At 46.8% G+C, this 58,962-nt stretch overlaps 5 protein-coding genes across 5 annotated transcripts; 2 read left to right on the plus strand and 3 right to left on the minus strand.

The window, feature by feature from the left end:
- Window positions 1–796: 796 nt before the first annotated feature.
- LOC139219067 (alpha-2B adrenergic receptor) lies at window positions 797–2,365 on the minus strand. Its single transcript, XM_070850855.1, has one exon. The coding sequence runs from the start codon at window positions 2,363–2,365 to the stop codon at window positions 797–799; it is 1,569 nt and encodes a 522-aa protein (XP_070706956.1).
- Window positions 2,366–5,447: 3,082 nt separating this feature from the next.
- Window positions 5,448–8,438, minus strand: LOC139219266 (low choriolytic enzyme). The gene is made up of 9 exons (XM_070851077.1): window positions 8,387–8,438; window positions 8,275–8,307; window positions 8,126–8,191; window positions 7,989–8,038; window positions 7,186–7,255; window positions 6,989–7,103; window positions 6,415–6,587; window positions 5,686–5,767; window positions 5,448–5,607 (listed from the first exon to the last, which is right to left on the minus strand). Exons 1-9 carry the CDS (start codon window positions 8,436–8,438, stop codon window positions 5,448–5,450), a joined length of 801 nt encoding a protein of 266 aa, XP_070707178.1.
- A 3,219-nt stretch (window positions 8,439–11,657) lies between these two features.
- On the plus strand, window positions 11,658–14,062 carry LOC139219267 (caspase-7-like). Its single transcript, XM_070851078.1, has 5 exons — window positions 11,658–11,711; window positions 11,810–12,017; window positions 12,433–12,596; window positions 12,680–12,806; window positions 13,469–14,062. The coding sequence occupies exons 1-5, from the start codon at window positions 11,658–11,660 to the stop codon at window positions 13,780–13,782; spliced, it is 867 nt and encodes a 288-aa protein (XP_070707179.1). The 3' UTR covers window positions 13,783–14,062.
- An 882-nt stretch (window positions 14,063–14,944) lies between these two features.
- Window positions 14,945–17,278, minus strand: LOC139219268 (caspase-7-like). The gene is made up of 5 exons (XM_070851079.1): window positions 17,225–17,278; window positions 16,919–17,126; window positions 16,248–16,411; window positions 16,038–16,164; window positions 14,945–15,532 (listed from the first exon to the last, which is right to left on the minus strand). The coding sequence occupies exons 1-5, from the start codon at window positions 17,276–17,278 to the stop codon at window positions 15,219–15,221; spliced, it is 867 nt and encodes a 288-aa protein (XP_070707180.1). The 3' UTR covers window positions 14,945–15,218.
- Window positions 17,279–18,430: 1,152 nt separating this feature from the next.
- Window positions 18,431–35,583, plus strand: atp6v1b2 (ATPase H+ transporting V1 subunit B2). The gene is made up of 19 exons (XM_070850104.1): window positions 18,431–18,735; window positions 19,710–19,785; window positions 19,905–20,036; window positions 20,125–20,248; window positions 20,774–20,860; window positions 24,640–24,702; window positions 26,679–26,734; window positions 26,883–26,981; window positions 27,673–27,766; window positions 27,923–28,000; window positions 28,977–29,116; window positions 29,342–29,443; window positions 29,791–29,888; window positions 33,152–33,275; window positions 33,353–33,503; window positions 33,578–33,660; window positions 34,320–34,424; window positions 34,519–34,648; window positions 35,447–35,583. Exons 1-19 carry the CDS (start codon window positions 18,698–18,700, stop codon window positions 35,581–35,583), a joined length of 1,917 nt encoding a protein of 638 aa, XP_070706205.1. The 5' UTR covers window positions 18,431–18,697.
- Window positions 35,584–58,962: the final 23,379 nt, after the last annotated feature.

Genomic DNA, 58,962 nt, shown 5'->3' on the forward strand with positions numbered 1-58,962 from the left:
AGGACTGAAGGGAGTCGAACAGCTCAGACATCCACATGATTCTCAGCTCTCCTGCTCCACTTTCCCCCCTTTAAAGCCTCTGGCCACCACCTTAATGAGAAATTCCCAGGGAGAGGTGTAACATCCAACGCTTCACAGACAAGAGGGAATACTACACATGGCGGGGGGGGGGGACTCCATCCATCGTAATGTACACGCCCCAAGTTACAGCTTTAGATGGAGGAGGAAGCCGAAGGAAAACAGTGAGAGGAACAGGCACAGAGAGGAAGATGCTCACATTTTCCCTGATCTTGTGTTCCTTGAGTGCCCATTTTATCTGCGATAAAGGACACTTAGTGATATTTGTTCTCTTCCAGTAAAACCCTTAGGCAAGCCTCCTCTCCTTCGCATGCACACACACACTCCCACGGACACACAGAAAAACACACCACGGTTCTGTTTGTACTTTAAATTACAGAACACAGACCCTGTATCCTCTCGACTTCCGTTTGGAAATAAAATCAAATCACTCTCCTTTACAGTCATTGAATACACAATTACACTGTATTCTTAAATAACATTAAAGATAATTGATTCAGCCACTTGACTGTGACTGTCTGAAATCTCCCTCTTTGTCGGGATCAGCTCTGACTCAGCTAACAGCCTTCAGACAATCACAAGGAGCAGAGAAAATGGACGCAGTTTCCTCCTTAATGTGCGAGTGTTTGTGTTGATGCTGAGGGAGGTCAGTCCCGGTCAGAGAGGAGTCACTCTTTATCTGCAGATTAACGCCCTTTCTGTCCGTCCGTCCGTCCGCCTAGAAGAACGTCCCCTTCGTGTCCCTGCACAGTATCCTCTTGAAGGCCTTCCTGAAGTCGTTGTTGAAGATGGTGTAGATGACCGGGTTGAGGCAGGAGTTGCAGTAGCCGATCCAGAAGAAGAATTTAAACAAGGGGTTGGGGATGCTGCAGGTCTCGGGGCACACCGCCTGGAGGGAGTAAGAGAAGAAGAAAGGGAACCAGCAGATCACAAACCCCCCCATCACCACGGCCAAGACGAAGGTGAACCTCTTCTCGCGGTTGGCCATGGCCTTGCGGCGGGATGTGGGCGTGCCCTGAGTCTTAGAGGTTTCCTCGGGTACCAGTTTGGTGCCGGACGATGTGGCCACGGTGTTTTTGTATCTGCTGGCCAGGTTCAGCACCTGAACTTTAAACCCTTTGCTTTGGGACAATCCCACAGTTTTCCCGTCAGTCTTGTTCTTCTCCTTTTTGCCGTCTTCGTCCATCTCCAGCTCGCCGTCGGACCCGGAGCTGGAGGTGTTGTCGGGCAGCGCTTCGTCATCAGGATGTGTCTGGGACACTTTGTGTGGGGCGGCTGAGAGGAGTTCACGCTGTGGGATTGATCGGTTGGACGTGGACTTCTGGACTGGAGCCGTACTGGCATCAGGATCGTAGTGCCGAGCGTCCTGGCTCGCTGTGTTCTCAGGCGGGTTTTGAAAGGATGACGGCGTGGAATCCGAGCCGGACATTTTGGTCGGGACTTTTTCTCCTTGGCTGCCCGTCGTACCGCCGTGATCCCTGCTCTGTTGTGACTGCTCCGACACCTTCGCCGGAGGCTCGTTGGCTGCCACGCTGGTATTTCCTCCTCCCGCCGCCGCCGCTTTCTGCTTCTGCACTGGCGGGCGGCGCGTGTGCTGCTTCGCGATCTGATAAATCCTCACGTACACCAGAATCATTATCACACAGGGGGCGAAGAAGGAGCCGATGGTGGAGTAGAGGATATACCAGCGCTCGTTGTTCAGTTCGCACACCTCCTCGCCTCCCTCGCTCTTGTCCAGGGTGAGAAGAGGCGGGAACGAGATGACCGCAGAGATCAGCCAGACCACGATAATGGCGGCTTTGATGCGTAAGGGAGTGCGTTTGGCGCCGTAGGACACGGGCTGAGAGATGGACAGGTAGCGGTCCAGGGCGATGGCGCACAGGTGCACAATGGAGGAGGTGCAGAAGAGGACGTCCAGCGCCAAGTAGATCTCACACCAAATGGAGCTGAACGCCCAGTAGCCCTGCAGCTCGTTCGCCAACGAGAAGGGAATAATCAGCGTGGCCACTAAAATGTCTGCCGCGGCCAGCGACACCAGGAAGAGGTTCTGAGCCCCCTTGAGGGATCGCGACGTCAGGACGGCGATGATGACCAGGATGTTCCCGACGATGGTCAGGAGCATCATGAAGGTGATGGCGATGGCGAAGGCTGCGGTGGCTTGCGGGGTGTAAGGCGAGGTCCTGGCGGTGCTGCGGTTGCAGGGTCGGGTGCCGGAGACGAGGCTGATGTTCCTGCTGGGGAGTCCGCCGAGCTCCGACAGGCAGGGCGCATCAGGAGCGGCGGCCATGTTGGCGAAAACGTTACAAGCGGTCTCTTACAGAGCGAGAGGCTGCAGAGCGCCGTTTCTGTGGTACAACATCGAGGAGCAGGAAGTCTCCGTGAGGAGGGGCGACGGTCAGGGTGAAGCCATGTGATCTTCGGACTGCCAGGAGGATCTACAAGAGAAGGACACATTCGTTTAATCCACGAGCAGCATTTATGTTTTATATATGTTTAATTTTAGCAGACAACACAAACACATACATCTTTATGCTAACAAAACTAAATCACACAAATCGATTTGTTAAATTTGTTAATGGAGTTTAATAAAGGCAGGTACTATTTACACACAGGTGTAAAACCCAAACCATCTTCTCCTAAACATAACCAACCTGATAATAATAAAAGATTCATGAAACGACTTGATTCACCGTCAGTTTGATCCATTCAGCCCGACAACATTCAGACAGTCTAGAAGAGACGAAGAATTAAACCATTTTATCCCAATTTAAGTTAGCAGAGGGCTAACAGGAAGTTAGCAGAGGGCTAACAGGAAGTTAGCTGACTCTATGGGCCCAACGCTGAGGAGGATTTGGAAACTTTTCTGTCTTCAGGTTCCTTTGAGCCTCCAGCGCTGCGTCCAGGTCTCCGTGGTCACACCTGTCTCCCTTACTTCCTGTCTGCCTCCTCGCTCACCTGTCTAACACCCGCCCCCTACATGGCTTCCTCTTTTGTTCCCGTCGTCGTTACTATGACCACTAGAGGTCGCTGACGTCCAAATCGGTCGTTTTCACCCCTTTGAAGAGACGACCGGTAATCTGACTGCAGCTTCGGGATCCAGGAGATCCAGAGTTTGTGATCTGCTGTAGTTTTATTATAAATGTAGATAAAAACTGACTTGACGCTGGTGTGAGTGTGTTTTAGACGCTAAATGAAGGAAGCAGACAAACACGTTCAAGTCATTTTGTCCAGATTTTCATCAGGTTACAAACAGAAACTGAAGAGATTAAAGTTGAATTGCAGATTTCAGTTGATTCCTCAGATGAGTGTGTGTTTTTCTTCCTCCTTCCTGAATCTCATCAGATGCTCCAGAGGAGCTCCTTCTCCCTCCGAGTGTGTTTGGCTGCAGGGTGGAAGCTGCTCGCTCTGCTGTGGGCTCTGGAAACCACAGATCCAAACCGTGCCGGTCTGATTTCTGTGTTTAGATCATTAAAATGATCCATTTCTCAAGTTTTGGCAGCACAGAGGGGAGGTGGACGTGTCAGCTGAGCAGTGAGCTGGTTACAACAGATCCACAGCAGAAGTTTAACCTCACTGAAACATGCAGATCTTCAGTTTCTGTGCCGAGAACTTTTAAAGTTGGTTTTCTTGCATGAAGAAGCTGAAAACAAACGTACCTCTGACGGCTGGATGTCCAGCAGACCGGGATGGAGAGCGGAGGAAAGATCCACTTAATATCTGTGATGGTGGTGATGATGATGATGATGGTGATGATGATGATGATGGTGATGATGATGGTGATATCGGCTCTAAACTTTTCTCTGGCAGAGGAATAGAAGGCTGATGAGTATTAAGCTCCTCTCGGTCCAGCAGCTGCAGACTAACTCCGCTCTGCTGAGACGCGGATGTTACCGGATCAGCGAGGACGCGCTTCTTTACGCGCAGCTTCGCCTGCAGACGATCCGGGAGCGCTTCATTTCTACACCGGGACACACGACTGGCAGCGGGGGGTTAATATATTATATTACATCATATCATATTAGATCACCTGAAGGAGTAAAACATTAAAAAAGTATTTTACATTTTATTATTTTAAGTATTCTCATGCAGTTTAAGTAATTTCTCAGAATGTGGAACTGCTCCTTTACACTCGTCATTTTCTCTCTCTCTGTGTGTGTGTGAGTACTTTATACTAGACAAGAAGTATTCAGAACCTAGCAGAGTACAAGTACCACTATATCCTGTAAAAATACTCCCACATAAGTACAATAATGTGAATAAGAGTAAAAAGATATGAAACATGAAAATACTGTTAGTAGTAAAAGTACACAAGTGTTTTCAGCTTCATGTAGTTAAAGTATCAGTAGTAAAAGTAGTACTGCAGTACAGTATGTACTCTGTGGAGCTTCTCTGTGTACTGTGTGTGCAGCTCCCCTCTCTCTCTCTCTCTCTCTCTCTCCCTCCCTGTATCAGGTGTTTACATGTCGGAGCAGCTGATAAATGTTCAGCAGAGATTTCAGTGTTTCTCCTTTTCAGACGTCTCCGTCCTCCAAACTGTTTTGTGGGCCGGACCGTGGAGGTGAAGCCACACGAGGACGAAACAAGTTTTACCTGCTCAGACTTTTACTGCAGTAAATAATGAGTCCTCCACAGCAGGTCAGCTGACTGACAACTAACCAGAGACTGAAGGCAGGTTGTGTTTTCAAGCTTCTCACATAAGAAAATGAGGTTTAATGAACTTTAACAGACGTTTGATGACATTAATAATGAGGTTTAATAAAAGGAGACAGGTTGACACGTTTCCTGCACCTGCAGATTCTTTAAGCTGCATCACAACATTTGGAAATGAATTTATTATTAAACTGTCTGAATGTGCCAATGAGGAGACGTCCGAATGTACTCAGTGTCTTTTATTCTCACACACACTCATTCACACACACACACACACTCTCACACACTCTCTCTGGTGCTGCTGTGCCCTCTGGAGGCAGCACTCAGGTGCTGCAGGAGGAGACGTCTGATCTTCGTCTGGTCGGTGGCAGAAATGTGACCTCAGTATCTTCCTCCTCCTCCTCCTCCTCCTCCCCCTCCTCCTCCTCCTCCGCTCTCCTTCTGGACCTCCTTGGCTGTGGAGTCTGGTGAGGAAGAGGAGCGGTGATGTGTTAACGCTGTGCTGCTGTCAGACACAGACTTTATGATGTTATAAAGAGTTAAATCCTGCTGCTGATGTGTTTTATTATTCCATGTAGTTCACTTTTAACCATTTAATTATCCAGTTTGTGTTGTGTTTTATAAACTTTTATTGCTCATATGATCTTGACTACACTCCTTTAACACCTCGTGCTTTGTCGAGCACTCTGAATTAATCTGATTTGTTTGTAAGGTGCCTGTTAATGAAGTCTGATTGATTGATTATTGGTGTACGTACCACAGCTGTACAGGTAACGAACTTTCTCGATGTCGATCTGCGTCATTTTGGCCCTCTGTCCCATTCCCTCCACCTCATCGTAGGGCACGATGGTGGGGAGGCCGTTAGCCGAGAAGAAAGACCTGAAACAGGAAAAAGTCCCAAAATCCCTTCAGAGACAAAGAACAGAAGCAAACAGAGCCGGTGAGCCGAGTCTTTACCCTCCGTAGTGCAGGATGGACTGGATGTCGTAGGGGAGAGCGAAGGTTTGGCCTTGTTGCTTTTCAAAGTTTCTCTCCATCCCTGAAACACAGTTCTGTTAGTCAGATCTCACCTTAAAGCTCAGTCTAACACCTGGACACACCTGCAGGATTTGTGACTTCACAACTTCCTTTCAGCCAATCAGAGTCCAGTATGGATCTTACTTATGTGTGTAACGCATCTCGTGTCCAGCTGTTAAGCTTTCAGACTGGATTTGTTCCTCAAGAGGAGAAGGTATTTCTATTCTCTCTCTCATTTATCAACCGTTTGGTAAATCAGCACCAGTGAGAAGCCGAAGCAGCCGTTAGCAGCTCCTGTCTGCAGCGGGCACATGAATGTACCAACAACCGTCACTGGATCACTGAGAGACTGAAGCAAACCTAAAAACAGGAAGATTCTCAGGGAAGTTCTGCAGCATCTTTAGTGATTTCTAAGCAGATTTCTGGAGGTTTTCTTCTGGATGGAGATCAGAGACACTCGTGTCCTCTGGATGTTTACATTTCACCAAGTTAGGACTCTATGAATAGGTGCCATTTTATAACCCCCCACATTATGTTTACCCCTCAGGAGGCTTCTTCCTCTTTCGTCCATCACAGACAGACTTTTGTGGAAAATCAGACAAACTGTGATCAAAGCAGAGCATCTTTAAATCGTGGCTGGAGGTGATCTTTAATTATGCGACACGTTACCTTCCATGATATTCTGGGAGAGAATTTTAATGTGCTGCTCGCGGTCAACCCTCGTGTGCTCGTGGAAGAAGCCCAGAGCGTGAAGAAGCTCGTGGACGATGTTACCCGTCACACACGTCGGCCCGATGAACACGTCTTGCTCACCGCCGATGAAGCCCACATATGAGGCACAGCTGGAAACAGACATTCATTCAGAGCTGAAAGGATTTGATTTCTAATTTAAATGTTTATTTCTAAGCTTTTCTTTAACTTTATTTACAGATAATAATGTCCAAGAGTCTTTTAAGGGCGTTGATTCAAGCGCTGCACTCATTTACAGGTTTAAGGTGCTTTTCATGAATGTCTTTTATTATTATTAGACCAAAGCATTGTTAGATTCATATATTAACAGAACAGTTAGCAGCCTGTCCAGTGGTCAGTGTTTCCACAGGACAGTAATAATGAGCTTAATATTTTAAGCCAAAGCATCTGTTCCTAAACCTAACCAACCTGCAGCTGTTACAGGACCTGCCTCCGTCCTGCAGAGGGCGCTGAAAACAGTCCCGTCACTAGAAGACGACCTGTTTTGACGTACCCTTTGCTCTTTTTGAAGAGCAGGTAGTTTGTCTCAGAGGTTCGCTGGTGGAAGGACACGCAGGTGTGCTCGGACACCATCGCCATAGCAGCGAGGATGTCGTCCGTCCGACTGGCTGGAAAACATGAACACAAACAGGAAAATAAGAGATTCCTGCGAGTAAAGTCGTGGACCAGAGCTCTGATCAGACTTCTTACCCAGCTCTGGGCTGATGACGTACGGGATCTCCAGCGTCGGCCACATGCTCTGCACTGCGTTCCTGTCGTTCTGTTGGGTCAAAAATTTACTTCAGGTCTGTGTGTGGTTAAACCTGGGTCATATTTCTACATGTGGTGTCTGAATGAGTAGTAGGTGCAGTAAAAGTGTTGGAACTGGTCCAGTAGATCACCTCAGCCAGCAGACACCAAACGGGCTGCAATGGCTGCAACGTGATCCTTTGGGACAACTGCACCTGATCACAGTAGGTCCACTAAAAGAGCTTGTTTGATCCACTGACAGGCTCAGAGTGTTATTCTAAGTGTGTGACAGCATCATGGAAAGGATCCCTACAGAGAGAGACCTGGAAGATCCTTTTGGTTTAACCACAAACAGCACACACACCAGACTACATTCACTAAACCAGGGATTTTAGAGAACAGAACACAGGAGCTGCTGCTCTGCTGCTGCCTCAAATGGTTAGTTTGTGTTATTGTGTGACTGGTGTTTAAAAATGGGTTAATTCAGATCAACAAATCGTTTAAAAAACATCAGAGTCATAAAGTTCTGTGCTCTAAGAGGTAAAATTACAGGTTTTAATCACTGGAGTCTGGTGGCTTTCTTCACACCAGACTCCATTGATAAAAACACTACTTTAACAGGAGTTCCTGGTCTCCTGCTGCTTTGTTCAGTTTTTGTATGCATGTTTTTTAAAGTTTGTTGGGAGAGATTCTGCCACATTCACATAACAAAATGAGTGTTGTTCTGAAAGTCAGTCGGAGGAGTAATGGAGTGTTTTACTCACAGACAGGATTATGTCGCCCTCCAGCATTGCGTGGTCTTTGCTCATCAGCTCTGCCCCAGATGTGATAAAACAACTGTATGAATGCACATTTTGTCTCCAGCTGTAAATAGAAGAGCACATTAGCAGCATGGACTCACCCTCCAACGTCTCTGGGTTAGACTCCATGTAGTGCAGCGCCCTGCTGATCCAGCTCTCCTGAGGAGCTGCAGAAACACTTCTCAAACACACGACGCTCACAAACATCAGCACATCATTCAGTCCAGGCTCAAATCAAACTGAGAAGTACCTTTTCTGGCCTCTCGTACGGGGCCGCAGTCCACTGAAACACACCAGGTGAGAGAGAAATCACACGTTTGCCTCTCCAGAGTCGAACCCTGCAGGTGTCTGCTGTTTCTTACCATGTTCAGGGGACGGGACGAGCAGCAGTGCAGCGAGGAGCAGAGGCAGCATGATCCAGAGGTCACTGACGCTTCCCTCGTTACTGACGCTGAGTAAAAGCACCTGTGAGCTGCTGCTGCTGCTTTTATTCCCGTTCAGCACAAGTCACAGGGTCACAGTTCATGTTTTCCTCCTCTCTGCACCGTCACTTTACTGATATTCATACAAAACACAGTTTTTACAGTATGGTGCATTAAAACACCCAACAGTGCATGAAATAAAGTCATTAAGTGGCTGCTTTAGTGTTTCTGCAGTTAATTCATGTAAAACTGTGACGAGTACTTTTACTTCTGATACTCTGAGTACTTTTACTTCTGATACTCTGAGTACTTTTACTTCTGATACTCTGAGAACTTTTTGCTTGTTATCTTTGTACTTTTTCTCAGATAAAGTCTCGAATGCATTGAGGGATCAGTGTGCTCCCACCTCCCATCATGCAATGCAACTCTTACTCACTTCCTGTACACATTTGAGATAGTTGAAGTTTATTATTATTATTATCAGCAGAAACACCAGTGGAGGCTCTGGGGAACTCTTTCTGTTCTATCAGAAAGTAGAACCTGAAACAGTTCAGATCTCTTCTGGAGGGTTCACAGATCTTTAGTTCCTGTTTCTCCATCCACTGTTGTTCTGGATCAACATGTTCTCTGTCTTTCTTTAGTTCCTGTTTCTCCATCCACTGTTGTTCTGGATCAACATGTTCTCTGTCTTTCTTTAGTTCCTGTTTCTCCATCCACTGTTGTTCTGGATCAACATGTTCTCTGTCTTTCTTTAGTTCCTGTTTCTACATCCACTGTTGTTCTGGATCAACATGTTCTCTGTCTTTCTTTAGTTCCTGTTTCTCCATCCACTGTTGTTCTGGATCAACATGTTCTCTGTCTTTCTTTAGTTCCTGTTTCTCCATCCACTGTTGTTCTGGATCAACATGTTCTCTGTCTTTCTTTAGTTCCTGTTTCTCCATCCACTGTTGTTCTGGATCAACATGTTCTCTGTCTTTCTTTAGTTCCTGTTTCTCCATCCACTGTTGTTCTGGATCAACATGTTCTCTGTCTTTCTTTAGTTCCTGTTTCTCCATCCACTGTTGTTCTGGATCAACATGTTCTCTGTCTTTCTTTAGTTCCTGTTTCTCCATCCACTGTTGTTCTGGATCAACATGTTCTCTGTCTTTCTTTAGTTCCTGTTTCTACATCCACTGTTGTTCTGGATCAACATGTTCTCTGTCTTTCTTTAGTTCCTGTTTCTCCATCCACTGTTGTTCTGGATCAACATGTTCTCTGTCTTTCTTTAGTTCCTGTTTCTCCATCCACTGTTGTTCTGGATCAACATGTTCTCTGTCTTTCTTTAGTTCCTGTTTCTCCATCCACTGTTGTTCTGGATCAACATGTTCTCTGTCTTTCTTTAGTTCCTGTTTCTCCATCCACTGTTGTTCTGGATCAACATGTTCTCTGTCTTTCTTTAGTTCCTGTTTCTCCATCCACTGTTGTTCTGGATCAACATGTTCTCTGTCTTTCTTTAGTTCCTGTTTCTACATCCACTGTTGTTCTGGATCAACATGTTCTCTGTCTTTCTTTAGTTCCTGTTTCTCCATCCACTGTTGTTCTGGATCAACATGTTCTCTGTCTTTCTTTAGTTCCTGTTTCTCCATCCACTGTTGTTCTGGATCAACATGTTCTCTGTCTTTCTTTAGTTCCTGTTTCTACATCCACTGTTGTTCTGGATCAACATGTTCTCTGTCTTTCTTTAGTTCCTGTTTCTCCATCCACTGTTGTTCTGGATCAACATGTTCTCTGTCTTTCTTTAGTTCCTGTTTCTCCATCCTCTGTTGTTCTGGATCAACATGTTCTCTGTCTTTCTTTAGTTCCTGTTTCTCCATCCACTGTTGTTCTGGATCAACATGTTCTCTGTCTTTCTTTAGTTCCTGTTTCTCCATCCACTGTTGTTCTGGATCAACATGTTCTCTGTCTTTCTTTAGTTCCTGTTTCTCCATCCACTGTTGTTCTGGATCAACATGTTCTCTGTCTTTCTTTAGTTCCTGTTTCTCCATCCACTGTTGTTCTGGATCATCATGTTCTCTGTCTTTCTTTAGTCTCCTCTGATGAACAACATGTCTGAAGTCTTTTCTCACTCATTCTGCTTCACTGACTTCTGGAACCTTCTAGCTGAGGTTGGACACATTTTAGGGACATGAAGAAGAAGAAGGTCCTCCAAGAGACGACGTCACCAGAAGAAGAAGCAGCAGCGTTCAGAGGTCAGAGGTCAGAGGTCAGAGGGGACAGTCAGACCAGAACTGTGATTGATACGTTGACTGTATTTTGTCTCAGATCTGCCGCCTTGTGAGAACAATGGGAACCAGCCTCCCCCCGTCAGTGCTCAGTAAAGTGTCTAATAAAACCAACCGAGGAGTCGCTTTGGGCTCATTGTGATGAACTTTCTCACCATTTTTCTAAACCAAACGATCAGTGGATTGATGAAGACAATGATCAGCTGCAGTCATCACTAAAACTGTTGGCTGATCTGAAGCACGCTCCTGACCTTCACAATAAAAGCAGGGAAGTATTAGAAAATGTGCTGCAGATAAACAGGCAGGAACACTTGAGTGTGTGCGTCACAGCTCAGCTCTGGATACAGAAACAGTGTGTAAGTTATTCAGTCTGCTGCTGTTTGTGAGCACATCACACTGTGATGGGTTTGATTGGCAGGTCTGATTATCGCTGGCTGCAGAGTTTCTGTGTTTGATGAGCCAAATCAAATTGGATTCAACAAAACAGAAAGAGGAGTGAGTCACAGAGCAGACGTGGAAAGTTACTGATGACTGTTGTTGTTCTTACTGCCACCTGTTTTTATCGGCGGAGCAGGAATACGACTGCTAACGCTGAGTTCTGCTCTTTAAATGTCATTTTCACTGAATGTCGCAGAGCCAAAGTTTTATTACTGAGTCCAGTGTTTACAGGATAACTTCTGTATTTGTAGCCCTGCTTCCTCTCTCATTTAGACACCCAACGATGTTCAAACATGACCCAGTATGGTTTAATAACCCCAGAGGTGATGTGTGTTTACTTTGGGCTGAAGTTGACTCCTGGCCTGATGAAGTTAAAGTGTTGACTCATGTGTTTAACAGTCCAGGAAGTGAAACACCTGAGGGGAACACACCTGAGGACGTCGTGCAGAAGGAGAGCACGCTGTTGTTTCCCAGCACACGGAGGAAAAGACAAAGTTACCTAACGCTGAGACATGAACACACGTGACCTTCAGCCCCAGGAGGAAACTCCATATATGGGCGGACAGGTGTGACAGCAGGTACGTCTGCAGCCTCACAGCTGAGCTGGGAGTGTGTGAGGTGGACCGCAGGTAGAGACACACACACACACACACACACACTGCAGTGGAGAGGACTGATGGACTCCAGGGGGCAGAGGAACAGGGCGGTGCTGGTGTCTGTGGCAAACTTCGACCACGGGGTGAGTTTGAGGAGGAGGCCTGGAGCCCAGAGGGACGCCAAGAAACTCCACCGCACCCTCAGCAAGCTGGGCTTCAAGGTGGAGATCCACAGTGACCTGAGCAGTGAGGAGATCTACCAGCTGTTTGTGAGAGGTAGCACACACACACACACACACACACACACACACACACACACACACTTCACTCAGTGGATCTCCATCAGCTGAGAGCAGAAACCAAAGCGGTCTGTGTCTTTGGCTTGGTCTCAAACTGTCCTCCACACTGAGGGAGAAAAGATCCTGACGGAGAAACAAAGAGTCTGATGAACACACGGAATCGTGGGAATTAATCCAGGATGATCAACAGGAGACGTCATGAGAGCAGCAGCCTGATCTTTATTCACTGCAGAGAGAAAAACCAAGTGTGGAGGTGGTTTCAGCGTCAGTGTGACGCCCTGATCTCAGACAGGCTGAAAGTTCATGTAGACTTTTAGAGCTGCTTATCACTAATAGATAAAAACTGTCATGTACGTGTGTGTGTGTGTGTGTGTGTGTGTGTGTGTGTGCAGAGAGCCGGCGGCCTGTGAAGGACTGTTTCCTGGCCGTCTTGTCGTCTCACGGGGAGGAAGGCTGCGTGTTCGGGGCTGATGGGAAACCCGTCCGACTGTCACGTGTCTTCGCCTGTTTTGACAACGAGCACATGGAGAAGAAGTCCAAAGTGTTCCTCGTGCAGGTCGGCAGCACGGCGTCTCTCTGGGGGGGGGTGGGGCTCCAGGATGTGACGTGTGTCTCTGAGGACTCTGTGTGTGTCTGCAGGCTTGTCGGGGAGCCGGTCTGGACGACGGAGTGGAGGTGGATTCGGCCGCCGACACCACAGAGAGCGGCTTTCCGCTGCATCTCTCCGTCCCTGCAGACACAGCTGTGATGTACGCCACCCCACCAGGTGAGCAGCACTGACACAGCTGTGATGTACGCCACCCCACCAGGTGAGCAGCACTGACACAGCTGTGATGTACGCCACCCCACCAGGTGAGCAGCACTGACACAGCTGTGATGTACGCCACCCCACCAGGTGAGCAGCACTGACACAGCTGTGATGTACGCCACCCCACCAGGTGAGCAGCACTGACACAGCTGTGATGTACGCCACCCCACCAGGTGAGCAGCACTGACACAGCTGTGATGTACGCCACCCCACCAGGTGAGCAGCACTGACACAGCTGTGATGTACACCACCCCACCAGGTGAGCAGAGGCTGATGAAGCTCTCTGGACGTTTCTCCGTCGGCCTCTTCGCTCCGAGCTCACGGTCCAAGAGTTGTGTTGACCTGTGACTCACTGAAGCTCCAGACACATTCAGACACATTCAGGCGTCTCCTCCTGCTGCTGGCGTGGCCTCCGATAACCACAGAGAACAGGCCTGAGGCAGAACGTGTCCCAGCGGAGCCTCCACAAAGTGTTTGTGTCATGTGAGGAAGAAGAGTTGGAAGAGGAAGAGTCAGCTGTGATAGTTCTCCAGGCTCAGACTGTGTCAGTAGAAACAGATGTTGGTGCTGGACGGTTCCTCTGTAGATCACCTGCTCCTCTTCCTCCGTCCTCTCCTCAGGTTACGCAGCCTTCAGCAGCCCCCTGGGCTCGGTCTTCCTGCAGACCTTCTGCTCTTTGTTGGAGGAGGAGGGCAACCGGAACCTGGAGCTGACCCGCCTCATGACCCGCCTCTCCCACCGCGTGGCCTACACCTTCCGGGCCAGAGGCGGCGTCCTGGCCGGGAAGAGAGAGATGCCGTGCCTCCTGTCCCGACTGACCAGGGAGGCGTTCCCGTTCGCCGAGCCGGGGAAAGACGGCGGGGCCGCGGGGCTCTCGGCCACCTCGCTGCTCGCCACCGAAGGCGTCCGGACGCGGACTCCTTCCATCAGTTAGACTGAACGTGTGAAGACGTCACTGCCGGCAGGAATGCGGACGGACGGACGGCGGGAGGTGGTAAAAGCTGACAGGCAGCTGATGTCTGTGGATGTTTGGACTCAGAAACCTCTTTGTGTTTTCCACACGCCGCCGAGCTTCCTGCAGAAAGTCCAGACGGCGTCACAGAGGTTTCTGCTGAGATGTTGAGCCTGTTGTTGAGAGGCTGCAGCAGACTGTCCTGTGGGATCATGGGACATGTCCAGCTGCACTTCACTGACTCTTGTGTTTGTATGTTAATAAAGAACAGTCCTATTTTTACTTTGTCTTCTTGTCCTTCATGTCTGAAGAGTCTCAGTGCTGATGTTCTTATCAGAAGTCTGTCCTCAGTCTTCACACTGTCAGTTTACCTGCATGGGTTTTAGCAGCTATAAACTTTTAAACAACAGATCAACAGCAGAAGGTCCATTGTTTTTATTCTTCCCTGCACTAAATGTACGGTGAAACAATCACACGTTCATCTGCTGTGTGACAGAAAGCTCTGACTCTCCCCCCTCACTGACATTCATCATTGCTAAACTTGACTCCAGTAGTGATGACAGTAAATGTCTTATCACACTGAAGCCCACAGGCAGGATCCTGTGACTCATGCAGCCATTTGATCATCACTCAGCAGGTTATGATGCAATGAAAGCACTAACTGGTTGTGGGTCATGTGTCCTTCTGGCAAACACCTGTGCTTTCTGTTGTGTTTCTAGTCAAAGGGATGCTTCAGATACTTTCAGTTTTGTCGAGGAGAAAAAAACTGTATTATTCCTGTAACTAATACCGACACCTGCCCACACAGGTAATGCTTTAAACTGCACTCACAAAAACATTCTTCTTGGAGTGAGCTGTGCTACAGACTGAGGCAGCAGGTTGGATCTGAGCCAAATATTTAAAGAATCAGAGTCACTGAGCAGAGCAGCAGCTCCTAAATTCCTGTTTTAGTGAATGTAGTCTGGTGTGTGTGCAGAGAGCGAGAGGACAGCTGTTTGTGGTTAAACCAAAAGGATCTTCCAGATCTCTGAGGTGATCTACTGGACCAGTTCCAACACTTTTACACCACCAGAGTTTCCCTTTAAAGATAAAAACACTGCTCCAATAAAAAGACAAAGTAAAAATAGGACCTTTCTTTATTAACATACAAACACAAGAGTCAGTGACGTGCAGCTGGACATGTCCCATGATCCCACAGGACAGTCTGCTGCAGCCTCTCAACAACAGGCTCAACATCTCAGCAGAAACCTCTGTGACGCCGTCTGGACTTTCTGCAGGAAGCTCGGCGGCGTGTGGAAAACACAAAGAGGTTTCTGAGTCCAAACATCCACAGACATCAGCTGCCTGTCAGCTTTTACCACCTCCCGCCGTCCGTCCGTCCGCATTCCTGCCGGCAGTGACGTCTTCACACGTTCAGTCTAACTGATGGAAGGAGTCCGCGTCCGGACGCCTTCGGTGGCGAGCAGCGAGGTGGCCGAGAGCCCCGCGGCCCCGCCGTCTTTCCCCGGCTCGGCGAACGGGAACGCCTCCCTGGTCAGTCGGGACAGGAGGCACGGCATCTCTCTCTTCCCGGCCAGGACGCCGCCTCTGGCCCGGAAGGTGTAGGCCACGCGGTGGGAGAGGCGGGTCATGAGGCGGGTCAGCTCCAGGTTCCGGTTGCCCTCCTCCTCCAACAAAGAGCAGAAGGTCTGCAGGAAGACCGAGCCCAGGGGGCTGCTGAAGGCTGCGTAACCTGAGGAGAGGACGGAGGAAGAGGAGCAGGTGATCTACAGAGGAACCGTCCAGCACCAACATCTGTTTCTACTGACACAGTCTGAGCCTGGAGAACTATCACAGCTGACTCTTCCTCTTCCAACTCTTCTTCCTCACATGACACAAACACTTTGTGGAGGCTCCGCTGGGACACGTTCTGCCTCAGGCCTGTTCTCTGTGGTTATCGGAGGCCACGCCAGCAGCAGGAGGAGACGCCTGAATGTGTCTGAATGTGTCTGGAGCTTCAGTGAGTCACAGGTCAACACAACTCTTGGACCGTGAGCTCGGAGCGAAGAGGCCGACGGAGAAACGTCCAGAGAGCTTCATCAGCCTCTGGACGCTGCGGCGCTGCTCACCTGGTGGGGTGGCGTACATCACAGCTGTGTCAGTGCTGCTCACCTGGTGGGGTGGCGTACATCACAGCTGTGTCAGTGCTGCTCACCTGGTGGGGTGGCGTACATCACAGCTGTGTCAGTGCTGCTCACCTGGTGGGGTGGCGTACATCACAGCTGTGTCTGCAGGGACGGAGAGATGCAGCGGAAAGCCGCTCTCTGTGGTGTCGGCGGCCGAATCCACCTCCACTCCGTCGTCCAGACCGGCTCCCCGACAAGCCTGCAGACACACACAGAGTCCTCAGAGACACACGTCACATCCTGGAGCCCCACCCCCCCCCAGAGAGACGCCGTGCTGCCGACCTGCACGAGGAACACTTTGGACTTCTTCTCCATGTGCTCGTTGTCAAAACAGGCGAAGACACGTGACAGTCGGACGGGTTTCCCATCAGCCCCGAACACGCAGCCTTCCTCCCCGTGAGACGACAAGACGGCCAGGAAACAGTCCTTCACAGGCCGCCGGCTCTCTGCACACACACACACACACACACACACACACACACACACACACACACACACACACACACACACACACACACACACACACACACACACACACACACACACACACACACACGTACATGACAGTTTTTATCTATTAGTGATAAGCAGCTCTAAAAGTCTACATGAACTTTCAGCCTGTCTGAGATCAGGGCGTCACACTGACGCTGAAACCACCTCCACACTTGGTTTTTCTCTCTGCAGTGAATAAAGATCAGGCTGCTGCTCTCATGACGTCTCCTGTTGATCATCCTGGAGGAATTCCCACGATTCCGTGTGTTCATCAGACTCTTTGTTTCTCCGTCAGGATCTTTTCTCCCTCAGTGTGGAGGACAGTTTGAGACCAAGCCAAAGACACAGACCGCTTTGGTTTCTGCTCTCAGCTGATGGAGATCCACTGAGTGAAGTGTGTGTGTGTGTGTGTGTGTGTGTGTGTGTGTGTGTGTGTGTGTGTGTGTGTGTGTGTGTGCTACCTCTCACAAACAGCTGGTAGATCTCCTCACTGCTCAGGTCACTGTGGATCTCCACCTTGAAGCCCAGCTTGCTGAGGGTGCGGTGGAGTTTCTTGGCGTCCCTCTGGGCTCCAGGCCTCCTCCTCAAACTCACCCCGTGGTCGAAGTTTGCCACAGACACCAGCACCGCCCTGTTCCTCTGCCCCCTGGAGTCCATCAGTCCTCTCCACTGCAGTGTGTGTGTGTGTGTGTGTGTGTCTCTACCTGCGGTCCACCTCACACACTCCCAGCTCAGCTGTGAGGCTGCAGACGTACCTGCTGTCACACCTGTCCGCCCATATATGGAGTTTCCTCCTGGGGCTGAAGGTCACGTGTGTTCATGTCTCAGCGTTGGGTAACTTTGTCTTTTCCTCCGTGTGCTGGGAAACAACAGCGTGCTCTCCTTCTGCACGACGTCCTCAGGTGTGTTCCCCTCAGGTGTTTCACTTCCTGGGCTGTTAAACACATGAGTCAACACTTTAACTTCATCAGGCCAGGAGTCAACTTCAGCCCAAAGTAAACACACATCACCTCTGGGGTTATTAAACCATACTGGGTCCAACCATACACACCCTGGTGTCTGAGTGACTGGTAGGTAGTAAAAGAGTTGGAACTGGTCCAGTAGATCACCTCAGCCAGCAGCCACAACTGCACCTGATCACAGTAGATCCACTAAAAGAGCTTGTTTGATCCACTGACAGGCTCAGAGTGTTATTCTAAGTGTGTGATAGTATCATGGAAAGGATCCCTACAGAGAGAGACCTGGAAGATCCTTTTGGTTTAACCACAAACAGCACACACACCAGACTACATTCACTAAAACGGGGATTTTAGAGAACAGGACACAGGATCTGCTGCCTCAATCAGTTATTTTTTGTTTGTTTTATTGTGTTAGTCAGATGTTGTGTTGGATCTAAACCAACCCCTTAAATCACCAAAGTCACACAATGACAACAAACAAACTATCCGGCTGAGGCAGCTGTAGACCAGAAACTCCTGTGTTCTGCCAGTTAAAATTCCTATTTTGTGAATGGAGTCTGGTGTGTGAAGAGAGCGATATAACGGCTGTTTGTGGTTAAACTTTAGCAATTAATAGTAAAAGTACACATGTATTTTAATATCTTATGTGCAAAACATATGATGAACCTATAAGACACCAAGCTTTATTCTAAGATAAGATAAATAATACATACAGCCAAGACAGAGGAAGTATAAAAACAGAAGCAATATAATATATAAAGAGGGAATATTAAAAACAGAGGGGGGAGATATTAGAAGGTGCTATTTATGTTTTGTAAAACCTTTAACCACAGGTGTGAGACAGATATAACAAGGTAGAGAGTAATGTAAAGAGGAAGTACCTGCGTTTAGTTAAAGGACCTTTGTTGTAGCTGCAGCAGCGGCCACCAGGCGGCAGCCGAGTGACGTACTGCTGATTTATGATGACGTATATATATAAACAGGCATCTACGTCATCCACATGCGACCGCAGTCCGCAGTTGTTTTCAGTGTGTAGATCAACACAACAGCGGGTCGGAAACATGGAGACGGTGATAATAAGAGAGTGGGGCATGTTTTTAGGTTTTTAGGGGTCTCTGTGTGCTCTTGGTGGGTGTGTTGGAGGTTTCTCACACACTTTTAGCCACAGCTGCTGTGTAAATGCAGACCGGGCTCCTCTGTGGCTGCACGTGGTGACGTTCACGGTCCGGTCCGACGGGTTTCTGCTCAAAACAGGCGACGAGAAACAAGCAGCTGAACGAAATGTCCAGACACGGAAGGAAGAACGGGATACCGGACAGGTGAGGCCCGGTTCCTCTGCTCTCACGGTAAAACCGGAGCTCCTTTCGGCTGTTCGGTTAGTTCAGACCGATGAGGCGTTTGAGTCCCTGTGGGGATGAAAACAGTCTTTCTGTCCTCAGGGAGCCGCTCCAGTCTCCTCCTCAGGGAGCTGTCGGTGTGTTTGGGCTTCCTGCGCCGCTTTAAAGGCCTAAAACTTCCAGCTGTACCGGTTTGAACGTGATGAAATGATTGTGGCTGCAGGAGCTCATCATACTTCCACTTTCTAACAGGGTGTGTGGCGTTCAGGGACCCAGCTGGTGCTTCAGGGTGGTGCCACATCAGTATTTCTGATTTACAGGGACACACAGGGAGTGTGTTCAGGCTCCACACAGCTCCAGCTGTCATGTGGAGCTTCTAGAGTTGGAAAAGGGCTTAAATTCTTGTTGCACTAATGTAGGTTTGATATTCCTTCATTAGTCCCTCAGCGGGGAAGTTTAGTGTTCCAGCGTAAAAGGAGAGCATCAGTATGAACCAGTGAATATTAAACTAAGTGATATTAACAGGAGGATATAAAGTGCCCTTACTGAAATATGGTGAATATAATAAAGTGTCTGACTGAAAAGTGAAATGATTTGAGTGTGTTTGACTTTGGATTCAGACCTGGAGCCTGATTTGATCGTCAGACCTGCAGTGTTAGATCATGGTGTTAGATTTATGTTTAAAGGACGTCGGTCTGTCTCTCAGTGCTGTCTGTCTGTCTGACTTCCTGTCTGTGGAAGTGGTTCTAGTTTATCACACAAACAGGAAGAAACAGGCCGTTCTCTTGTGGAGGAAACCAGGAGGAAGATGACTGAATGAGGTGATTAAATCAAGAGCATCATTAGTGTGTGTGTGTGTGTGTGTGTGTGTGTGTGTGTCTGTGTGTGTGTGTCTGTGTGTCTGTGTGTGTGTGTGTCTGTGTGTGTGTGTGTGTGTGTGTGTGTGTGTCCTACAGGTGGCTGGATTACAAAGCTGTGGGGAAACGACTTCATGGGACTCGTTTCATTGCCTTCAAAGTTCCTCTGAAACAGGTCAGGAGCGCTGAGATAGACTGACAGATGTTTGTTTTAGAGCTACAGCTGCTGATGAAGGTGTGTCTGTCTGTCTGTCTGTCTGTCTGTCTGTCTCTCTCTCTCTCTGTGTTCTGCAGCCTCTGAACCGTCGGCTCCCCCGCCCCGATGTGTTCGGCCCGTGGGAGCTGCTGGACGCTCTGGACAAAGAGAAGCAGGAGCTGGGTCTGATCATCGACCTGACCTTCACCACACGCTACTACAAACTGCAGGTAAACGACCGCGAGCGCCTCGACGCCTTTTCTTTTCCCGCTTTCGAGGGGCGGGGGCGGACACGTGTGCTGTGCTCTGTGTGTGCAGGACGTCCCGGAGTCGCTGCTGTGTGTGAAGATCTTCACGGCCGGTCACGAGGTTCCCAGCGACGAGACGATCCTGAGCTTCAAACGCACCGTGCGTCGGTTTCTACGGGACAACGCAGAGAACGGTGAGAGAAGGGGACACGTCAGTGTTATTCTCTAATGGGGGGGGGGCACCAAAGGGTTTTTAACACCATGACGACCAGAGGTTCATCTGGGATGGAGAAACACTCTGACTGTGACTTTAGCTGCTGTCTGTAGCTGCAGCACAACAAAGCAGGAAGTACATCCAAGAAACACATTTAAAGCAGCAGAAGAAGAAACGAGGCCTGTTTGATCCTGTTAGAAACACATTTAAAGCAGCAGAAGAAGAAACGCGGCCTGTTTGATCCTGTTAGAAACACATTTAAAGCAGCAGAAGAAGAAACGCGGCCCGTTTGATCCTGTTAGAAACACATTTAAAGCAGCAGAAGAAGAAACGAGGCCCGTCTGATCCTGTTAGAAACACATTTAAAGCAGCAGCAGAAGAAGAAACGCGGCCCGTTTGATCCTGTTAGAAACACATTTAAAGCAGCAGAAGAAGAAACGCGGCCTGTTTGATCCTGTTAGAAGCTTCAGTGTGACTGGCTGGTTAACCGTCCTCTCCTCTGCAGACAAGCTGATCGGAGTCCACTGCACCCACGGGCTGAACCGCACCGGCTACCTGATCTGCAGGTACCTGATCGATGTGGATGGGATGGATCCTGAAGAGGCGGTGGAGTGTGAGTCCTCGTCTCTCTGTCTCTGCTCTAATGTGTGTCGGGCTCATTTCTGAATGACAGTTTAACATCTTTAATTTTGTTGTCAGTGTTTAACTCCTCGCGGGGCCACGCTATAGAGAGACTGAACTACCTAGAGGACCTCCAACGTGGACCCAAGAGGAGGTGACACACACACACACATACACACACACACACTTGTTTACACATGTTTAGATTCAGACTTGTCCTTTCTGAGGATGTCGTTAGAGCTGATGTCTCACCAATAAACGCCCATAAATCTGATTAGAAATATCATGTATCTGCAGAACCTGCCTGAGAATCTTTATATTTTTAAGTTGTCTTCAGTGTCTCAGTGATCCAGTGGTGGGTGTCTGTACATCAGTGGGTCAGGTGCTGACAGGTGCTGCTAACAGCTGATTCGGCTCATTTTAAATGGAGCTAATTTGCCAAAACATTTAAAAAAAACACTCACTGAATCCACCGCAGGTTAATAGTTCCTGTTTACACCTCCCAAAGCATGATGGGAGCTGCCTGAGGGGGGGCCCACAGTCATAGATCTGTAACAGCTTGATTTGACCGTCCAGGGTGTTTCCTGATCCGTCTCTCGTGGTCTTTCTCCAACAGTAACGAGGGGATGGAGAAGTCAGAGCAGGAGCCAATGAGAGGCCTCGCTGCACACCGGCCGTCAGACTGCGACGACAGAGAGGAGCGACAACCACACCTCAACGACTCCTGGGAGCACAGGTGGGGAGTCGTGGGAAACCTGGAAAACTGACCTTTCAAAATCCTATTTTGTAGTCATGGAAGGAAGGTCACCGGCCGGAAGTCTCTGGCTGTCCACTGCTTTGTTTAACCATTCTCTAGAAAGCTACCAGACTCCATTGACAAAAACACAAATTTTACAGGGCAGTTGCTGGTCTACAGCTGCCTCAGGTGGTTAGTTACTTTATGTTACTGTGTGAATTTGGTGTTTCAAAGAGTTAGTTTGGATCCAATACAGTATTTGTGTAACAAACAATAACACAAAAAATCTAACAGATCAATACACGACTCCCGTGTTCCACGTGGTAAAATTACTATTTTTGTCAATAGAGTCTGGTGTGTTGGAATAACAGTCTGAGCGCAGTTTCCCCAAAGGATTTAAGAATCAGACGCAGGTTTAAAGGTACCAGATTTACCTTTTAGATATAAAACGAAACAACAGTTTGAGCCTCTGAGGGAAACGACGTTCATGCTCCCCTCAGGATGAGCTGTAATGACATCATGGTCTTAACTCTTTGTATTTACTAACACCCCCCCCCCCTGTCTTTCCCTCCAGCAGACCTTTCCCTCCAAGAGGGACAAACCACCGCTCACATCACCCCCATCCACTTGACGGCCTCCTTCCCAGCCCAGCGTTACTACCCCGACCTCCTTCCTTTCCACCAATGGGAGCCCCTCACTACCACCCGTACCAGTGGACGCCCCCCCACCCCGACAGCCCGTGGAGGAGACCCAGATATGCTCCAGCGGAGCCGGGGTGGAGTCCATCCCTCCGCTGGCAGGAGGACAGGAGGAGAGCTCCTCCTCCTCCCCCACTCCCCCGATACTCCCCTCACTGGACCAGCGAGTCCAGCGGCGTCCGTGACAGAGCTGATGAGGACTGGACCAGACGGAGGCACCACCACCACAGACAGTCAGACAGACAGTCAGACAGACAGTCAGACAGACAGTCAGACAGACAGACAGACAGACAGACAGACAGACAGACACAGAGTGAACACGTATGACGACTACTAGTCGGAGCGGGAACTCTGAAACAAGATCCTTTTATTCAGTTACACACAGTATTTGTACATTTTAAGAAATGGAGCCCTATTTCTAACACATCCTGGTGTGTGAGTGACTGGTAGGTAGTAAAAGTGTTGGAACTGGTCCAGTAGATCACCTCAGCCAGCAGCCACCAAACGGGCTGCAATGGCTGCAACGTGATCCTTTGGGACAACTGCACCTGATCACAGTAGGTCCACTAAAAGAGCTTGTTTGATCCACTGACAGGCTCAGAGTGTTATTCTAAGTGTGTGACAGCATCATGGAAAGGATCCCTACAGAGAGAGACCTGGAAGATCCTTTTGGTTTAACCACAAACAGCACACACACCAGACTACATTCACTAAAACAGGGATTTTAGAGAACAGGACACAGGTGTGCACTATGTTACTGCTGCCTCGACGCACAAAATACGGAGGTAGTTTGGATCTGAATGAACCATTTAAGGCATCAAAGTCACACAAAGACAAACAAACTAGCTGATGGAGGCAGCAGCAGAGCAGCAGCTCCTGTGCTCTGTGAGCTAAAATCCCTGTTTTAGTGAATGTAGTCTGGTGTGTGTGCAGAGAGCGATAGAACGGCTGTTTGTGGTTAAACCAAAAGGATCTTCCAGGTCTGTCTGGTCCAGCCATTGATGCTCATCGACTGTCTGCTGAATCTACTGGACCAGTTTCAAATGTTTGTGTGCGTACCAGAGACTTTGAACCCAAAACATGGAGGAATGGAGCCCAGGTTTACGGAAATGTAAGTTATCCTTTAATATTTGGAGTGTAATGTTTAAGGGGGCATTTTCATGAAATTATTACAAGATGTTGACCACCTTAAAAGGCTTATCATCTTTAAAAGTGTCGTCACGCGGCCTGATTCCACTGACAGAGCTTTTGGTTGATAGATGTCCCGAGCCGATCCAAGTATCCTGTTTTAATGGATCGGTTAAAATAAAGCAGATGAAAATCTAAACTTTGCTGTGGTTTTTCATTGCAGCCTGTTTGATGCACAGGAAAGTTTTCACCAGCTCAGAACTCTGCTGGAGATGAGATTAAAGTAGGAAGTAGTATTTTTAAACCATCTTTGTGTCTTTACATCAGAAATAATAAATAACAGTAGGAGAATATTTACAGTTAAAGTTTATTACTTAGTTATTTAATAAACTGAGGAATAATAATAATTCAGTTTTAGGAGAAAAGTTGAGTTCTCTGGTTTTGATTTAGAAATGTTCTCTTTCAGAATAAAAGACTTAACATTTATGGACCTTAAACTGTAGAAAAGAAGTGTTTGTGTAAATTTAACCTCATTATGAGTTCATGTGTTTACTGACCGCTTCAATTATTCATTAAGAGGAAAGAAACATTTATGAGAAGTTTAATATTGATGGTAAAACTGTTGAACCTCTTTTCTATTTGATGGAAAATCATGAATGTAAATCTAAATAAAAAGAGGCCACAGAACTAATTAGTTTTCTTTTATTCTGTGTCATTTTCTAACTGCACTCACAGTTTGATGCATGTGAAGGTGACTGCATGACTTGAACATGATGCAATGAAAGAAAGTGAACTAGAAGTGAAGCAGGTAGTCAGAGCGCCACCTTCTGGATGAGCACAGCAACAGGTGAAACACCAGCAGACAGACTGAGTGAATGAGAAACAGGATTTAAAAGCTTAATTAAAGTGACAGTTTGAGTGTTTCTGGATGTTTCTGAGTCTAAATCAGAGACAATCTGGAGCCTTTGGTTGTTTCCAGCTGCCGTCATGCTGCAGCCGCTGCGTCCCACTGCGCATGCGCCGAAGTTGTCACGACTCGGCCGCCGCAGCAGGTGAAGACGGCCGCAGGTGGAAACATGGCGATGAAGGCGCTCAGAGGGATGGTGAACGGGGCCATGAGCGAGCTCTCCTCCGCCGTCAGCGGGAGCAGGCCGACGGCAGCAGGCCCCCCCACCGCCGCTGCATCATCCGCCGCCTCCCGGGAGCAGGTGATGGCCGTGAGCCGGGACTATATCTCCCAGCCCCGCATCAGTGAGTCCCCCCCCCCACCAAATACCTCTGAGCATCGGCTGCAGCACTGACATGACTGTGAAGATTTATTAGAGTTATTGTCATTTTTCATGCAAAAATATCAGTTTTTCTTCTCAGGTGTGAACAGTGTGTGTTTTTATTCTGCTGCAGTGATGGAGGAAGTGATCAGGTCCTTTAGAGATGGAAAAGTACTAATGACACCCTGAGAATCCTCTGTTACAGGTCAAAGTGGGGAATGTTTCCGCAGTAAAAGTCAGTGAGTATAATGAGGAACATGTAGTTAAAGTGTTTAAAGTAAAAGTGCTCGGTGCAGAAAAGTGTGACACAGTGTGTGACAGCATCATGGAAAGGATCCCTACAGAGAGAGACCTGGAAGATCCTTTTGGTTTAACCACAAACAGCACACACACCAGACTACATTCACTAAAACAGGGATTTTAGAGAACAGAACACAGGAGCTGCTGGTCTGCTGCTGCCTCGATCTGTTAGTTTGTTTCTGTCATTGTGTGTGTGTTGGTGATCGAAGGATCAGTTCAGATCAAACAAAACATTTGTCTAACACACAAGAACACAAACACACTACCTGATGGAGGCAGCAGCAGAGCAGCAGCTCCTGTGTCCTGTTCTCTAAAATCCCTGTTTTAGTGAATGTAGTCTGGTGTGTGTGCTGTTTGTGGTTAAACCAAAAGGATCTTCCAGGTCTCTCTCTGTAGGGATCCTTTCCATGATGCTGTCACACACTTAGAATAACACTCTGGACTCATCTGTTATGTCGACTTTGGACGTACATTGATGGGTTCAGTCACTTTGAGCTTTTGGCTTTTAAACCATTAGTGAAATAAAAGAAGACATTTGATTTTATAAAGTTCAGCTTTTGGCATTCTTCATGATTTTCTGACATCTTATTGCCCTCTTGGTGAATTTCTGGTGGAAATACTGTGTAGCTGCAGCTCTGCTCAGTGTGTGGGCCTCAGTGGGATAAAAATACGTCCACTCTGTACTCTCCGCTGTGATGATGAGAAGCACCACCAGTGTCATTTACGAGCCTTTAGAGAAACCTGACTCGACCGGCTGACTATTTTCCTCATAAAGTAAAGTAAAATGGCAAAATGATTAATTTTCCGTTCATCAGCATATTGATCCAGCCCTAATCTATTCACCTATCAGTCACTGGATGACACCGCAGATCTGCTTTCTGCTCATATTTGGGTTTTATTATCTGTCTTAAAGGGACAGCGGATTATTTGAAGTGTGGTTCTGAGGTCAGTGTAGTACCAACAGTAGAGGGATGTTTAGCCTCTAATGAAAAGATCCACCTGAAATAAATCAAAATCAGTTTAAGTGCAGGTCATATTCAAGATATTTTCACTGCTTTACTTTATCTGACAGCATCATGGAAAGGATCCCTACAGAGAGAGACCTGGAAGATCCTTTTGGTTTAACCACAAACAGCACACACACCAGACTACATTCACTAAAACAGGGATTTTAGCTCAGAGTTGCTGGTCTGCTGCTGCCTCCATCAGTCAGTTTGTTTGTCTTATTTTCTTTTACACAAATACTGTGTTGGTTCTGAACCAACCCTTTAAAACACCAAAATCATACAATAACTCAAACAAACTAATAAATTGAGGCAGCAGCAGAGCAGCAGCTCCTGTGCTCTGCAAGGTAAAATCCCTGTTTTAGTGAATGTAGTCTGGTGTGTGTGCTGTTTGTGGTTAAACCGAAAGGATCTTCCAGGTCTCTCTCTGTAGGGATCCTTTCCATGATGCTGTCACACACTTAGAATAACACTCTGAGCCTGTCAGTGGATCAAACAAGCTCTTTTAGTTTGGTGTCTGCTGGCTGAGGTGATCTACTGGACCAGTTCCAACACTTTTACTACCTACCAGTCACTCAGACACCAGGATGTGGACAGAGAGGTCCACTGATCTGTGTTTGAACTGCCTCCAACTTCCTGTTCTCTGCACCCTCAGCCTATAAAACAGTGTCTGGAGTCAACGGCCCGCTGGTGATTTTGGATCAGGTGAAGGTAAGGACGACTAAACATCTCAGGTGACCCACGTCTGTATTCACACTTTACATGTTTTCCCGACACATCGTCTGAAATACAGTTTGGAGTATGTAGATGAAGGTTTTCCTGTAGCTGATGCTCGTGTGTCCCTGCTTCGCTCCACCAGTTCCCGCGGTACGCAGAGATCGTCCACCTCACTCTGCCTGATGGGACCAAGAGGAGCGGGCAGGTGCTGGAGGTCACCGGCTCCAAAGCTGTGGTGCAGGTGCTGTGATCTCAACGACATGCATGGATTGTTATGAGATTTAATTCAGACATTCAGAGCTGCTAGCGTGACTCCTCGTCCCCTGTTTGTGGTTCCCCTAAAGTTTTGGGCTGGGGCTCATCTGGTTTCATGAGCCACCAGACTTCATTGACAAAAACAGTGAATTTACCTCACAGAACATGGGAGTTGCTGGTCTGCTGCTGCCTCCATCAGATAGTTTATTTCTGTTATTGTGTGACTTTGGTGTTTTAAAGGGTTAGTTTGGATCCACCGCAATATTTGTGTTGTATTACAATAATACAAATAAACCTAAACAAATGAGGGGCAGTCGACTGGCAACTCTTGTGCTCTATCGTGTAAAATCCCTGTTTTAGTGAATGTAGTCTGGTGTGTGTGCTGTTTGTGGTTAAACCAAAAGGATCTTCCAGGTCTCTCTCTGTAGGGATCCTTTCCATGATGCTGTCACACACTTGTAGACTTGTGACCTTTACTTCCAGCACTTTTAGTACCTACCAGTCACTTAGACACCACAGTGTGTACAAACAGGACATAACATGTACATGTATATAGCAGAAGCTGCTGCTCCGGTGATGTGATTAACACACAGCTCAGGTTTATTTATTCCCTCGTCTGGTCTCTGCTCCGTCACTCTGCTCCGTCACTCTGCTCCGTCACTCTGCTCCTCCTGCAGGTGTTTGAGGGGACGTCAGGTATCGACGCAAAGAAGACGAGCTGTGAGTTCACCGGAGACATCTTACGGACGCCCGTCTCTGAGGACATGTTGGGTACGACACACAGCACACTGACCACGTCCAGGTCACGTCGGTACCTGTGACAGTTAGTTAGACATATCGTGTGTGTGTGTGTGTGTGTGTGTGTGTGTGTGTGTGTGTGTGTGTGTGTGTGTGTGTGTGTGTGTGTGTGTGTGTGTGTGTGTGCAGGCCGTGTGTTTAATGGATCTGGTAAACCGATCGACAGAGGACCAGCCGTCCTGGCTGAAGACTTCTTGGACATCATGGGTACGTTTGTGTGAGCAGTAACTGAAAACAGCTGCAGGACAGAGTACATCTACTCAGGTTAGAAGTACTCGGCACACATGAGGAGTGTCTACCTGTTAAAGGGGAGTTTCTTCTGTTAAAGGGGAGTTTCTTCTTGTTAAAGGGGAGTTTCTTCCTGTTACAGGGGGGTTTCTTCCTGTTAAAGGGAAGTTTCTTCTGTTAAAGGGGAGTTTCTTCCTGTTACAGGGGGGTTTCTTCCTGTTAAAGGGAAGTTTCTTCTGTTACAGGGGAGTTTCTTCCTGTTAAAGGGGAGTTTCTTCCTGTTACAGGGAAGTTTCTTCTGTTAAAGGGGAGTTTCTTCCTGTTAAAGGGGAGTTTCTTCTGTTACAGGGGAGCTTCTTCCTGTTAAAGGGGAGTTTCTTCTGTTACGGGGAGTTTCTTCCTGTTAAAGGGGAGTTTCTTCTGTTACAGGGGAGCTTCTTCCTGTTAAAGGGGAGTTTCTTCTGTTACAGGGAGTTTCTTCCTGTTAAAGGGGAGTTTCTTCTGTTACAGGGGAGTTTCTTCCTGTTAAAGGGGAGTTTCTTCTGTTACAGGGGAGTTTCTTCCTGTTAAAGGGGAGTTTCTTCTGTTACAGGGGAGCTTCTTCCTGTTAAATGGGAGTTTCTTCTGTTACAGGGGAGTTTCTTCCTGTTAAAGGGGAGTTTCTTCTGTTACAGGGGAGTTTCTTCCTGTTAAAGGGGAGTTTCTTCTGTTACAGGGGAGCTTCTTCCTGTTAAAGGGGAGTTTCTTCTGTTACAGGGGAGTTTCTTCCTGTTAAAGGGGAGTTTCTTCTGTTACAGGGGAGTTTCTTCTGTTAAAGGGGAGTTTAATTTTGAATCCTTGAATCGTTGGATCTCTTAATTAAAGAGTTTGTTCTTGACCTGCTGTATATCAATGATACTTGTTATTAATTGCTGTATAAATAAAGATTGATTGATTGATAATGATCCGCTTCCAGGACAGCCCATAAACCCTCAGTGTCGAATCTACCCAGAGGAGATGATCCAGACCGGCATATCCGCCATCGATGGCATGAACAGCATCGCCAGGGGGCAGAAAATACCCATCTTCTCTGCTGCAGGACTACCACACAATGAGGCACACACACACACACACACACACACACACACACACACACACACACTTCCTGACCGATTTGTTCTGTGTTTCATCTTCAGGGCTGAAACTCAATTACTGTGTATTAATTACATCAATTAATTAATGATCTGTGTCGCCTCCCTGTGAGTTAATTAGCAGAAAGAGTTTCACAGATGAAGGAGTCACTTTGTTCACCCCCCCCCCCCCCCTCCATCCGCTCGGCAGATCGCGGCTCAGATCTGTCGGCAGGCCGGTTTGGTGAAGAAGTCCAAGGACGTGATGGACTACAGCGAGGAGAACTTCGCCATCGTGTTTGCAGCCATGGGGGTGAGAGCGAATCCAGACGCTCCGCTGGTTTTATTCACGCTTAAAGGAACTGAGAGGAAAAGCAAAAAAACAGAAGCATGCACACTAGGACACCGGTCCAGCTAAATGGAACGCAGCCATAAGTAGGGCACTGCCTCCTTCTGAAGGAGGTGTTAGCGTGTTAGCGTGTTAGCATGCTCCTGTTTAAATTAACTTAAACTAAAAACTACAGCACACAGAGGATTCATTGTGTTAGCAGCAGGAAGCTCAGACCGTATCATGTCGGGTCGTTCCTAAACCGAACCGAACGTCACTTCTGGCTCTGAAACCAAGATGGTGACGTCCTGTTTGTCTGGTGTTTCCTGCAGGTGAACATGGAGACCGCCAGGTTCTTTAAGTCGGACTTTGAGGAGAACGGCTCCATGGACAACGTCTGTCTGTTCCTCAACCTGGCCAACGACCCCACGTACGTCCGAGCTCTTACTCATCGCCTCCTCTTCAGTTTCAGTCTGGAAGAGTAAAGGTTAAATGATGGAGGTACCTGTAGCGTGTCAGAGAGGGGCCAGAGTAAACGCCATTATGGGCCAACAGATGGAAAACTAGTGCAAATCTGTATCAGTCTGTATAAAGAAGCGTCCTCTGATTGGTCGGTATCAGTCTGTAAAGAAGCGTCCTCTGATTGGTCGGTATCAGTCTGTATAAAGAAGCGTCCTCTGATTGGTCGGTATCAGTCTGTATAAAGAAGCGTCCTCTGATTGGTCGGTATCAGTCTGTGTAAAGAAGCGTCCTCTGATTGGTCGGTATCAGTCTATAAAGAAGCGTCCTCTGATTGGTCGGTATCAGTCTGTAAAGAAGCGTCCTCTGATTGGTCGGTATCAGTGTGTAAAGAAGCGTCCTCTGATTGGTCAGTATCAGTCTGTATAAAGAAGCGTCCTCTGATTGGTCGGTATCAGTCTGTGTAAAGAAGCGTCCTCTGATTGGTCGGTATCAGTCTATAAAGAAGCGTCCTCTGATTGGTCGGTATCAGTCTGTAAAGAAGCGTCCTCTGATTGGTCGGTATCAGTGTGTAAAGAAGCGTCCTCTGATTGGTCAGTATCAGTCTGTATAAAGAAGCGTCCTCTGATTGGTCGGTATCAGTCTGTGTAAAGAAGCGTCCTCTGATTGGTCGGTATCAGTCTGTATAAAGAAGCGTCCTCTGATTGGTCGGTATCAGTCTATAAAGAAGCGTCCTCTGATTGGTCGGTATCAGTCTGTAAAGAAGCGTCCTCTGATTGGTCGGTATCAGTCTGTATAAAGAAGCGTCCTCTGATTGGTCGGTATCAGTCTGTGTAAAGAAGCGTCCTCTGATTGGTCGGTATCAGTCTATAAAGAAGCGTCCTCTGATTGGTCGGTATCAGTCTATAAAGAAGCGTCCTCTGATTGGTCGGTATCAGTCTGTGTAAAGAAGCGTCCTCTGATTGGTCGGTATCAGTCTGTATAAAGAAGCGTCCTCTGATTGGTCGGTATCAGTCTATAAAGAAGCGTCCTCTGATTGGTCGGTATCAGTCTGTATAAAGAAGCGTCCTCTGATTGGTCGGTATCAGTCTATAAAGAAGCGTCCTCTGATTGGTCGGTATCAGTCTATAAAGAAGCGTCCTCTGATTGGTCGGTATCAGTCTATAAAGAAGCGTCCTCTGATTGGTCGGTATCAGTCTGTATAAAGAAGCGTCCTCTGATTGGTCGGTATCAGTCTGTATAAAGAAGCGTCCTCTGATTGGTCGGTATCAGTCTATAAAGAAGCGTCCTCTGATTGGTCGGTATCAGTCTGTATAAAGAAGCGTCCTCTGATTGGTCGGTATCAGTCTATAAAGAAGCGTCCTCTGATTGGTCGGTATCAGTCTGTATAAAGAAGCGTCCTCTGATTGGTCGGTATCAGTCTATAAAGAAGCGTCCTCTGATTGGTCGGTATCAGTCTGTAAAGAAGCGTCCTCTGATTGGTCGGTATCAGTCTATAAAGAAGCGTCCTCTGATTGGTCGGTATCAGTCTGTATAAAGAAGCGTCCTCTGATTGGTCGGTATCAGTCTGTAAAGAAGCGTCCTCTGATTGGTCGGTATCAGTCTGTGTAAAGAAGCGTCCTCTGATTGGTCGGTATCAGTCTGTAAAGAAGCGTCCTCTGATTGGTCGGTATCAGTCTGTAAAGAAGCGTCCTCTGATTGGTCGGTATCAGTCTGTAAAGAAGCGTCCTCTGATTGGTCGGTATCAGTCTATAAAGAAGCGTCCTCTGATTGGTCGGTATCAGTCTGTAAAGAAGCGTCCTCTGATTGGTCGGTATCAGTCTATAAAGAAGCGTCCTCTGATTGGTCGGTATCAGTCTATAAAGAAGCGTCCTCTGATTGGTCGGTATCAGTCTGTAAAGAAGCGTCCTCTGATTGGTCGGTATCAGTCTGTAAAGAAGCGTCCTCTGATTGGTCGGTATCAGTCTGTAAAGAAGCGTCCTCTGATTGGTCGGTATCAGTCTGTAAAGAAGCGTCCTCTGATTGGTCGGTATCAGTCTGTAAAGAAGCGTCCTCTGATTGGTCGGTATCAGTCTGTAAAGAAGCGTCCTCTGATTGGTCGGTATCAGTCTGTAAAGAAGCGTCCTCTGATTGGTCGGTATCAGTCTGTGTAAAGAAGCGTCCTCTGATTGGTCGGTATCAGTCTATAAAGAAGCGTCCTCTGATTGGTCGGTATCAGTCTATAAAGAAGCGTCCTCTGATTGGTCGGTATCAGTCTATAAAGAAGCGTCCTCTGATTGGTCGGTATCAGTCTGTATAAAGAAGCGTCCTCTGATTGGTCGGTATCAGTCTGTAAAGAAGCGTCCTCTGATTGGTCGGTATCAGTCTGTGTAAAGAAGCGTCCTCTGATTGGTCGGTATCAGTCTGTAAAGAAGCGTCCTCTGATTGGTCGGTATCAGTCTATAAAGAAGCGTCCTCTGATTGGTCGGTATCAGTCTGTAAAGAAGCGTCCTCTGATTGGTCGGTATCAGTCTATAAAGAAGCGTCCTCTGATTGGTCGGTATCAGTCTGTATAAAGAAGCGTCCTCTGATTGGTCGGTATCAGTCTGTAAAGAAGCGTCCTCTGATTGGTCGGTATCAGTCTATAAAGAAGCGTCCTCTGATTGGTCGGTATCAGTCTGTATAAAGAAGCGTCCTCTGATTGGTCGGTATCAGTCTGTATAAAGAAGCGTCCTCTGATTGGTCGGTATCAGTCTGTATAAAGAAGCGTCCTCTGATTGGTCGGTATCAGTCTGTATAAAGAAGCGTCCTCTGATTGGTCGGTATCAGTCTGTATAAAGAAGCGTCCTCTGATTGGTCGGTATCAGTCTGTAAAGAAGCGTCCTCTGATTGGTCGGTATCAGTCTGTATAAAGAAGCGTCCTCTGATTGGTCGGTATCAGTCTGTATAAAGAAGCGTCCTCTGATTGGTCGGTATCAGTCTGTATGAAGAAGTGTCCTCTGATTGGTCGGTATCAGTCTATAAAGAAGCGTCCTCTGATTGGTCGGTATCAGTCTGTATAAAGAAGCGTCCTCTGATTGGTCGGTATCAGTCTGTATAAAGAAGCGTCCTCTGATTGGTCGGTATCAGTCTATAAAGAAGCGTCCTCTGATTGGTCGGTATCAGTCTGTATAAAGAAGCGTCCTCTGATTGGTCGGTATCAGTCTGTATAAAGAAGTGGTGCAGAAAGAGGTTAAACTCTCCTCTTTGTTGCAGGATCGAGCGAATCATCACTCCCCGCCTGGCTCTGACATCAGCAGAGTACCTGGCCTATCAGTGTGAGAAGCACGTCCTTGTCATCCTCACCGATATGAGCTCCTACGCGGAGGCCCTCCGAGAGGTCAGTGCTTTTATTCTGAAACTGCCGCAGGAAACTGGACATAAATCGTGCATTCATTCATCCAAACTGCGTCTCAGGTGTCTGCGGCCAGAGAGGAGGTGCCGGGCCGGCGAGGTTTCCCCGGTTACATGTACACCGATTTGGCCACCATCTACGAGAGAGCCGGCAGAGTGGAGGGGCGGAGTGGATCCATCACCCAGATCCCCATCCTCACCATGCCCAATGACGGTACTCACCCACACAAGCACCGGCTCACGCTGCCGTCATGTGACGTGGTTACAGCGTGTTCTCGTGTCCCTCAGACATCACTCACCCTATTCCTGACCTGACCGGCTACATCACGGAGGGACAGATCTACGTGGACAGACAGCTTCACAACAGACAGGTGAAGACGCTCAGGTGTGGGAGGGGGCGGGCCTGAGGAGACCCAACATGGTACTGCTGTTACTACTGGAATTCAGAGGCCTGGGCTCCGGTCACATGACCTGGGCTCCAGTCACATGACTTGGTTTATTGACCTCATCATCAGACTTGTTAGGGTTAAATACATGTCAGTTTAACTTGATGTGGGAATAATTGATCCTGACTTGAAACTTTCTCACAATAACGGAAACCTTTATCATAATAATGACTTAGTGTCTCAAAGTAATGAGAAAAATTGTCAGAATAATGAAAAACTCACAAAATAATGACGATATTATATTAATAATCTCAAAATAATTAAAATTTCTTTCATAAAAATGAGAAGTTTTCTCAAAATAATGAGTAACGTTAATATACTAAAGTGAAGACTTGAGATACGAAGTCTTTATTGTGATAAACCTTGTCATTATAATGACTTGCGTGACCCTTTTGGGCTTCCATACTTCTGCATCTTTGCACTATTGAACAAGAACAGAACAAAAAGAACCAGGAACCCGACTGTCAGAGACTTCTTGTGGAAATTGAATCCAGTTTCAGTCAGGACAGGAAGTGTGTGTGAGAGCAGTGGGGTGGAAAACAGCAGATGTAGTTTTTACTGAGAGCTTCTCACTGTCGCTTCAGATTTATCCTCCCATCAACGTGCTGCCGTCTCTCTCTCGACTGATGAAATCTGCCATCGGGGAGGGAATGACCCGCAGAGACCACTCTGACGTCTCCAACCAGCTCGTACGCTCACACACACACACACACACTTCCTGTTTCATCCTGCACACGCTGGCCTTCACTGTCCCTCCCTGAAAACGTGTGTGTGTGTGTGTAGTATGCGTGTTATGCCATAGGGAAGGACGTCCAGGCCATGAAGGCGGTGGTGGGGGAGGAGGCTCTGACGGCCGATGACCTGCTCTATCTGGAGTTCCTGACCAAGTTTGAGAAAAACTTCATCTCCCAAGGTGCAGTGGGGCACAACAAGTCACTCAGAGTTACAGCTGCTTTTCCTCTGAATGATTTGAACATCGTTGATGTTTGGACTGTTGGTTCATAGTGAAGGAGTCACTTTGGGCTTTGGGCAATTGCCCGTCCAAGTACGTTGATATATTGACTGTCTGACAGCATCATGGAAAGGATCCCTACAGAGAGAGACCTGGAAGATCCTTTTGGTTTAACCACAAACAGCACACACACCAGACTACATTCACTAAAACAGGGATTTAAGAGAACAGAACACAGGAGCTGCTGCTCTGCTGCTGCCTCATATTTATTTAGTTTGTTTGTGTTATTGTGTGATTTGGTGTTGTCAAGGGCTACTTCAGATCCAACACAGTATTTGTATAACACACACTGGCACAAGCAAACTTAACTGATCTACGTAGCAGGTGACCAGCGACCTCTAAGCTCTGCAAGCTAAAATCCCTGTTTTAGTGAATGTAGTCTGGTGTGTGTGCTGTTTGTGGTTAAACCAAAAGGATCTTCCAGGTCTCTCTCTGTAGGGATCCTTTCCATGATGCTGTCACACACTTAGAATAACACTCTGAGTCTGTCAGTGGATCAAACAAGCTCTTTTAGTGGACCTACTGGACCAGTTCCAACACTTTTAGTACCTACCAGTCATTTAGACACCAGAATATGTAAATATTTCCCAGGTTTAAACACAATTATTTTATAAAAAGCTCTAAAACTCTGTGAACCATGTAGAAACAACTGTAAATCAATATAATGCATTGATATTGCACCTGTGTTTGTGTGTGCAGGCGCCTATGAGAACAGGACTGTGTTTGAGACTCTGGATGTCGGATGGCAGCTGTTGAGGATCTTCCCCAAAGAGATGCTGAAGAGGATCCCCCAGAGCACCTTGGCTGAGTTTTACCCCCGAGAGGCCAAACATTAACCCGACACGCTCACCTGCGTCTCTTCCAGCCGCTTCCATACGTCCACATGCTGTAAAGTGTTGTGCCGTCACATATGATGCGATGCTGTGACCGTCCTCTCACTCGTGACTGTCATGTGGCCTCGACGACACCATCCCTGCTTTAACAGCCTGAAACACGAGGAGGGAGACGCTCCAAACAGTGTGAGGCAGTGAAAAATGTGTCTGTGTGGGTGGTGATGATGATGATGTCGTGATTGTTGTGCCATGCCTGCGTTTATTTGAAATAACACGACAGAAATGTAAAGAAATCAGTTCACACAACCTTCAGAATCAGACTCTCAGACCAAACTCCTAATAAGAAATGTGGAGTTTAACCAACTAGAGCAGTCACTTTTAAGACTAAGAGTCTGTCTCGCCTCCTTTTCCACACTTTGGAGATAGAGTTTGAAATGTTAAAGGAATAGATCGACATTTTTTTTTAACCCCGTAGAGCAAAAGAGAGCCATTTTAACACTTTGGTTTCAGTGTGGATTAAAGAAACCAGACCAAACAGGGTGATCGGTGAGTTTAGAAGTGCCACCAGGCTAGCTGTTTCTGTATGCTAAGCTAAGCTAAGCTAAGCTAAGCGACGTCTGACTCTTAAGCTCATTCCCCAAAATGTGGAACTGTTCCTTTAAAGCCAACCTGTTGAGTTTTGTACCATTAGCTCATGTATGTCCTTAATTTTGATATTTCTCCTTTGATTTTCTTCACACTTGGATGTGAAATGGTTCCTGTAGATTTATACGCCTCGATAAGACCAGACCTAAAGAGGACGGTGCGATTTACTCACAAATACACACCTGAGCTGTTTGTTCTTTAAGCTCAAAGTGTTTCCAGGCAGCATTTATCTCCTGCAGCTAATTAAGAATCTCACCTGAGTGAACTCATGAAGCCTGATGACAGGCGTGCATGCTCATTAAAAAGTTTTCTGTTGGCGGTCCTTGTACGTGCCATACGACTGTGACACTTTGACAGACTGTCATGTACTGCCATGAAGTACAAGACCCTGTTTGGAAGAATGTGATTTTCTTTTGCACTTGACACAAGCTTTGATATAAATGTTTAAAGAAAGCCATGTCTGTAACAGGAGCCAGAGTAATATAAAGGAGGACTCCTGTATTTTAAACTTGGGCCCTGTTTTTACTTATCCTGGTGTCTGAGTGACTGGTAGGTGGTAAAAGTGTTGGAACTGGTCCAGTAGATCACCTCAGCCAGCAGACACCAAACGGGCTGCAATGGCTGCAACGTGATCCTTTGGGACAACTGCACCTGATCACAGTAGGTCCACACTAAAAGAGTTGTGTGATCCACTGACAGGCTCAGAGTGTTATTCTAAGTGTGTGACAGCATCATGGAAAGGATCCCTACAGAGAGAGACCTGGAAGATCCTTTTGGTTTAACCACAAACAGCACACACACCAGACTACATTCACTAAAACAGGGATTTTAGAGAACAGGACACAGGAGCTGCTGCTCTGCTGACACCTTGATCTGTTTGTTTGTTTGTGTTATTGTGTGAGTTTGGTGTTTTAAAATGTTGGTTAAGAACTAACACAGTGTTTGTCTGACACACTATAACACAAAGAAACTAACCAATCAAGGCAGCAGCAGAGCAGCAGCTCCTGAGTCCTGTTCTCTAAAATCCCCGTTTTAGTGAATGTAGTCTGGTGTGTGTGCTGTTTGTGGTTAAACCAAAAGGATCTTCCAGGTCTCTCTCTGTAGGGATCCTTTCCATGATGCTGTCACACACTTAGAATAACACTCTGAGCCTGTCAGTGGATCAAACAAGCTCTTTTAGTGGACCTACTGTGATCAGGTGCAGTTGTCCCAAAGGATCACGTTGCAGCCATTGCAGCCCGTTTGGTGTCTGCTGGCTGAGGTGATCTACTGGACCAGTTCCAACACTTTTACTACCTACCAGTCACTCACACACCAGGATGTGGACAGAGAGGACCCAGGGATAAAAACACCAAACATACCCTTTAACGATGATGTCATGTATGAGGAAGCTGTGTGGGTTTATTTCCCATCATTCCTTTAATGTTTGATGTTGCTGTGGTTTCTTAAAATGATCATTATTCTTTCATTCCAGTGCCAAAAGCTCAACGTGCTGATTGTGTTTCATGTTTCTGTGCAACTTCTCAGCCTTGAAATGTGTGTTTCTGTTGGACGTGTTATTATTGATCAGCTTGCATGCCTTGTCGCTGAATGTTTCCTGTTGGTGCCTCAAGTGTCATGAAATAAAAGCTGCTGTCTCTCAGATCTGTAAACACGTTTCTGTGCGTCTGCTTTAAAATGATCTAACAAGGAGGGAACACAGTTATCAGGATAAACTGAGTACATTCACTCAGGTAAGGAAATGTTTTAGGTACTTGGACTGGATTATGATGCAGATTGAGATTAATAAAAGTAAGTTTATGGATAATGTAATGATATAAGACTATAAATCCATATTATAATAATGCATATAAAGGAAATAATGTATTATTATGGATAAAGATAAAACTTTATTGATCTCTTGGAGACACTGACCAGCTCCACCTTCACCAGCTGCAGCAGTAAAGTGATGAACACACAGATGATCAATAATTAGTAGCCAATAATCAGTAGTATGATGTAACTAGTACTAGTATTTACTAGAGTAAATCTATATTTACCTTTTTACTTTTTACTACACTTATTTGAGTGAGTGGGTTACTAGTTACTTTAGATTCAAATTATTAATATAAAATATTATCAACAAATAAGAAATATTATTGATTAAGCTATACAGCAGCATTTAAAGCTATTTAATTAATTAGCACCACCTGCATTCATCAAATTATAGATCAGAATCCAATAATTATGGATAATGAGTGATTTAACTTTTGCTACTTTGTTTTGCTGTTTTTACTCTTTGTTGTTAGCACTTCCTGCACCTGTGCCTGTAGCCAATCAGGATCTCAGAGAGGATGGGAGTGGGCGGAGCTACACGCCGCACTTCCTGTGTGTGTGTTGAGGGTGTTTTTTGGGGTGTTTGGGGTACTTTGGGTTCGGGCAGGTGCAGTTTGTGTGTCTGAGCACACAAAAAGAAAACAGACAGACATATTGGAGGCTGATGCGACGACCCGGAAGTCAACAACAACAACAGGAAGTGATTTGACCGCGACAACAGGTGAGCTAGCTTGTTTTAGCTTGTTGCTAATGAGCGCAGGTGTTTCTACAGGCTAGTTAGCAGTTCAATTTACTAGTTCAATTAACTAACTAACTAACTAACATTATATTATATGAATAACTACATTAGAGGAAGGAGACTCTCTCTCTCTATATATATAAATATATAAATATACTGTGTAAAGAGGTTTTGAAATTGTGCAGGACAGAAACACCAAATCAGAACCAGAATCAGAACTCCTTTAATAATCCTCAGGGGGAAATAGCTTTTTGTTACACACAGCTCCAAAAGAATAAGAATAAATTTCAAACACAAAAGTAAAAATAATGATAATGATAATAATGATACAAATACTACTACTACTAATAATAGAATACAGTCAAGTTTATTCTTGTTTTTTTATTATTCCATATACATTTTGAAAACATTTTTGTACCAGAATTATGTTAAAGTTGAAGGTTTCAATGGTACAGACTGGAACAAATGTATAAAACTCTGCTGAATATTCATTTTAATGTGAAATAAGTAAATAATCTAAGGATTAGAAGAGACAAACTTGCTGCAGCACGTTCAGCGTCTCAGATACTTTCAGATGAAATATAAATAGACTTCAGTTCATTCACTTTATATCCAAAGAATTAAAGAGCATTTGCCTTTATTCACTGTGATTCAGTTTAATTAAAGCTGTGTTAATCTTAATCCAGACCCCCGTGTGACGCCAGCAGTGACTGTGGTTCCTCAGGCGGCCTCCAGGAGGCGCTGTTGACCTGTGTGAGTTTACCTGTGGAGGAATGTCACTGCACACACAGCAGAGGCGACACACTGCTTTCCCCCCCAAAAAAAAACACCACCACCAGCTCACACAAGATAGTTCACCCTAAACATGAGAGTCGGAGGCGCTTACGGGTCTGATGGCGAGCGGCGTTCCCTCCTCAGGAGCGTCCTGGAGGATGCACAGCAGAGGGTGTGTTCCCTCTCTGTGAGAAACCTTAATGTGCTGGAGCTTCACATTGAGCTGCAGGAAAAATGTCCTCCTATACCCACAGAAAGGGAACAGCTTGGTCTTAGTACAGTAGAGATGTGATTGATAAGTGAGCCTGTTAGAAGCAGCTCCTACACCAGACTTATAACAAAAAACGGGTTATTTTACAGAACTGAGCTTCATGTAGAAGTATCTGTAGTTAAAGTACACGAGTATTCTCAGGTTTTTTGTGTGTATTTGTTGGATCTGAACTAATACTTTGGAACAAAACAGCCGTCATTTCGCTCTCTTCAAAGCCACCAGACTCCATTGACAAAAATAGTAATTTTACCTCGGAGAATATGAGAGTTGCTGGTTAGTTTGTTGTGTTCTTCTGTGAGTTTGGTGTTTTTTAATGGTTAGTTTGGGTTCAACACAATATTTTTCTAACACACAATAACACAAATAAAGTCACCATTCAAGGCAGCAGTAGACCAGCAGCTCCTGTGTTCTGGGAGGTAAAATTAGTATTTTTATGAATGTAGTCTGGTGTGTCTGCAGAGAGCGATCTAACGGCTGATATACGTCGCAGCCATTGCAGCCCGTTTGGTGGCTGCTGGCTGAGGTGATCTACTGGACCAGTTCCAACACTTTTACTACCTACCAGTCACTCACACACCAGGATGAGGACAGAGAGAGACCAGGGGGAGGAACACTTGTTATTTTGTTCTCCTCCTGTTTCAGGGGGGGTAAAGTGTCAGTTCAGTCCCAGTGGGGGCTGCATGTAAATCAGTGTTCAGCTGAGCTCACACACACACACACACACACACACACACACACACACACACACACACACACACACACACACAGAGATCAGCAGTCAGGTGTATTATATGGTCATTTAGTCAAAAATCATTATGAGTCAACATGTTCACATGTGTGAAATCAGTTGATTTGGATGAACTCACTCCTCTTCTCCTCTTCCTCCTCCTCCTCTTCCTCCTCTCCTCCTCTTCCTCCCCCCTGACAGTGATGAGACGGGACCAGAGTGAGTGTGTGATGCTGATGGATTTTGGCAGGTATGTGGTGTCTCTGTCTATCCACACAGCTCTGACTGGTCCTCACACACACTCTCACACACACACACACACACACACACACACACTCTCACACGGTTCAGGGTTACTGTGTGAGTGTATGTGATTCTGTGTGTGCTTTACAGTGTGTGTTTTACTGTGTTGTGCAGTGTGTGTGTGAGTGTGTGTGTTTTGCAGTGTGTGTGTGTGTGTGTGTGTGTGTGTGTGTGTGCTCGTCATGGCGGCTGCTGTGTCTCAGACTCTGCAGTCAGACTGATGATGTATCTTAAAGTGAGTCAGACGCTGATTTCTTGACGTTTCTGATCAGTGACTCAGTAAAGAAACAGAATAATAATGATAGAATAAAGTTACTGCAGGTGGAGTCACTCTACTCTACTCAGATCTACTCTACTCAGATCTACTCTACTCAGATCTACTCTACTCAGATCTACTCTACTCAGATCTACTCTACTCAGATCTACTACCTGTACTCCTCCTACTGTTACTACCTGTATATTTTTCAGGTGTTTAAACATCACGTTAAAGAGTCGTTGAGCTTTAAGTTGCATTTCTGTATTTTCAGCGATGCTCTACGACTTCTTTCATCGTCGTTAGTCTGCGTTTTCCTGCTGAGTTTCTGCTCTCAGTCTTCTTCAGTTCATTTAGTAAATTTCGAGGCAGATACACCAGGAAGAGGGGGGGCTTTAGGGCGGGGCTACCTGCTCACTGACCAATCAGAGGAGTCACTTCTGGCTCCATAAAGCCGCTATGAAAACATGTTATATATTATACATTTGCTACTTTGAGTCATAAGAATGAGGAAACACAAATACATAGATTTAACACAAAGAAGTCCGACCTGGAGAGAGACTTGATTTAAAAGGTGAGAACATGAGAATGAAGCGTATGAGTGGAGATTTAAGTGGAGAATCTACTGCACGTTTCCTCTGCGAGCCTGTTTGATGAATGTTTCTGGCTGTGGGTCAGGACCACTGAGCAACCTCTGCTTTCTGCCAGCGGTGCATTAGTTATTCCTGTTTGTTTCTGTGTGTGTGTGTGTGTGTGTGTGTACCTGTGTGTGCAGGAAAAGCCAACATACATGAACACATTTTTCTGTGTGCGACCATATTAATTTTTTCCGCGAAGGAAGGCCAAGGACCCTTTAATCAGACTGAAACCGGGACCCCCTCATCCATTTTATAATTTGGAATCACTCTTAATTATCTGTAGCATTATCATTCCAACTGTGTGTGTGTGTGTGTGTCAATAAGCAGTCTAAAGGGTAGATAAACACACGCTTCCTGCACAGGACTAGAATTATTCATGAGCTGTCACAGTGTATTCCCAACCACACGACACACGCATAATTGAAATAACGATGTTAAAATACTCACGCATGCTCACTCACATTAACACGGGTTAGATGCACACACGCACACACACACACACACACACACACACACACACACACACACACACACACACACACACACACACACACACACACACACACACACACACACACACATATGGAGGGCAGTATGACATCAGTCTAGTGAGGAGAGATGGTTATATTCCTGCGGTATAGCACACTGTCTGTCAGTGTCCTGTTAGGAGAAGATCTGCTAACTTATGCACCTGTAAAGCACAAAATCATTCATACATATAGTTTTATTTGTCTGTTTTCCTCATTTTAATTTGATGATTTTTATCATGAAGATATTTATCAATAACCATCGTTTAAAGTGAACGTTTTAACATATTAGTTTGAATCTTGCGCATTCTGCAAGGTAAAATTACTGTTTTTTCCAATGGAGTCTGGTGGCATTGAAGAGAGTGATTATAATGGCTGTTTGTGGGTAAACAAAAAGGATCTTTAAGATTAAATCTTGCTTAACCTCATTGCAAAATGTAAAGACTAAATGGGTTAACGGAGGTTAAAGGGGGTCACTTGTAGTCTTTCAAAGTGTTTTTCAAAATTTCAAACCTTTTGTTCAAAGCCACCAGACTCCATTTGCAAAAACAGCAATTTTACCTCGCTGAACACAGTTGCTGATCTACTGCTGCCTCGAACAGTTAGCTTGTTTCTACGAACCCTTTAAAACGCTAATGCCACTCAAAGTCCTGTGTTCTGCTTAAATGACTGTTTTTGTCAATGGAGTCTGGTGGCTTTGAACATAGGCTGTTTGTGGTTAAACAAAGATGATTTCATTCTTCAACAAAAACACTATTATCCATCTGTATGGCCCCGCCGACATGCGAGGAGAGATGGGATTATTCTGTGGATGCCCATCTGTGATGATCCTTTACTTTACACTGAAGCCTCAGAATGAGGGCAAAGGAAGAAGAAACCCCGTGTGACTCATGTTGACTCGCAGTGAAAATACATCAGACAGCGTCATGAAGCTTTCAGAGAGCGCTAACGTGTTCTCCGTGTTCTCCGTGTTCTCCCGTGTTCTCCCGTGTTCCCCGTCATGGCTGTCAGAGAAGAGCATGCTGCCGTACCTTCAGCTGTCATGGTGGTGCTCTGGTTTCTTTCCCGAACGGGACGCTGCCGGATTAAAAATGCATAGAAACTGCTGTGGTGCTCACTTGTGGGAAAATGACACCTTTTGTAAATTAGTGTAAGTTATTTTGGTGCATTTAAAGTCCGACTGTTCAACACGTTTCATAAGTGTTTCAAAATATTCTGTGAATAATCAGATTACAACCAACATCAACTAATGCCAGTCAATTTTATTCTATATATTGTTATTATTATTATTATAATATCCACTATAGCAACGCCAAGTTGCAATGAAAACCACATGGGCTTTAAGAGAATATAATAGATTTAGTTTCCTTTAGTTGTGCTAAAGCATCAGTCTTGAATTCAAAAGAAACTTCTGGGCGGGAAAACTAATAATAGGAGATAATGGTAGTATCGTCAATATATACGTTTACTTTATATATTTTATATATTTTGTTGGATTGCATTCAGGCAGGACTTGATGAAGTTAATTCAATTTGCTGTTGCATTTTGATCTTCTGCTGCAAACAAATGGGGTCGTGTTTACAGTGTTCACGATAAGTATTCATGAGGAAGTTAGCGGAGAGAGCTAACAGGAAGCTAGCGGCGAGAGCTAACAGGAAGCTAGCGGAGAGAGCTAACAGGAAGCTAGTGGAGAGAGCTAACAGGAAGCTAGCGGCGAGAGCTAACAGGAAGTTAGCAGGCTCGACAGGCTTGAGGCGCTAGTCCTCCACGCTCTAAGGGCCTAACAGTGAGTAAGATCCAGGTACTTTGATACCCAGGAAGTCAAACCATTGGCTTCAGGAGCCTGCAGCGGTGCATCCAGGTGTCTGTAGACGTCGGTACTTTAGATGCTGACAGCGAGGAGCCTTTGGGCGTCCTTGTTGCCTAGCAGCGCTGCCGAACAATGGTGTTCTCTCCACACACACACCTGAACACAAGACGTTTTGTTTGCTCGACCTTCTATTTCACAACGATGAGCTCCTGAGTTCCATTTGAAAGCAGCTTTTATGGAGGATTTCATCATTTTTCATGATCAATGTTGGCAGTGTGTTTGTGAGTTAACCAGTGAGAACAGGGTTACAGTCAGAAGTGATCAAACTCGAGAGTGAAACACTTTGACGACCACATCGTGAGTCACATCTCGGCAGCACCACATGACTTCTGGTCAGTCAAACGCTCCGACAGGATTGTTTTGTCATCGTTGGGGCGGCTGCTGCTGCTGGTTGACCCGGAGAAGCTTTCTGAGTCCAACGTTCAGCCACAACAGATCGATGCAGACAGATTGTATTCCCACAGTCATCAATTCCTCAATTAATCCTCTGGAAATAAACTCAGGCCTCGTATCTGTGCAGCATCTCCGTCACAGTTTGATTTACAGAGGTTCATATTCTAAACTGAGCTTCTGTTTGTTTTCACCTCCCCAATGTTATCCTGAAGGATGATGATGATGATGATTATTATTATTATTATTATTATTATATATAATACGTGTATACAGACATCTGCTAGTGTGTGCAATCTTTTCTTTTTCAGTCCTTTTAATAGATTTTTTTCTCCATTTCTAATGGATTAAGACATCCTGGAGAGAGCCCTGATGAAGCCCGTCTCATCCCATTTTCTCATATCACTTCATGTCTTTTGCATATGTGTAAACAGATGAAATTCAAATGAAAAAGAAAACAAATCAGATGACTATACCGAACATGATGGGAAACCATCTGGCTCGTGCTGCTTGTGGGAATTAAAACAACAGATCTGACACACCAGGAGAGGTGGAGTGTAACTCATGAGATACCTCACACACACCTGAGGGTGACGGGATCGAGAGCGACACTGTTTACAGGAGAGCTTCACCTGCAAAATGTCACTGAAATACAGATGTTAAACGACCGTTATATAATTAAAGGATAAATCTGGTGTTTTTAACCGTGGGTCCTCTCTGTCCACATCCTGGTGCCTGAAACACTGGTAGGTAGTAAAAGTGTTGGAACTGGTCCAGTAGATCACCTCAGCCAGATCCTTTGGGACAACTGCACCTGATCACAGTAGGTCCACTAAAAGAGCTTGTTTGATCCACTGACAGGCTCAGAGTGTTATTCTAAGTGTGTGACAGCATCATGGAAAGGATCCCTACAGAGAGAGACCTGGAAGATCCTTTTGGTTTAACCACAAACAGCACACACACCAGACTACATTCACTAAAACACTAATTTTACGTGGCGTTGCTGGTCAACTGCAGCCTCGGTCTGTTAGTTTGTTTGTGTCATTGTGTGTGTGTTGGTGTTTCAAAGGGTCAGTTCAGCTCAAACACAATAAATGTCTAACACACAATAACACAAACACACTGACTGATGGAGGCAGCAGCAGACCAGCAGCTCCTGAGTCCTGTGAGCTAAAATCACTGTTATTGTGAATGGAGTCTGGTGTGTGTGCAGAGAGCGATATAACGGCTGTTTGTGGTTAAACCAAAACCTCATTAACACACATCCAGAGTATTCAGAGTATTTCTCTGTATGCGAGTCGCCTGGACTGATGATGTGATTCGTGGACGCCCTTCAACACTTCAGAATATACCAGAAGCATCTCACCTTAACATTTCTTCTGCAGTTTGACAGATTAGATGTGCAGAAACAGGCTCAGATTTCTCCCTAAGCTGAGTTGTTTTAAGAGCTGCTCTTGCTTTTTGTTTCACACCTGAATCTGTGAGGGGGGGAGGGGGGGGGGCAGAAAAGCTCCACAGAGCGGCTGCAGCGGCACATTTGCTGCACGTTTACGCTCGGCGGAGCTGTGAGAGAGAGAGCTGCCAGCTCTGTGAAGAAGCCCTGCAGCACTTCAACACCCGTTCAGCTTTGCGGAGAGGCAGAGTCCCCCCCACCCCCCTCGAAACCTCTCCCAGCGGGCCGGTGTGTTTCCCCGGCCCAGCGTGGGGCTGTGGAGGTCACGTGACTCCGGTCCGTGCTGATTTAGTCACGCCTGGATGCAGCAGGCGTGATGTGCTGACATGAAACTGCTGGATAATAAGAAGTGGTTTTATTTACGGCTGCATGTGTTTGCATACATCTGTGTGTGTGTGTGTGTGTGTGTGTGTGTGTGTGTGTGTGTGTGTGTGTGTGTGTGTGTGTGTGTGTGTGTGTGTGTGTGTGTGTGTGTGTGTGTGTGTGTGTGTGTGTGTGTGTGTGTGTGTGTGTGTGCTGGCCTGTGTGTGAACCGTGTGCATTGGGAGCAGAGTTGAAGTGGATGGCGAGGGAGCAGAAAGTGACGGGGAGCTCAGCTCAGCTCTATCCTCCATCCATCTCCAATCCCCCTCCGGCCGTGTGTGTGTGTGAGTGTGTGAGTGTGAGTGTGAGTGTGTGAGTGTGTGTCAGTGTGAGTGTGTGTGTGTGTGTGTGAGAGTGTGTGTGTGTGTGTGTGTGTGTGTGTGTGTGTGAGCCTGCAGCAGAAAAGCTCTGTTTGTTTTGACAGGCGCTGAAATCCATTTCCTCCGTCTGTCACATGCTGCACGCGTCCGTTTGAACTCTCTATCTGCTGTTTTCTGGATTTGTCCGGACGTCCACACGTGTGTTAGAGAGGACGTCCACATCCATCTGTGTTCAGCCATGAGGGGGGAGGGAGGGAGGGAGGGAGGGAGGGGTCCTCTCCTCCTCCCTTCCCTCCATGTTTCCTCTCCTTGTTCTTCTTTTCTCTCCACGTTTCCCTTCCTGTACTTCTTCCCTTGTTTCCTCTCCTTTCCTCTTTTTGTCTCCTCTCCTCCCTCCTTGTCTTCTCTGTGATGCTCTCCTCTTTCCTCCCTCCTCTGCTTCCTTGTTTCCTCTCCTTGTCTCCTGTCTGTGATGCCCTCCTCTTCCTCTTCCTTTCCTTTCCTTGTCTCCTCTCCTTGTTTCCTCTTCTTTCTCTTTACATGTTTCCTTTCCTTCTGTCCTTGTCTCTTCCCTCGTTTCCTTCCTCTATCTATTTTATCTCTAGTTGTTTTCTGTCTCTGAGATCGTTTAGTCTCTTTTCCAGTTGTTTTGTATTTCTACACTTTTCTATCTCTTTGTGATCGTTTGATCGTTTGATCGACTTCCCAGCAAGAAAACCTCTTAATCCATGATCCTAATAATCGATCAGTCGTTTTTCATGTTGTGACTTTAAATGATGGTGAACTGAATATCGGTGCTCTTTGGACTGTTGGTTCACAGTGAACGAGTCCCTTTGGGCTCATTTCTCACTATTTTCACCATTTTTACAAACCAATCAATCAGTGGATTGATGGAGGAAAGAATCAGCAGCTCCTGCTTTTCCATCAATAATCAGGATCAATAATCTACTGACTGAATAAATAATAGTACAGGAGACACTTTACTACTTTAAACAGAGTACAAGAGAGTATATTTACTCTGTGGTATCAGTACTTTTACTGTAACAGTATTTTTATTCTGTGGTATCAGTACTTTTACTGTAACAGTATATTTACTCTGTGGTATTAGTACTTTTACTGCAGTAATGGATCTGACTACTTCCTGCATCAGTCCCCATTTCATACGATACCTGAGATGGTTAAAGTCCGATTCAAGCACAAGACGTTTAGATGTGGGTGTTGGGTTTTTGCTGAAATGACTGATGGTGTCATTTTTCTTACACACACACACACACACACACACACACACACACACACACACACACACACACACACACACACAGCATGTCTGTTCAGTGTGCGTAACGTGAACTCGGCCATTTTAAAGTGGATTCACTCGGCTCTCTCAAAGTCTATCGAGGAGAGTCTGATGTGAATCATGATCTGAATGTCATCATTTTACCGTCACTGTCACTTTCTCCCTCTGTCTCTCACACACACACTGTAAACACACAGTCACACACTGTCACACACTGTAAACACACACACTGTAAACACACACACTGTCACACACTGTCACACACTGTAAACACACACACACACACACACGTTCGTGGTGGTGAGTCAGCCCTGAACGCTGTTTTCTTCCCTTCATCCACTGACTCATATATCGTCTAAGTGCTTTGTTCCTTCTGCCGTAGGTGCACCACTCAGCAGAGTCCGAGTTTAGTGGGCTTTAGAAATCAATTAGCATCGATCGGACGCCCACACTCTGACGGTTATACGTGAGCACACGTGTGTCTAAATATATGTATAGAAGAATAAGAGAGAGGCCAGCTTCTTTAGTTCAGTAAAGTGCTTTATAATCCAGCCTCACTGACACTGGGTGTCTGTTGGATGGTTCTATGCTTAACCACCAGACTCCATTGGCAAAACCAGTAATTTTACCTCACAGAACACAGTTATTTCTGGTCTGCTGCTGAGTCATTCGGTTAGTTTGTTCTAACTATTGTTTGAGTTTAGTGTTTAAAAAGGTTACTTTGGATCCAAACTAACTCTTTTAAAACACCAAATTTTCAACGACTGAACGAGAAACTGCCGCGTTCTGCAAGGTAAAATTACTGTTTTTATCAATGGAGTCTGGTGGCTTTGGAGAGAGCGATATAACGGCTTCTATTCCCCGTCTATAAACACAAATATATCGTCCACTTTATCGTCTTTAACGTCGTCCACCGTAACTTCTCATCTCCTTGAGTCTGCTCGAGTGTCGTTTTCCACTTGTCAAAGCAGGAAAAGTGTGGCTGTAAATAACATTATTAGACATGTCGTAGCCCTGGAACTGGCTCACCTAAATGGAATGCGGCCATCATTAATGTTATTAATTCCAGATCTGATTATTGAGTATTTAGATTACGGCCCACTTCACACACAATCCTTTAAATACGAGTTCTTGAGTTAAAATGACTGTTTTTGTCAGTGGAGTCTGGTGGCTACACACACTTATTTTAATATTTCTGGCTCCTCAAATGAGGATTTGAGAACAGAAACTTGCACTGACATTGATTTCTGCATGGGAACGATTACATACATGCACAGTGACTCAGATTTATATTGATGCGTGATTCATTCGGTCATTCTTTGCATCTTGAACAGTTTTGTTAGTGTTTGTATCGACCGGCTCAGAGACGGAGGCAGATGGAAATGAGCTCGTAGCTAAATCAGCGCTAAGCGGAGGAGCTGAGAGCGAAGGAGACGGTGTTTAGAAGAAGAAACGACAGAAATACATGTGTTCTTATTGACGTTTGGCCTTTTTACTTCACTGTTCTTCCTCCCGTGCCGTGTTGTCTTCATGGTTTTGTGTGTTTTTGAGTGAGTCTGCAGTTTATTTATTTTGAGCAGCACGTTCCTGGTGTTTTTGTCCTTGTGGGCCACCGTAGATTTGCGATCTAACCGATACAGGTGTGTCGGTGAGATGTAGCCGACAGGTGGGATTTTATCCAGGTAGCAGATGTTTAACGTGTGGAGGTGTGGTCTCCACAGGGTGAGCTCTGTAGTTGATGAAGGAGCTCCGTGGAGCCGATTCTTAAACAAACAGAGCTGACGCACAGTAAACCTGGGGCTTATGGGATCAGCGGGGGGGGGGGGGGTTTACCCTCCTCCACGGTCCCCTACCTGTTTCTGCAGACGCTCCATCTCCATCCCGATGAAGCCCCCGGTGCAGAGTCCACCTGACAGCTGAGCTCAGAGTAAAACCATCCCGGCTCTCCGCTGAGGCTCCCTCAAGTGTTTGTTTGTTTTCAGCTGTCGCTTTCAAGGTGACCAAACTGTGAATAAAACATAAATAGAGAGCGCCTGCTGTCAAGACGCAGCTACGGTGCCCTCTGAGCGCCAAAACACAGACGTGTGTGTGTGTGTGTGTGTGTGTGTGTGTGTGTGTTTACTGTGTGTGTGTGTGTGTGTATTTACTGTGTGTGTGTAACAGTCTGCAGGTTTAATTAAATCCATGTTTTTGTTGATTTCTATATTCTACAGGCCTGTTTCTGCAGTAAAATGTCTTCCACTGAGCCAGAGCAGTGATGTGATCGCACAGTTGTCTTCGTGTGTGTGTGTGTGTGTGTGTGTGTGTGTGTGATCGCAGGGCAGCAGCCTTGTGATTGATGCTGGCAGGTGTTGCTGCCCTCACACACACACTGACATCTCATTCCCATCCGAGTCATTCAAAGCCGAGGCTCGCCGGGCTGCGGGAACCCGGGGATCACAGGCTGAATGCTAACGAAGGCGGCCGCCCCTCGTGCCCCCGCTCTCCGATACGATCACAGGCTGATGTGACGGGGTGGTGGTGGTGGAGGTGGTGGAGGAGGAGGGGGGGGGGATCAGAGCTGACACGTCCTCACCCCGGCCGGTCTGGGCCTGGGCGCTATGGCCGGCGGAGAGCGGAGATAAAGAGAATACAGAGGAGGGACGACGGCGTCAGCAGGCAGATGAGAGTAGAAAGGAGGCTGAATATGACACAGTCCAGCAGGAACTAGTCTGCTCCTCCTTCCCTGTGTTCCCTCCCCAGCTTCTCTAACACACACACACTCTGATGGTGGACAAACAGTGTGATGGATGGCCCTGATGGTATATCTATAGCGGCGCTAAGGAGGCCAAAAGCCATGTAATTGCAGTCCAATTAATGGCGACAGAATGACTAATGCTGACTTCCTCCCATTTCCTCCCTCTCCTCCTCCCCCTCCATCACCCTCTCACAGACCTTTTGAAGTTCATCTGTTATTCAGCAGCCCGCTCCCCCACCTTCGCCGCTTTTTAAAGCATCCCGGCCTCTCGCTCTCCTCTGTGTGGATGCGTCTCCCTTGACCTCATCTTCTACTTCACCCTGATGAGAGGCACAAGGCCGGAGCTGCTGAATTAGCTGTGTGTGTTTCTGTGTGTGTGTGTTTCTGTGTGTGTGTGTGTGTGTGTGTTTCTCTGTGTGTGTGTGTGTTTCTCTGTGTGTCTGTGTGTGTGTTTCTGTGTGTGTGTGTGTGTGTGTGTGTGTGTGTGTGTGTGTGTGTGCTGCCTCCGCTCTCAGCTTGCTGATGAAGCTGTTTTCTCCTGTAAAATGCAGATTCTCCTCATCTGCCTGTGTGTTTCTGTCTAATAACAGCAGTGGACGGGTCAGAGCGTGGGAGGACTTGTTGGTGATGAAAGGGAAAACTGAACTGAACTGTTTAGCTTCTATGGCCCTCCCTCGCCCTCCCTCACCCTCCCTCGCCCTCCCTCACCCTCCCTCGCCCTCGCTCGCCCTCGCTCGCCCGACCGCAACGCCACGGTCGCCCATATGACCGTCCGTCCGACTACTTAGCAAGAGCCAAGTGTTTGTGACGGCAAACTTTTCCACCTGCCTGTGACTGTGACATTTTTAGGAAGCTATAGAGAGTAAAGCTGAGCCTCCTTTTACCTGAGGAGTCAGAGGAGTCAGAGGAGTCGGAGGAGTCAGAGGAGTCAGAGGAGTCGGAGGAGTCGGAGGAGTCAGAGGAGTCAGAGGAGTCGGAGGAGTCGGAGGAGCCGGAGGAGTCGGAGGAGTCGGAGGAGTCGGAGGAGTCAGAGGAGTCGGAGGAGCCGGAGGAGTCGGAGGAGTCAGAGGAGTCGGAGGAGTCGGAGGAGTCAGAGGAGTCAGAGGAGTCGGAGGAGTCGGAGGAGTCGGAGGAGTCGGAGGAGTCGGAGGAGTCGGAGGAGTCGGAGGAGTCGGAGGAGCCGGAGGAGCCGGAGGAGTCGGAGGAGTCGGAGGAGTCGGAGGAGTCAGAGGAGCCAGAGGAGTCAGAGGAGTCAGAGGAGTCAGAGGAGTCAGAGGAGCCAGAGGAGCCGGAGGAGTCGGAGGAGTCGGAGGAGTCAGAGGAGTCGGAGGAGCCGGAGGAGTCGGAGGAGTCGGAGGAGCCAGAGGAGTCATTTCTCTTCTCTCCCTTTTCTCTGTGCAGTGGGCATCCTGCCTGCGCTGTAGTCACTGTAGTTGGGGGGTTTAAACAAAAGAACGAAGTGCTGTGACACACTGCCAGTCACCTCTTTGTGTCAGGTTGTGAATGATTTAGCAGCCTCAGTCTTCCACACTGTATGGGAGGGCAGCACCAACTCCACTAATTGATTGATTGGTTTTTCAGCTCTGTGATTGGCTGTTTCTGTTTCTGGGAGTTGCAGTTCCCTTTTCACCTTTTTTTTTTTTAAATGTCCCGCTCCTCATCGAGGACTCGGATACTTTATCTCACAGCTGAGATTCAAGATTGAAGACCTGAGTAGCTCCGATCCTGAGTCAGTTTTACCTGGCTGAGGGTTTACTCGCTCCGATCTGTTTCTACTTTGTAGTTTGTACTTTGTGCTGCCGGGCTGTGGAGCTCCTTCGTTCCTTTCTCTGTCTGATTTATAGTGTTTATCGTTGTTATTTCCTGCAGGCAAAGTGCTTTTCCTACTTCCAAGATGAACCTGTTGTCATCCTTCTGTCAGAAAGCCTCTGACTGGTTGTCTTGTGTCCTGGTGCCTCCGGTTATGAGGTGATATTGATTGATTGTGGTGATGTGTTGTACGATCAGGTGTCTCTACTCTGGGTCTTTTATTTTGAAAACTGACCGTGTTCCCTATGTCGTTCCCGTGTCTGACCTCCTTCCTGCCTCATCGGCTCCATGCTGTTTGGTTCTGCTTCTGTACAGGAAGCAGAGAGCGCCAAATATCATCGCTTTGCTTAATGTGTTTGCTGAAGAAATGTCAGGTGTGTCAGGACGGAGTGTGATGTTTAGATATTTAAGGCTCCTGAAACGCTTCCTTCGGGATGTGGAGCCTCGTGGAGGCCGCAGAGAAACTGGTGGCTCTTTTGCTGCTAAACAGTGTGGACAGAGTTGGACTGTGGTCGTGATCGGGACTTTTTGAGTTTTCTTTTTTGCCTCCTGCAGCTTAAACATGACATCATGTGAGGAAACAGTTTTCTGACCGTTTGAACGCAGCTCTTTATAAACAAATAGAGCCGAGGAAACTGTTTTTGGTCGCTTGCATCGATTCTAATCTTTCTGTCTGGGTTGGAACGACGGTCCCCCTCCAGCTTAGCTCCCTCTTCACCGTGGCAACAGGCCGGTGCGTCGTCTTCCTCGCTGCCGGCCTCTCGCTCCAGCTCACCCTCACTGGCAATCAGGACCCTCAGACACTTGAGCTCCAGCTCAGAGCTGCTGACTCGTCACTGCTGCTGCTGCACAGACTCACTCTGTGTGAGATCTGAGAGAGGCAGAGCCGAGTCCAACAGAGAACTCATGAGGTCACGATGTCCAGACATTTATTTCATGTGTGAGTTCTGTGCATGAACAGAACACATGCAGGTAGAACAGTGTGTGTGTGTGTGTGTGTGTGTGTGCAGTTTATCAGGGTCACTGATCAGAGGAAGCTGGATGACTGATATCCGACACTGTTTTTCCTCCCGTCTCTTCTCTCTTTACTTCCTCTTTGTCTCTTTTGTCGCTGCCCCCCTCCCTCGCTGCTGCAAAATGCTTCGTCGGCCAATCAGACGAGAGCTGTGGTCACTCTCCGACTGTCTGCACGATGTGAAGTATTATTCAGTTGGAACTAATGACTTTATTACATGGAGCCTGGGGGGCATCATTAGATTAATTACAGACTTTTACTGTGTCTAATCAGCACCAATTAACATCCGTTTATTGAAAAACTCCACGAGAACTTGATCAGTTAAACTTAAAGGATGCAAAGTAAAGAAGAAACTCACATGTAGAAACATGATGAATCACTTTAACAGTGCTGCCAACAACAACAGCTGGCGGTTTGAGCTCCAGCTGTTTATGATGCAAACACATATTTAAGTTAAAGTGACTTTTCTTTAATTAAAAGCCCCCACAAACTGAAAGTGATGTGTTCAACTGATAAAAGAAGAAAATAAATGGTTTGACGGGCAGCCACGGATCTAAAGTAGTGTTCTCTCTCCTGTGTTGACGACCAGCTGGTAGAAAAGGATTTAAAGGAACCCAATGAAAACAGGTGGCTGTGGCGGACCCCGCCACCTTCAGCAGGTTTGTTTTGTACCTTTAAAGCATTTGTAATTTAAAAAATCATGTTAAAAATTAATTTGAATTAATTTAAAATGTGTTTTTTGCTTCTTATTTTAGTAATTGACTCTAAATAAACACTGTAAATGTCTAAAATGTGATTAATCCAGTGGCTCCATTTTACCACTGATGCCTTTATAAGTGCTGTATGAGCTATTGATAAACGACTTCTGTTGTAGATATACCAATACACCAATACACCAATATACCAATATACCAATACACCAATACACCAATATACCAATATACCAATACACCAATATGTGAACATGACTGAACACGTCCAGTTTTTGCTGAGAGGCAGATTTCTTTTATTCAAATGAGGATCAAATGTGTGTGAGGACGTTCAGCCTGACGACTAAATTTAGTCTCAGTGTTTCACCTCAGAGCTCTCACACCGTCTCCTCTCTCGGCCCGTGACGGTAACGGCCACGCTCCGCCCCCCCCCCGCCCCGCCCCCGGTGACTCTCCATTAGTCTGGAGGAGACGCTCGCCGCCCTCTGGCCCCTCTCCACGGGGGGTCAGAGGTCAGAGCAGGCTGCAGAACGGCCCCGCAGGGCTTCACATCTCGCTCAAGGGCACCGGCTGGATGGTTTGCAGCCAGCTGAGCGTTTATCTCTTTAATTAGATGAAGCCGACCACCTAAATGTGGTTCAGACCTTCACCCCCCCAGGATCAGTCCTAATAACTGTGTTCATCCTCTGGTCAACATCTTAATGTGTCCTGTACTTCGGTTTATGACCAAAGACCTGCAGAACTAAAGTATTCACCAGTTTGTTTGATGGGGCCTCTCAGCTGTACCAGTGTGGGCTGTTAACCCTCAGAATGTAAGAACAGACCGTCCTCTCTCTGGTTCTGCTCCGTCCTCCGTCTCTCGCTGGCTGTCGGACATCACGTCACGTCTTCTTCTCAGTTTGTGGTTCAGATAAGAAGCTCCATGAGGTGACCCTCAGAGGTCCAGCTGAAGACGTCCTCCCTCATCGTGTCCTTATCTCCCAGAATGCCCTCTGTTAATAATGGACTCTGCTGGTCTGCAGGTTTTAATCCATCTGTTTAATATTCAATCAAAGTATTTGAGAGAAAGAGACCTGACGGCCTCTCGCTGAGGCAGTTGTTCAGTGAAGAAGCGTTCTGGATGAGAGGAACTCCACCTTCACCGATCCGGTCACCTTTGACTCAGCACTTCCACATGATTTATGGGAGCAGACTTTACCGTGAGCCACCGCGGCCGGACGCCGGCTGAGCGCACACGAAGGGGAGGAGGCCTCTAAACGCCGCCTCTCTCTATTGTTGCTTTATTCTGCTGCCGTTAACACTCGGACACACAAGGTGAAGCAAGGAGAGACTGTGTGACATTTATATCTGTGGCCACACCAGTCAGCGTCAGCGGGGGGGTGTGTGTGTGAGGGTGTGTTTGTGTGTGTGTGTTTCTGTTTGTGTGTGTGTGTGAGTGTGTTTCTGTGTGTGTGTGTTTGTGTGTTTCTGTGTGTGTGTGTGTGTGTGTGTTTCTGTTTGTGTGTGTGTGTGAGTGTGTTTCTGGATTGGAGCCCGGTCGGAGATATAAACCGTCATGGCAGCCAAACACACAACGCCACACCACATCACTGTGACATCACGGCCGCCACCATCCGTGCCGATAACACGCCACCGCGCCGAATGCACACGCATGGGTTTGACTTCCTTTAACTTCTGCATCTCTTTGGGAACTTTAACCGTCTCAGGACGGTCGGAGGGAGAAAAGCTGAATACTTAATATTAAAACATTAAGTATAAAGTCTAAAACATAACAAACAGTCGTCACTAACACTTAAAAACTCCAAATTAAAATGTTAATACAATAAGAAATAATGAACACATGGACCACAGGACCAGAAACATCCAAAGAATTAGAATCACAATAACAAGATATATTCTCATCAGGAAACTTCCACAGTTTGAGGAGGATCTCAGCGTCTGAACCAATCAGGAGTCAAATCACTTCTTTAATCAACCTTTAATTAATTCACTGAACCAGGCGTTGGTCGTGTTCGAGGCCTGATTCATCATAAGATAACATTTTATTTATTGATCCCTCAGACAGAAAGTTAAAGACATACAGAAGGATGATGTAGATTGTGGATTACTGCACAGTTGCCCCAGACTGGGTCGTAATAATACAGTGGTGGTTCAGCTAGTGAGGCTATAATGGGGTGTGTCAGTCTGTCAGTCTGTCACTGGAGGAGCTGCTGAAGGCCCCCCCCAGTCTGATGTCCATGATGGAGGACAGTTTGGTCAAGGTCCTCCTCTCTCCCACCTCCTCTGTGGGGCACAGACTGAGCTGGCTCTCTTCATCAGCCTGTTGATCCTGTTCTTGTCCCGCTCAGAACACCCCCCTGCATAAGAGACCACAGACGCCACATCATCATGTGCTTTTCAGTTTCTAATCCACAATAAACTTTAGTAACTCTACTCCCTAAAACAGTGAGTCGTCTACGGGGGTCCGGTCTGCGTTCAGGACTCTCAGCCTGAAGGCTTCAGACAGAATCCGGTCTGGTTCCTCAGCCTGTTCCTCCCTGACTGTGGGAACCTGGACGTTAAAGCTTGTTTCTGCAGAAAGGATAAACTGAACAGGCCCGTTCTTCACCAGCCGCCGGTCTCGGTTGTTTGGTTTTTACATGCGTCGAGCCCGATGATCGATCGCCACGTCAGGTCAACGAGCGGCCGTTTAATCACCTGAGCCGGAGGTTCTACTTTTATTGATAATGAGGGAGCTGAATGTTCATCAGAGGGGGCCGCTCAGGAAGCCTCTCCGTCAGAGGAGCAGCACGAGGCCGATGATGTGACGGCCGCACGCCATTTACCAACAAATGAGTTTGTCAAGTCCGGCTGCTGTTATTGATCGCGGGGCCGATGAAGAGGAGGCTGATTGAATGTGAATGTGCGTCAGGGAGGGACGAAGGGGGTGAATAAGAAGAGGGGCGGCGCTGTCAGACAAAGAGACATTAGTGGCTCTGACAGCTCGGCGAAGGAGGGAGGGGGGGTGAGGCGGTGAGCAGAAAGAGACGCGAGCGGAGCTGACAGCTCGCAATCAGTGCGAGTGTGAGGCAGAGAGCATGCTGGGAGCCACGGCGACGCCATGACGGCGCTCTGACGGCACCGACAACAGGCACGGCTCACTAATGTGTCTGTCACAGCTGATTGATCAGCTAATTAGTCCAGTGACACCGAGGCAACAGGTGCTGCACTGGGGCCGCCATGACGGTTAATGTAGTGGAGGTCTATAGTGTGTGTGTGTGTGTGTGTGTGTTAGTGTGTAGTGGAGGTCTATAGTGTGTGTGTGTGTGTGTGTTAGTGTGTAGTGGAGGTCTATAGTGTGTGTGTGTGTGTGTGTGTGTGCTAGTTAGTCAGTGTGTTAGTGTGTAGTGGAGGTCTATAGTGTGTGTGTGTGTGTGTGTGTTAGTTAGTCAGTGTGTCAGTGTGTAGTGGAGGTCTATAGTGTGTGTGTGTGTGTGTGTGTTAGTTAGTCAGTGTGTCAGTGTGTAGTGGAGGTCTATAGTGTGTGTGTGTGTGTGTGTGTTAGTTAGTCAGTGTGTCAGTGTGTAGTGGAGGTCTATAGTGTGTGTGTGTGTGTGTGTGTTAGTTAGTCAGTGTGTCAGTGTGTAGTGGAGGTCTATAGTGTGTGTGTGTGTCAGTGTGTAGTGGAGGTCTATAGTGTGTGTGTGTGTGTGTGTGTGTCAGTGTGTAGTGGAGGTCTATAGTGTGTGTGTGTGTGTGTGTGTGTTAGTTAGTCAGTGTGTCAGTGTGTAGTGGAGGTCTATAGTGTGTGTGTGTGTGTGTGTCAGTGTGTAGTGGAGGTCTATAGTGTGTGTGTGTGTGTGTGTCAGTGTGTAGTGGAGGTCTATAGTGTGTGTGTGTGTGTGTGTGTGTGTGTGTGTGTGTTAGTTAGTGTGTTAGTGTGTAGTGGAGGTCTATAGTGTGTGTGTGTGTGTGTCAGTGTGTAGTGGAGGTCTATAGTGTGTGTGTGTGTGTGTCAGTGTGTAGTGGAGGTCTATAGTGTGTGTGTGTGTGTGTGTTAGTTAGTGTGTTAGTGTGTAGTGGAGGTCTATAGTGTGTGTGTGTGTTAGTGTGTCAGTGTGTAGTGGAGGTCTATAGTGTGTGTGTGTGTGTTAGTGTGTCAGTGTGTAGTGGAGGTCTATAGTGTGTGTGTGTGTGTTAGTGTGTCAGTGTGTAGTGGAGGTCTATAGTGTGTGTGTGTGTGTTAGTGTGTCAGTGTGTAGTGGAGGTCTATAGTGTGTGTGTGTGTGTTAGTGTGTCAGTGTGTAGTGGAGGTCTATAGTGTGTGTGTGTGTTAGTGTCTCAGTGTGTAGTGGAGGTCTATAGTGTGTGTGTGTGTTAGTGTGTCAGTGTGTAGTGGAGGTCTATGGAGCCTCAATGAGGACAGAAACACCAATGGAGGCTCTGAACTCTCTCTGTTCTATCATAAAATCGTTCTCCATGTTTTTAATGTTTAACTGCTCTGAATCCAAGAAAGTTTACTTCGCTGTGAGAAGGAGAAGCTTCAAGGTTGAGCTGATGGACACAAAGTTGGTTGGAATTTGATCCCATTTTCAGATACGCGGCTCCATCTCCTGCCCGCCGAATGACTGTATATCTGCTTATTTCTGTCTTTATGTCCGTGCCAGGTGAGCCGGCTCCTCTGCCGGGGCGGTTCAGGCCGGAGGAGGAAGTTTAAATTTGGTCGACTTTCCTGTCTCCTACCTCC

The sequence above is a fragment of the Pempheris klunzingeri genome, chromosome 19, assembly GCF_042242105.1.
Source record: "Pempheris klunzingeri isolate RE-2024b chromosome 19, fPemKlu1.hap1, whole genome shotgun sequence".
NCBI classification, from domain to species: domain Eukaryota; kingdom Metazoa; phylum Chordata; class Actinopteri; order Acropomatiformes; family Pempheridae; genus Pempheris; species Pempheris klunzingeri.

What these genes read in the sequence shown, in the direction of transcription:
- LOC139219067 (XM_070850855.1), bottom strand. Translation starts at nt 2,365, where the DNA reads ATGGCCGCCGCTCCTGATGCGCCCTGCCTGTCGGAGCTCGGCGGACTC.
- LOC139219267 (XM_070851078.1), top strand. Translation starts at nt 11,658, where the DNA reads ATGAACACACGTGACCTTCAGCCCCAGGAGGAAACTCCATATATGGGC. An exon ending in CTACCAGCTGTTTGTGAGAG is followed by an intron (nt 12,018 to 12,432) that starts GTAGCACACACA and finishes GTGTGTGTGCAG; the next exon opens with AGAGCCGGCGGCCTGTGAAG. An exon ending in CCAAAGTGTTCCTCGTGCAG is followed by an intron (nt 12,597 to 12,679) that starts GTCGGCAGCACG and finishes GTGTGTCTGCAG; the next exon opens with GCTTGTCGGGGAGCCGGTCT.
- LOC139219266 (XM_070851077.1), bottom strand. Translation starts at nt 8,438, where the DNA reads ATGCTGCCTCTGCTCCTCGCTGCACTGCTGCTCGTCCCGTCCCCTGAA. An exon ending in CGTCCCGTCCCCTGAACATG is followed by an intron (nt 8,308 to 8,386) that starts GTAAGAAACAGC and finishes GGTGTGTTTCAG; the next exon opens with TGGACTGCGGCCCCGTACGA. An exon ending in CGTACGAGAGGCCAGAAAAG is followed by an intron (nt 8,192 to 8,274) that starts GTACTTCTCAGT and finishes GTGTTTCTGCAG; the next exon opens with CTCCTCAGGAGAGCTGGATC.
- atp6v1b2 (XM_070850104.1), top strand. Translation starts at nt 18,698, where the DNA reads ATGTCCAGACACGGAAGGAAGAACGGGATACCGGACAG. An exon ending in CAGGACTACCACACAATGAG is followed by an intron (nt 29,117 to 29,341) that starts GCACACACACAC and finishes TCCGCTCGGCAG; the next exon opens with ATCGCGGCTCAGATCTGTCG. An exon ending in ACGCGGAGGCCCTCCGAGAG is followed by an intron (nt 33,276 to 33,352) that starts GTCAGTGCTTTT and finishes ACTGCGTCTCAG; the next exon opens with GTGTCTGCGGCCAGAGAGGA.
- LOC139219268 (XM_070851079.1), bottom strand. Translation starts at nt 17,278, where the DNA reads ATGAACACACGTGACCTTCAGCCCCAGGAGGAAACTCCATATATGGGC. An exon ending in CTCCATATATGGGCGGACAG is followed by an intron (nt 17,127 to 17,224) that starts GTGTGACAGCAG and finishes CACACACTGCAG; the next exon opens with TGGAGAGGACTGATGGACTC. An exon ending in CTACCAGCTGTTTGTGAGAG is followed by an intron (nt 16,412 to 16,918) that starts GTAGCACACACA and finishes GTGTGTGTGCAG; the next exon opens with AGAGCCGGCGGCCTGTGAAG.